We start from the raw sequence: 72,089 nt of genomic DNA on the forward strand, positions 1-72,089 counted from the left end.
GACACAACAGGAGGGTTTGCCCGAGGTTGAGGAGTGCTCAGCCGCAGCAGTCGAGGTCTTGCCATGCTTGTGGTGACCCGAGGAACATTGTCAGATTTTGCCCTCAAGCTTCGAGCAGCTTTCAGCATCAGAGTTCTCATACTAGGATTCAGGCACCAGAGGTTCCACAGCCTGCCTAGCCAGCTAGAGGCAGTGGCAGAGGTGTTAGAGGTGGAGGTAGAGGTCATAGAGGTGGAGTTCAGGCCGCCAGAGGTAGAGGCTAGCCAGCAGCCAGGCCAGAGGATGAGTCTTCAGATGCAGACATTACAGGTATTATTCTGATGGTATTAGAGATGCTTCAGTGCTATTTGACCCTGGGTCTACATATTCGTATGTGTCGTCCTATTTTGCACCATACTTGGTCATGCCTACTGATGCTTTGAGTATTCCTGTCTATGTATCTACACCGGTGGGTGATTCTATAGTGGTCGACCGAGTTCATCGTTCTTGTGTGGTAGTGTTTGAGGGTCTTGAGACCCGTGTCGATTTATTGCTCTTAGACACGGTGGATTTTGACGTTATATTAGGGATGGATTGGTTGTCCTCGTATCATGCTATCTTGGATTGTCACGCCAAGACCGTGACCTTGGCTTTGCCAGATTTGCCCCGTTTGGAGTGGAGAGGGACCCCAGGGCATACCACTCGCAGTGTTATCTCATATATGAAGGCTCGACGCATGGTCGAGAAGGGGTGTTTAGCTTATCTGGCGTATGTTCGCGGTTCCAGCGCAGAGATCCCTTCTATTGATTCTATTCCTATTGTTCGGGAGTTCCCCGAGGTTTTCCCTTCAGACCTGCCGGGTATGCCGCCCGACAGGGATATCGATTTTTGTATTGATCTGGCTCCAGGCACTCAGCCCGTTAGTAGGTGCCATCATGACTCCTGAGGGTAGGAAATCCGGGTCGTGACAATGGGGGCGACCAAATAGGGCGTCCCGTGCAATTTTTACAACTAGCAGTGGCGGATGTAGTGTTTAAGTGACGTTTTAATTCAATCAATAACTTTCGATGTAGAGTATAATTTATATATATAAAAATTAATTAAATTTTAAAAAAATATTAGATATTGTTAAGAGAAGTAGGTCCCAGCTATTTATGTAAATACAGTTAGTTAGTTGGAAGTTAGTTAGTGGTTAGTTAGTGTATATATACAATAGATATGTTAGTAGTTGTGTAAGAGAGACTATTATTTTTCAGTTCATTTTCCTTAATACACAGAAATGGTGTTGCTTTCTCTCTCTCTCTATTTCTCTTCTTCTAGACTTTTCTTCCGCCATAGCTGAAGCTCCTTAACATGGTGTCAGAGCTTTGGTTGCCTATCTTCTTTAGCTCAGTTGTGATGGAAATCATCTGTTAAGCAAGAGTTCGAGTCAATTTCTGAGCCAATTGCTCAATTCAAACTACTTTCAACAAGATAGGGGTTTGAGATCTCGCCTCAATTGTTGATTTTACTGATTCCTCTAAGTATACACCCTTCAATTAGAGAAGCTTGAAGAAAATTTCTAGATGCAAAAATGTCCATTAATGATGAAATAGCTGATACTCAGTCGATTCCTCAGTCTACTGATCAAATTGATCACAATCACCCTCTCTACATCCATCCGTCTGACACTCAAGGTTCGGTAGTCATTTCTGTTCAACTTCAGGGTTCTAAGAACTATTCAGTTTGGAGTCGATCAATGAAAAATGTATTGCATGGTAAAAATAAGCTAGGTTTTGTGCTGGGTACATGTCGTAGGGAGATGTATGATTCTAGCTTACATGAGTTGTGGGATAGGTGTAATGCTATTGTTTTAGCTTGGATAATGAATACAATATCACCTAGTCTAATTAGTACAGTGATCTACATCCAATACTCACAAAGTGTGGGAGGATCTTAGAGAAAGGTTTGATAAGGTCAATGCTTCTAGGTCCTTTATCTGCATAAAGAGATTGCTACCTTAACTCAGGAAATCTCCTCTGTCCTTAACTGATTATAATAAAGCTACAGCAATGATGAGCGATAAGTCATACAACAGTAACTATAATGGAGGTTACAACAACAATATTCAATACAAATAACTACAATGGAGGTTTTAAGCCTAGGAATTCATTTGGAAAATCTGGGATTTATTGTGAATGCTGCAAAGGCAAAGGGCATACCAAAGACAACTGTTACAAACTGCATGGTGATCGGAGCCAACCCAGCACTACCATGAAGTAGCAAGAGAGGTCGAAGCAGCTTTTACCCGATGAGGTCGGGATCGATTTCCACAGGGAGCTAGAAATTGGAATTGAGTTTCTATCTAAGTTAGAGTTGCGTAATTGTTCCTAATTACACTTCTAAACATTTTTGGTTTTTGATTTAACTTCTAAGATTATACTACCAATATGCTAAATTGATCTAAGTTAAGCTAAGAAGAGACTATTGAGGATGTTCTAATTGGTTAAAGGCACTAGGGGAGTGACTATCACCTAGGTGGATAATTAACGGGTTCTTGTGTCTAAGGCTAGGTTGTCATATTTGGGGATTATGATATAACCATTGCACGATTCTACCCACTCTATACCTCTCGGTAGTTCGAGTGATTTTGCCCTAATTGACTTTCTCAAGATCAACTGGTATGAACAATTGTGCAAGCAATTAAGGTTCAAGTCGGGTATTACGATCTCTCGGTTTAACCCTTTAATTGGGGCTATCAATTCTCTTGAGTACGTCCCAATTCCTTGTTGGACTAATTCTAGAGACTTAGGCTCTCTTTCTCAAGAAGAGCCAAAATCAACAAAACATAAACTAGTGTTTGCAACCACTAATTCAGCAACAAAATCATAAATTAGTCCAAATATCAAACACACATAGACAATCAAACCTTAAAACATAAGACCCATCAATTACCCACACTAGGGTTGAGCCACAACCCTAGCTGACGAGTCTAGCTACTCATGATAGTAGAGAAAAACAAAGAAATAGATGAAGATAAACCCATAAAATTAAATTACTAATTAAACCTTGAAGAATCAATGGTAAAACTATTGTAAAATTACTCCAAATGGCAAGAAAAGCCTATTCACGATCGGAGCTCTATTCTAGAATCTAACTGATGACCTAAAAATGGGAAAAGAAACTATTTATACTTGGCTAAAAATTCTGGATAAAAATACCCCTGCAGGGCTAGTGCGGACCGCACAAAATCGAGTGCGGCCGCATTAAGGCTCTTGGCTTGACTTTTCTGCTCTCTGAAGTTTGGCCACCGCGGACCGCACAAAATGCACCGCGGCCGCGGTGGCTTCTACTGCGGTCCGCACAAAATGGACCGCGGACCGCATTGGGCATAATTCTCCAATTGTCATCTCTCTAAACCTTGGCTCTACGGACCGCACGAAATCGAGTGCGGCCGCAATGAACCCAATGCGGACCGCACAAAACTCTTTGCGGCCGCATTGCCTGATGGCCTAATAAACATAGTCTCTGAACTTCATCCTTGCGGACCGCACAGAATGGTGTGCGGCCGCACTGGCCCTGTTTGACTGTGCTTGGTCTTGTCTTGGTACTTGTGCAAGTTTCACTCCTTTTTGAGCTGGTTTTTGACACCTTGTCACCTTGATGATCAAACCTGCAATCAAGCACAACTTGTGAGCCTTTGGGACTATTTTGTACACATTTCTAATCAAAACTTAAGCAAGAAGTAGTGTAAAATGCATCATAATCCCTAGTTATCAACTCCCCCAAACTTAAGCTTTTGCTTGTCCTCAAGCAAACAAAATAAGACCCACCCCTTAAGAGTTAATCCAAGAAAAATTCAGCCGACCTAAAGTGACCTCATCTAGCCTTAATTGGGACTAACAATTGTCCTCAACTCAAATGAATCAGTATCAACCTCCACTTTTTTAAACACCATGGATCTTAGTGCGACACAAGAGCATCAAGAGTTGAATCAACACATCAAAGGAACTCTTTCTATTACTTCGGTCATTGTGGAACCCACACTCACACATCCTCGACTCTCGCTAAGCAAACCTCACCTTTAGGATAGTATCACTCAGAACAAGGTTAATGGAAATACACTCATCTCTCTCAAAGAAAAGTCAAAAGTCCGGCACTAGGTACCATATGTTGCCCCTTATGTGAGTCACCACTAATGTAAGCTTCATTCAACTCAAGATTATATAGGGCTTTTGTGGAAAAATAGTGAAGGCTTTTGGTGTAGGGTAGGAAATGTTTGGTCTAAGTAGGTTCCATCTTCCCTTTAGCACTTCCTTTTCTTCATTTTGGCACACATTCACTTGACTTTTTAAGTCATTTCACTTCTTTCTATGGGGTTAGAGAGACACACTGTCACTCTTTCTTGTACATTTCAAATCTTTTCTCCTTTCTAAACTTTTCACGCCTTTCATTCTTCGCTTTTATTGAATCCCTTCATTCTTTTCTACATTGAACATTCTTTTTATCTTTTTGATTTTCCTTCTTTTTCATTGCCTTTCCTTTTCTTCATTTTATACCTTTTACCACTTTGTTTCAATCCTCGTCTCTCCCCCCAAACTTATACTTTTGCCATGTCCTAAGGAAAGATCGGGTGCCAAGAGACGGTATATTCAGAACGGGTAAAGGCTTGTAGCATGGTTCTTGAAAGAAAAATGTCTAAGGCTCAAAAGGGCTGACTAGGGATTTTATTATTGGTAGGCTATGGAAGTGTTCAAGATACCATTCGGATCAAGAAGAGCCTATAATCATGTTTCAAGTCAAATTCCACTTAGGATTTCACCTAGACAAACATTCAAGGCAAGTTCTAGACCAATGGCTCGGAACTTGGACTTACAATTCAAATTCTCACCACACAAGCTTTGGGATTGCTAAAGACACGGAGTTGGGGGCCCACAACAACCTTAGATGCAATTTGAGCACACAATGGTTCCGAAAAACCACTTGACGATTATCGGCCAACACAAGAGTCCCAAGGTCACAACTTTCACCATCCTACACACAACGATTTGTTTTTGACCATGGGATCAAAGACAAATGTGTTAGGCCCAAGTGAAGCTTTGATTTAGGCACCCTTACCAACTAACTACTAAAAAGCAAAAAAAACAGACTCAAACCCTTAAGAAGGTTGTCATGCCATCCATCATCGGGAAGAGCCTACAAATTCCACCTTTGGAAAGAACCGTGGCATTAAGAAAACCAAAGGTAAAAACTCAAAATAAAAAGCTACGAACGTAAAATAAGAAGCTAAGAAATGAAAAATGCGGAAAGTAAAATGAATATGTACAAGAGGGGATTTAAACGAATATACAATAGGGAGAATGAATATATACATAAGAAGGTAACTTTATATACAGACCCAAAGTAAAAAGTACGAAAAGTGCAACGAAATGCCAAAGTTATATACATACCAAAGATAAAAAAGAGATAAAGCATAAAATATCATAATATGTACAATCATCCAAATCCAAGTAGGGCTACCCCCTCAAATGAAAGCGGGCATTGTCCTCAATGCCAACTAACCAAAATAAGCACAAAAAGAGAAAGGAGGAAAAAGAAACTCCCTATGGGTCCTCCGTTTGGATGGAGTCCCGAGTCTGAGTCCCTGGGTGCTCTGTCTGCTCGGGAACCTGTGACTGGCTCCCTGTGGCCTGTGGCTCTGCTGGGACCTATGCCTGGACCTGGACTGACTCCTGGGCTGACTCCTGGGCTGGCTGGAGGAATCTCCCTGCGGGTCCTCCAACTGTATGACTGCGTCATTTGCACGGGGAATCACCCTCCTCCTCTTGGGAGGACTCTCTAACTCCGGCTCTGGCTGGGGCTGGGCTACTGGTGTTGGGTCCTACAATAACAAATCCAAAGGCAGCTAATCCGCCTTCAGCCTGTCAACCTCTACCCTGAGCCTCTTCACCCACTCCTTTGAAGCCCGAGCCTTCCTCATTTTCCTTGACTCCTTTGCAAGCTCATTAAGTGCCTTCCCATGAGAATAAATAGCCTCTGAGATCAATTACTGGTTCTCTAGGAGCTTCTTCTGGTTGTCCAGAAGCTCCTTGAGAGTGTCCTCAATAGACTGTGGGACCTGTGGAGGAGGAGGTGCTGACTGGGATGCCACCGTAGTAGTAAGTACAGACAACTTAGAAGAAGCTGTCTGCATCCAGTTGTTGATGCTGAGGAGGGCCTGGCTCTGACGGTGGGCAGTCAATGGGTAGGCAGAAGTGGAAGGTATGTCTGGAACTATAGAACTGGATGGACCTGGGGGCATGTCTGCTGAGGTGGTTCAGACCGGCCAGTTGAAGCAGTGGCTTTTCCCTTGTAGGTCTTGCCTTTAGGGTTGTCATCACCCTGCATGTTGTACCATGAGAACGGTGCCTTTGCTTTAACTTTGACATCAAATTTCTGCTTCTCTACATTTAAGTCCTTCAGGTACATGGTTAAGAAGCTGGGGAAAGGGTTGTTTCTGTCACCTTCACTCACTACCTGTGTAATAACTCGAGACATCACATTCCCGACGTTAATCGAGTACCCCGCCATAATTGATGCTACCAATATAGCCCGGTGAAGAGGGAGTGAGTTTTCGTGGGTAGTGGGGTCTAGTCTGTTGCACACGAAAGTCTCCCACCCCTTAGCCTCGAAATTCAAACTTCTCCTTAAGATCTTTACTCCCGCATTCAACCAATCAAGGGTGGTACCTGGGATTGCCAAGTACTGTGCCAACCAAGGACAGGCCTCCTCACCTAATGCCATCTTCTCCAGATACAGTGATTCATCCTCCTCATTGAAGCCCAAGTAGTCATTTATTGCTTTACCATCAAATAGTACTTTCAAATTCTGCACCTTGGTCACTTTGCATCTACATAGTTGCTTAAGAAGTACTCCCAGCCCACTCTCTGTCTAAACTATCTTCTCACATTGGGGTTGTGAGGCAAGAGGTCTCTATTCACAAAACTTCGCTCCGGAATCAATTTCCTCATAGGCCTCCATTCTCTGAAATTATGGTAGGCCACCTCACTCAAAAAACGGTCCTGCCATGCCTCCGGGTTTCTAGTTCTCTCAACTCCTTCCACTTGAGGCTCACCCCCTTCTACTTCATCCCCTACTTCTGCTACGGGACTTTCTCCGGATAATGAAGCTGTAGGAGATGTGGAATAATCTTTGGCACTGCCAGCGGCTGAGCCCTCAGACGACTTAGAAGATACTTGCACTGGTGCTCGGGCAGTGGTGGAGCCTTGAGGAGTGGGCTCATCTGTCAGCTTGAACCTGTCCGGGAAGTCATCCATAAACTCCGGAATAGAGACAAAATCAGACAACTCCCTGGAAGGCTGATACTCACTTCCCGATGAGTGGGAAGCAGCTCTATCAGCGGACCGGTCGCCTTCCTTGTTGCTTTTATTGCTTCCCGAACTTTGGGGATTAGTTTTATCTTTCCACGTCCCCTCCCCCGGGAGGACTCTCCTCTTCCTGGTGGTTTATCACCTTTGCCTCTTGATCTCACCATTGTTTGAAAACAAATTCAGTCATGCTTTGTTAGTTCAATATACACAATGAAATTCAAATTTGTAGTGAAAGACATATGTTGCAGACAGTTCAGTTATTGCAGAGTGCGGACCGCACAAAATGCAGTGCGGCCGCACAGAGGCCAATGCGGGCCGCACAAAATCCATTGCGGTCCGCACAGAGGTGGGGTTCAGACTACCCACTCTTTGAATCAATGCACTGCGGACCGCACAAAATGGCAATGCGGTCCGCATTGAGGCACCGCGGACCGCACAAAATGCAATGCGGCCGCGGTCCTTCAACGTACAGCTTTCAGAACTTTTTCAATGCGGTCCGCACAAAATACCATTACGGACCGCACTGGGGCACCGCAGATCGCACAGAATCCACCGCGGTCCGCACTGAATGCCCAACAGCAATACCAACCTAGGGTTTATGTGTTCATCAATATTAGTCCAATTTTACACCTATTGAAGAGCCCCTATGTGTTGGTTCAGTCATTTACTACCTAATCCTAATTAACACAGTCTTTTAACTACCCTAAGCTTACAAAATTGAAGGAAAAATGGGAAGGGAAGAAGAATAACTAAGAAAACAAAAATTTAATGAAAATAATAAAATTAAACAATTGAATAGAGACTAAAGTACCAGAAGTAAGATGCTGAGATGATGATTAAGCCTTAGTAGTCAGTTACGTGCAATAGAGAGAGATAAACAGTGATTTTTAATGCTCTGAGAGTAAAAGGTCGAAAAGTTCAAAAGGAGGGCCTCAGGTTCTATTTATAGAAAAGGCCTGGGGCCCAACTTACCTACCCACTGCGGACCGCACAAAATGCAGTGCGGTCCGCACCACACAGAATTATACAAGTTTGAGAAGGCAACCACTGCGGTCCGCACAAAATGCTCCGCGGCCACAGTGGTCCACCGCGGACCGCACAAAATGTAATGCGGCCGCGGTGGCAAACTTCAGAGAGTTGGTTTTTACATCCATCATCAGTGCAGTCCGCACTAATTTTTGTGCCCCTGCACTAAGTTCTTTGCGGCCGCACCAAATGCAGTGCGGTCCGCATTGCAAACTTCAGAGACTTGAACAATTCTTTCACTTTATCCTGCACTGCATCAACACAATCCTGTAGCTTCTCACAACCAGTCAGTCCAAAAATAAATCCTACACTACAATGAAAATTAAAGAAAGATGAAAAGAAAAACACATGGGCTGCCTCCCAAGAAGCGCCTGATTTAACGTCGCGGCACGACGCATGTTACCATCAAATCATTTGAGATGAAGAAGTGCCACCATATGGCTGTCATCAATTTTTCCCAGGTAGTGCTTGACTCTGTTCCCATTAACTCTGAAAACCTCCCCATTTTTGCTCTTCAAATCAAGGGCACCAAACGGAGTCACAAACACCACTTCAAAAGGTCCACTCCATTTTGACTTAAGCTTTCCCGGAAACAGATGTAACCGAGAGTTGAACAAGAGAACCAAATCACCCACTTTGAACTCCTTGCCATGAGCATATTTATCATGAAGGTACTTCATCTTGTCCTTGTACAAGGATGAACTGGAGTAGGCTTGGAATCGGAATTCATCAAGTTCATTAAGTTTCTCCACACAAAGATTTGCTGCCACATCCCATTCAAGATTCAATTTCCTCAAAGCCCATATGGCCTTGTGTTCTAACTCAAGCGGTAGATGGCAAGCTTTCCCAAACCCCAACCGATACGGAGACATACCAATCAGAGTCTTGTAAGCAGTCCTATAAGCCCATAGAGCATCATCCAACTTCTTAGACCAATCGGTCCTATTTGCATTGACCGTTTTAGATAGAATACTCTTGATTTACCTGTTTGAGACTTCCACTTGGCCACTCGCCTGAGGATGATAAGGAGTAGAAACTTTGTGGTTGACACCATACTTTGCAAGCAAGGTGTCAAACGCTCTATTGCAAAAGTGTGACCCCCCATCACTTATGATAGCACGAGGAGTGCCAAACCTTGTAAAAATGCTCTTTTTGAGAAATGCAACCACACTCCTAGCTTCATTGTTGGGCAAAGCCACGACCTCGACCCATTTTGAAACATAGTCAACTGCCACTAGAATGTAGGTGTTCCCGCACGAGCTTACAAATGGGCCCATGAAATCAATACCCCACACATCAACAATATCCACTTCTAGAATGGTGTTGAGAGGCATCTCATCTTTCTTCGAAATACCCCCCCCCCCCCCGCTCTTTGACATTCGTCACACCTCTTCACAAGATCACTTGCATCTTTATACAATGTTGGCCAATAAAACCCACAACTCAGAACCTTCGAAGCTGTCCTCGCCCCGCCATGATGGCCACCATAGGGAGAGGAATGACAAGCCTCTAAGATACTCAGCTGCTCTTCCTCAGAGACACACCTTCGGATCACTCCGTCGGTGCAAATCTTGAATAAGTACGGCTCATCCCAATAGAAATCCAAACTATCTCGTTTGAGCTTCTTCCTTTGGTTAGAAGAGAGCTCACACAGGATTATACCAGTCACAAGGTAATTAGCAACATCCGCAAACCATGGCATATCACTCATTGACATAGAAAGTAGCTGCTCATCGGGAAATGCATCATTGATCTCTAGGCCATCACACGGCCTCACTTCCTCCTCCAAGCGGGACAAGTGGCCCGCCACTTGGTTTTCACTACCTTTCCGGTCCACAATTTCCAAATCAAACTCTTGAAGTAACAAGACCCATCGCATCAGCCTAGCTTTGGAGTTTTTCTTCGTCATCAAATATCTAAGAGCTGCATGATCGGTGTGCACTATAACCTTGGCTCCCATGAGATATGGCCGAAAGTTTTCCATTGCGAACACAATAGCCAACAACTTTTTCTCAGTAACCGTGTAGTTCCTTTTAGCCTCATTCATTGTCTTGCTCGCGTAGTACACCGGATGAAATATTTTGTTCACTCTTTGACCCAAAACTGCCCCAACCGCAATATCACTCGCGTCGCACATGAGCTCGAAAGGCAAACTCCAATTGGGTGCGGTAATAATAGGGGTAGTGGTCAACTTATGCTTGAGAAGTTCAAATGCTTGCATACATCTCTCATCGAAGCTTGCACAAAGGATTCACTACCTTCGAAAAGTCCTTGATAAATCTCTAGTAGAACCCCACATGCCCAAGAAAACTTCTAACCCCCTTGACAGAAGTGGGGGGAGGAAGCCTTGAAATCACCTCTATTTTGGCCTTGTCCACCTCTATGCCATGCTTTGAAATTTTATGGCCCAACACTATGCCCTCCTCAACCATGAAGTGGCATTTTTCCCAATTGAGCACAAGATTGGTGTCTTCACAACGGGCTAACACTCTATCCAGATTTTTCAAACATTCATCAAATGAATCACCCACCACACTAAAGTCGTCCATGAACACATCCAAAAGATCTTCCACCATATCGGTGAAAATGGTCATCATACACCGTTGGAATGTTGCCGGTGCATTACACAACCCAAAAGGCATCCGAGAAAAAGCAAAGGTGCCATATGGACAAGTAAATGTGGTCTTCTCCTGATCCTCCGGAGCAATCAAGATTTGGTTGTACCCAGAATATCCATCCAAGAAACAATAGAAGGCACGCCCAGCAAGGCGATCAAGCATCTGGTCAAGGAAAGGCAATGGGAAGTGATCCTTGCGGGCCACCTTGTTTAGCTTGCGGTAGTCCATGCACACCCTCCATCTGGTAACTGTCCGGGTTGGAATTAGTTCATTGTTAGCATTGGTCACCACGGTCATACCACCCTTCTTCGGCACACACTGCACTGGCGAAGTCCACGAGCTGTCAGAGATAGGGTACACAACCCCGGCATCTAACCAATTGATCACCTCCTTTTTCACAACTTCTTGCATTGCCTCGTTCAACTTCCTTTGATGTTCCAAGGAGGGTTTTGCATCATCTTCAAGAATAATTTTGTGCATACAGAATGCGGGGCTTATTCCCCGAATATCAGCTAAAGTCCATCCAATTGCCTTCTTTCGCTTTTTGAGCACCGCCAATGTGGCATCTACCTGCATGTTAGTTAGACAAGAGGAAAGAATAACTGGAAAAGTTGAATTAGGGCCTAAGAATTCATACCTGAGGTGTGGAGGCAATGGCTTCAACTCCAACACCGGAGGCTCCTCAATTGAAGACTTTATTGGAGGAGTCTTTCTATTTTCAAGATCCAAAGACCACATTTTCATCAGCCACCCGGAAAGTGAGTTCCCCTACTTCCACATCAACTAAGGCCTTCCCCGTAGCAAGGAAAGGTCTCCCCAATATGATCGGGACTTCATAATCTACCTCACATTCTAAGATCACAAAATCAGCTAGCAAGATAAATTTGTCCACCCAGAAAAGCACATCATCTATAATACCCAAAGGCCTCTTCATCGATCTATCTGCCATTTGCAACCTCATGGAAGTCGTCCTCGGCTGTCCAATCCCCAAAGTCTTGAAAACTGAGTAGGGCATCAAGTTGATACTCACCCCAAAATCACATAGAGCTTTAGCAAAGTCTGCACTTCCAATAGTGCAAGGAATGGTGAAAGCACCGGGATCCTCCAATTTCGGGGCCATTGAATGTACTATAGCACTAACTTGGTGGGTCATCTTAATAGTTTCACAGTCCATGGATCTTTTCTTCGTCACCAAATCTTTCATGAATTTAGCATAGCCAGGCATTTGCTCCAAAGCCTCCACTAAAGGCACATTAATGGATAAGCTCTTCATCATGTCAATGAACTTTTTGAACTAATTCTCATTTTTCTGCTTGGCTAGCCTCTGAGGATAAGGTGGAGGTGGCCTAGGCAAGGGTGCCTTGGCTTTTGGCACCACCAGCTCCGGCATGTCTATTACGTGTTCCCTAGACGGATTCACGTCATTCTGTGTTTCCACCTCGGCATCTTGAATATCAATCCTCACATCTTCATTCACATTTTCATCAATCACATTCTCAACCACCAAAGGAACTTCATTTTCTTGCAACTCAACTTCATCACCCAAAATTTGCTTTTGTTTGGAGGCATTCACATCACCGCCTCGTCCACTCCTTGTAGTTACTGCCACAACATGATTGTTCCCACCCTTTGGGTTAACCACCGTATCACTCGGTAGAGCCCCCTTAGGGAGAGTATTCAGAGACTGAGAGATTTGTCCTAGCTGAACCTCCAAATTTCTGATTGAAGTGTTGTGAGAAGCCAATTGCGCATCGAAGTCAGCATTCTTTTTCATCATCTGTTCAAACATCATTTCAATTCTCCCCATTTCATTGTTGGAAGAACTAGGACCCTGGGATGGAAAAGGCGGTGGGTTGCTCGGTTGTTGGTACATTGGGGGCCTTTGAAAGCCTTGCCCCTGATTTCCTTGGTTGTTGTTCCATCCACCCTGGTTGTTGTTTCCACCCCAATTGTTGTTGTTGCCCCAGTTTCCCTCATTGCTCCGATTGTTGTTTTGGTTGCCCCAATTTGGATTTTCATTATTGTTTCCCCAATTGTTGTTCCCTTGTTGTCGATTATTCCAGTTGTTGTTGCCTTGTTATTGGTTACCCCAATTGCCCTGGGATCTCCATTGTTGTTGTTGGTTAGAAGAATTGCCTCTTTGGCCTTGATAATTATTCACATATTGTACCTCTTCATTCTGCCCATCATAGCCATCATCTTGGAATCCACCACAATCATTGTCAAATTGATCCGAACTCCCTTGGTTCTGTTGACCTCTTTGTCTTCTATTGTTCACTAGCATGTTGACACCCTCCATGGCATTTACTTGGCGAGGATTTTGAACTTGTTGCAACTGTGCCTTTGCTAATTGGTTCATTGTTGTTGTAAGTTCTGCTATAGCCTGCCCATGGTCATGTAGTTCTTTGTGCAAATGAGTGACAGTGGGGTCACCCTGTGGCACATTGGCCCTACTTTGCCAAGCGGAAGATGTGTCAGCCATTTCGTCAAGAATAGCACAAGCTTCATCATAAGGTAGCTTCATGAAATTACCCCCAGCCAATTGATTCACTATGCATTGATTCGTTGTATTGATGCCACAGTAGAAGGTTTGTTGTATCATTGCCTCTGTCATATCATTGTTGGGGCATTCCTTCACCATAGTTCTATATCTCTCCCAAATCTCGTGTAATGGTTTGGTGGGCTCCTGCTTGAAAGCTAAGATCTCGTCATGTAATGCTGCCATGTGCCCCGGAGAGAAAAATTTGGCAATGAACTTATCCGCCAACTCATCCCAAGTAGTGATGGAATGGTTGGGAAGTCGCTCAAGCCAATCCAATGCCTTCCCTCTAAGTGAAAATGGTAAGAGTCTCAATCGAAGTGCATCCTCGGACACATTGGTTTGCTTGCTCCCCCAACAGGTATCCACGAACCCCTTGAGATGTTTGTAAGCATTCTGAGTCGCAGCACCCGTGAAGTACCCACGCTGCTCCAACAATGTCAGCATCACATTGGTAATTTGAAAATTGCCCGCCCGGATCCGGGGCGGGACAATTGCACTAGCATAGCCTTCGTTGGGAAGAACTCAAGGGGCCACTCTTGGAGGTGGCGGAGGAGGGTCTGGAATATTTTCATTTGCATTGGCCTGGCGGCCTCTACGTTGTCCTTGAGGTACAAGAGGCACCTCATCATCTCCAATCTCATCTACCTCCTCCCCCGCAACCACATTGCCAAGAGGGTCATTGTTGTTTGCTGCCATTTTGCACCTGAAGTTGTGACACACACAAATTAGTAACAAAGAAGGAAAAAAGAACAATTCACAAAACTACTAAGATAGATAATCAAGACCGTTAGCTCCTCGGCAACTGCGCCAAAAAGGTGATCGGAGCCAACCCTGCACTACTATGAAGTAGCAAGAGAGGTCAAAGCAGCTTTTACCCGATGAGGTCGGGATCGATTTCCATAGGGATCTAGAAATTGGAATTGAGTTTCTATCTAAGTTAGAGTTGCGTAATTGTTCCTAATTACACTTCTAAACATTTTTGGTTTTTGATTTAACTTCTAAGTTTATACTACCAATATGCTAAATTGATCTAAGTTAAGCTAGAAGAGACTATTAAGGATGTTCTAATTGGTTAAAAGGCACTAGGGGAGTGACTATTACCTAGGTGGATAATTAACGGGTTCTTGTGTCTAAGGCTAGGTTGTCATATTTGGGGATTACGAGATAACCATTGCACGATTCTACCCACTCTATACCTCTCGGTAGTTCGAGTGATTTTGCCCTAATTGACTTTCTCAAGATCAATTGGGTATGAACATTTGTGCAAGCAATTAAGGTTCAAGTCGGGTATTACGATCTCTCGGTTTAACCCTTTAATTGGGGCTATCAATTATCTTGAGTACGCCCAAATTCCTTGTTGGACTAATTCTAGAGACTTAAGGTCTCTTTCTCAAGAAGAGCCAAAATTAACAAAACATAAACTAGTGTTTGCAACCACTAATTCAGCAACAAAACCATAAATTAGTCCAGATATCAAACACCCATAGACATTCAAACCTTAAAACATAAGACTCATTAATTACCCACACTAGGGTTGAGCCACAACCCTAGCTGTTGGGTCTAGCTACTCATGATAGTAGAGAAAAAAGAAAGAAATAGATGAAGATAAACCCATAAAATTAAATTACTAATTAAAACTTGAAGAATCAATGGTAAAACTAATGTAAAATTGCTCCAAATGGCAAGAAAAGCCTATTCACGAGCGCAGCTCTGTTCTAGAATCTAAGTGATGACCTAAAAATGGGAAAAGAAACTATTTATACTAGGCTGAAAATTCTGGACAAAAATACCCCTGCGGGTCTAGTGCGGACCGCACAAAATTGAGTGCGGCCGCATTAAGGCTCTTGTCTTGACTTTCCTGCTCTTTGAAGTTTGGCCACCGCGGACCGCATAAAATGCACCGCGGCCGCAGTGGCTTCTACTGCGGTCCGCACAAAATGGACCGCGGACCGCATTGGGCATAATTCTCCAATTGTCATCTCTCTGAACCTTGGCTCTGCGGACCTCACGAAATCGAGTGCGGCCGCAATGAACCCAATGCGGACCGCACAAAACTCTTTGCGGCCGCATTGCCTGATGGCCTGAAAAACATAGTCTCTGAACTTCATCCTTGCGGACCGCACAGAATGGTGTGCGACCGCACTAGCCCTGTTTGACTGAGCTTGGTCTTGTCTTGGTACTTGTGCAAGTTTCACTCCTTTTTGAGCTGGTTTTTGACACCTTGTCACCTTGATGATCAAACCTGCAATCAAGCACAACTTGTGAACCTTTGGGACTATTTTGTACACATTTCTAATCAAAACTTAAGCAAGAAGGAGTGTAAAATGCATCATAGTCCCTAGTTATCACATGGTTATCCTCAAGATTTCAAAAATAGAAAGAGAGGAGGTCCTTCCAATACTCATGCAAATAGTGTTACAAGTGATGGAAATCAAATTCCTGAGTCACACAATCACTCTTCCTTGACTCCACCTGCTTCACCAGCTCATTTCTTCACTCAGGAGCACTACAATAAGATCCTTCAGCTACTAAGCAAAGGACAAGAGGCTGAACCTGTAGCAAATGCTGCAACTGTAGTGTTGGCCTAAGTGAAGTTAGTTTTGATGATTGACAAAGGAACTCAAGCATGAACCAGGTCCATACACAGTGTACACAGACACGGGCAGATTCGAGCACAAGGCATGCACGTGAAGGAGATAAGCTTAAGTGGTTATATCTGATATCTCTTGAACGAAAAGGTTGCATAAGGGATAAGGAGAATGACTCCTTACTCGAAGAGAACTCTATCCTAGATAAGGGAAGAGTTAGAAGTTGAAGATCACTAGAACTCTGCCACCAAGGAAGAGTATAGCATTAGAACTCTAGTTATTTCCTATTCTACTAACTCTATATATTTCAGGATGTTCTCATTTTACAGGAATGCATAAACGCTGAAGTTAAGGAGGAATTGGGAGCAAAATAGCAAGGCATTTTGCAAGCAATTTCTGTGTGATTCAATTGTGCGAACCTGAAGCTACATGAACCAGATAAAAGAACCAGTTCCAAGTGTCTATCTTTTATTCTAATTTCATTGTAGTAAGGCTTTTGAGTTATACCTTTTAGCTTTATCTAGAAGCAATTGTACTAGGTACTTTGAAGTGTAGTATTCAAGTTAGAGTTAACTTGAAGTTGTCGCAACAGCTAGAGGCTGGTAGCCACAAAGGGTTAGAGGTAATCCTTAGGTTTACTAAGAGTTTTGTAAATGCTGTTTGGCTAAGTGATTTAGTAAAGTGTTGGAAAAATATCCTACTAGGTAGTACGTCGTGGTTTTTTCACCTTTTGAGCCGGGTGTTTTCCACGTAAAATACTTGTGTTCATTACTTTCTTCATTTATTATTCCACAACAGTAATGTAAGAAACACGTAGAAGAACCATGTCCTTCTATAATCTGTGCACGCGAAAAATTGAACACCACACAAATCACTCCCCTCGATATTGAAGTATAAAACATCAATTGGTATCAGAGCGGGTTATCCTTGAAGAGGCTAATACCTTAGGAGAAGATCAGGATGAGTGCACCATCAAAAAATTGGGAAGGGCAATCCACTACTAGGCCACCACTTCTTAATGTCCAGTACTACTCTTGGTGGAAGAGCATAATGAGAGATCACATTCAAGCAGAGGACTATGAGCTATGGGACATTGTCACTGATAGTCCATTGGCTACCTTGAAGAAAAATGCTGAAGGAGTAGATGTGCCAAAGATAAGAGCGGATCGCACTGCTGAGGAATTGAAGAAATGGGAGAAGAATGCTAAAGCCAAGAAATGGCTTGTTTGTGGACTTGGTCCAGATGAGTACAGCAAAATCCAATGCTGTCCCACTGCCTAGCAAATTTAGGACACACTGCAAGTGTCCCATGAAGGAACAACTTAATTGAAGAGATCTAGAGGAACTCTACTGCACTCTTAGTATGAGAACTTTGCTATGAAGGATGGAGAAACCATTCAAGGGATGTACACAAGGTTCACTACACTGACAAATGAGCTAAAATCTCTTGGAAGGATTATTCCTGAAGAAGAAAGACTCGACAAAATACTGATTAGGGTATTGCCTATCACTTGGGAGAGCAAGACCACTGCCATCCAGGAATCAAAGAATATTGCCACTCTCCCACTAGATTAATTGACTGGAAATACTACTGCCTATTGTCGCGCCCCATTTTTCTCGCGAAATCGGGTTTCGACATGTGACAACTCTTTAAAGGAGGTGTTAAAAGAGGAGAGTCGCCACCTAACGGGTTTAAGGTGCGTTAGGGCACCTATTTGCATATGACTCGGATTTAACTACTTTGCGTCACCAAAGATTGGGTAAGGGCTCAAATTACCTCGAAGAGAAGGTGTTAGGCACCTTCGAGGTCCACAACGGTGGGTCCCGGCCGAACTTAAATTATATGAATTAGTCAGATAAACAAAGAGAAAACAAAACGTTTAGGCAGTTTATTATTAAAAGACTTTGAATAAATACAAACACTTGATTCAGAGATAAAATGGGGGGTTATAAGTTTTTTAGCCTAAAGGATCACCCCGTGCAACATAAATAATACTTCGTAACTCCCTCGAGATGGGGTGTTACTCATATTATTCAGCGGGCACAGACTATTATCTCCGGCTACCCGATTACTATCTTTAAGTTTTTTACCTAAAGCGCACTAGCTGATTCTAAATAGTGCCTTATGCGTGCACTACCGTCCCCATGCCTATGGCCCAGGAGGCTTTGGACCTACTAGTTGGATGGTTCTAGACTTTACTCAGGTTGCTCAAAAATGATAAATCTAAGCGACATTCAAAACATGTAGGACTACACATAAGGGCAATAAATGGCTCAAGTTAGCCTCCACATGTAAAAAATAAATGCACGCTAACAGGTTCATAACGAGGCAGTAGACGAATTTCAGAATTAAGACGAAATAGAGTCTTTAAATCCTATAGTCATGGCTTCTATGGGATTTTGAATTTTAAACATACAGGCAGTGTTGCTTTCTTAGAACAACGAATTTGCAGATCGTAAATATTACAAATCCTACAGGCATGCTTTCTAAATCGTTTGCGAAATAAGGCAGTGGAACAGTTGGTAATTAAAAATTGCCATCATTGACTTTATCAGCATACTTTCTAGGCGAGCAACAGGATCCTATAGGCAGAATTTCTAGGAATTGGCCATTGAGACTAATTCTTTATCCTTTTATCATTATAGGCATAATTTCTACGTGAGCAATATGATGGGAATAACAGTAATAGTATCCAATTCAATTTTATTCTTATAGGCATGATTTCTAGGCGAGCAATATGATGGGAATAACAGTAGTAGTAGCCAATTCAATTACATTCTTTTAGGCATGATTTCTAGGCGAGCAATATGATGGGAATAACAGAAATAGTAGCCAATTAAATTATATTCTTATAGGCATGATATCTACGCGAGCATTGTGAAGAGCATGTATTTATTACTCAACATGATCCTATAGGCATGACATCTAACATAGAGCAAATTGAACAAACAATCACTGTGTTGCAGTATAGTAGGCATATAATAACGTGTGAACCGGTGAGATTATTCATGTCCTATAGGCATGTTATCTAACAAAAGCATAAAAACAGAGCATGTTGAAGAAGATTAAACACTCAGGTCCTATAGGCAGGATTTCTACCCTTTCATGCAAACATTAGAATAGACCCGTTTTTCCAACTTTCACTAATACCCCAATTGTTATTACAGAATTATTATAGGCCCAATAATGAAATAAATTACAAAGGGATACAAATAACTATAGTAGGCCCAAGACAGGCCCAAAATGTACCCAGCCCAACCAGGCTTTCGATTTTGTCTCCACACAGATCTCAACATAGCTCAGAAACCACAAGAGAACTTGGACCAAACCCAATAGCCATAGTTGATCAAAGAATCCAAGAAAACAGTCATTTACACCAGCCAATTGGCCTATTCAGTAGGCAGGGGAGGGGCAGGATTGAGTAATTAGGAAAAACGCCAAAGAACCTCAGACCCTAGTGTGTCAGAGTTCACAAGGGTCTCAAAGTGGACCCCGAGCAGTGCTCACACTAGGGTGGTTAATAGAGAAGCTTTAGTGGCCTTGGCTTTCAACCGGCCAAGAATTATAGGTTTAGAATAGGGAAGCAACCAATAGTAGTAAAGTAACAGGTTTTGGAAGAGTGCATTTGCATTTTTTAGAAACAAACATTACAAAGTGATCACATGATGAACATATCAACACAGAGGGTGCATGAACTCAAGAAACAAGTTAATGCTGCAAGTTTTCACTTAACACATTGGGGCAGGGTATATTTGTAAGAAGCAATGCGTCTTAAACTTCTGAGATTACAAAGTTAATAGGCAAAGAAGCATTAGGCCAGTAAGACAAGCAATTATCTCTAAATCAACAAGTTCAAACCTAAAGGATCAAATTATGCTAAACAGTACAACATATAGAATCACATATTATAGGGGAAACAAGTCAGGAAGAACTAGTCTAAGATAACTAGCTGTTAGGGGTACAGAATTGGCAGGGTAAGAACATACTAAGTGACAAACATAGTCATAGGAGCAAATTACAGCTAGAGTGAAGGTTTTAACAGATTAGGGTATACTAATGATATAAATTAATTCCTATAGAAATTCAGAATAAGGAAGAAAACAAGATGAGGCCATATAGCCAATGCATACACTCAAATCACCAATACATTAAGCTAAACATGCTTCAAACTGTCCAAATTACCTAAGTTAAATACAAATATATTTTTTTGACTAACAGTTTAGGCGTGAGTCAATGCTAGAGAGGTTTATATCATAACAGAATCACACATAAAGAGAGTCGAGAAATTACATCAAGTCATGAAATTTTAGAAACATGGATATGCTAATTAGAACATAAGGGAATGAACATTGCGAAGGTTGAGAACTAACCAGTTATTGCTCAACAGGTAGACAAACAAGAAAAGAACAGTAATATGACCCGGAATCTCAAATGTGTCTAGTTGCCAAGGGCTTCAAAGAACCCAGGACAGTGCTCACACCCAAGGAGGGTCGGAAAGTAGAAAATCCGATGGCCACACACATGCTATTTTGTAAGCTAAATAATGATGCAAACATGCTATTTTAAGAGTATATATACTATTTGAGAAAACATGAGGGCAAAATTGGGTATCAACACCTATGAACTTAGGACACAAACCATGAAGATGGATGTACCTAAGAAGGAAAGGAGATTGGCTCTCAGAATCACTGAAGGTTCTGATCTGGGAAGATGATGAAATGGCTATGATCACCAAAGACTTCAAGAAGTTCCTGAGGAGAGAAAAGGGTTCTTCAAGAAGTGGAAGCTACAGCAAGGCAAAAGCTCATGAGAAGCAAACCAATGATGGCTGCTACAAGTGTGGAAAGACTAATCACCAAATCAAAAACCGTCCTTTGTGGGAAATTAAATGGAAAAAGGAAAGAGCTGAACGAAGGAATAGGAAGAAGGAACAGGTTCGACCCATGAAAAGCAACAACAAAGGATCAACCAAGGCTATGGCGTTGCTTGGGGAGAAAGCTCAGATGAAAGCTTAGATGATGATGAACGAGCACTTATGGCCATTGGAGAATCTGATGAAGAAACTGAGGTAAGTGTCTTTTATCTCAAAGACAAGATTAAATTTTTGTCTAAAGAAAGGTTATCAGAGTTGCTGCTAGAGCTAATTGATGAATCTGAGGATGTAAATAATAAAAAATAACAGCTGTCAAAAGAATGTGTGATGTTGAAAGCTAAGTGCAAAAACCTAAAACTTAGGGCTAGTGAAACTGAAAGTGGAAATACTGTGTTAAAGAACCGTGTTCATGCACTCGACACAACTGTCCTAGAACTTAGATCTGAAAATCTAAAATTGAAATTAGGAACAGGCAAAAATACAGTTGGTCACACACAACTCACTTTAGAAGAAAATGTAGGAAAAATGAAAGATGAGTTGTATAAGAGAGATGAATAGGTAAGAATCCTAAAGGAAGATCTAAGCAAGGTTAAGCATGAGCTAGACAGAACTTGTAAATGGAACAGGTCCTCTGATGCACTTTCATGGCTACAAGAATACCATAGTAGCAACAGAAGAGGACTTGACTTTGGGAACTCTGCACCTAAGTGGGATCCCAAAAGCAAGTACCTCACACTTTCTGATAATAAAACTTGCACACACTGTGGTAACACTGGTCACTCTAAAAGCAAATGCACTGCAAAAGAAAAGGCAAGTCAAAAGAACAAAGAGTTTGTTCAAGGAAAAAATAGGCTGCTAAGTTGGGCTAAAAAGAATTTGATTCATCTTTTTGCCTATAGAAAGAGACCCAAACTAGTTTGGGTTCCTAAGACTAACCCCTGATTTCCTTTTGTAGGTCCAAGTGAAGGGGAGCAGCCAAATATGGTACACAGATAGTGGTTGTTCAAAGCATATGACAGGAAGCAAGAACCAGTTCCTTTCACTTGAGGACCTTAAAGGAGGTAATGTATCCTTTGGAAATGGGAAGAAAGGTGCGAACATTGGGGTTGGAAAGATAGGTAAGACTGATGCTCACTCTATTGAGAATGTCTACTTGATAGATGGGCTGAAGTACAGTCTAATAAGTTTATCACAATTGTGTGATAGAGGCAACATGGTAGTATTCACCCCTACAAAATGCTTTGTGAATAATCTTACCACTGCCAAGATAGTTTTGCAGGGAAAAAGAGTGAACAACATATATGTTGTGGATCTGTCCACACTATCAGATAATGAACTCACTTGCTTAAGTGTATTGGATAATGATCCCCTCTTTTGGCAACAAAAGACTTGGACATGCCAGTCTAATCCAACTCAACAAACTAGTCTCCAAGGACTTAGTGATAGGGCTACCTAACATTAAGTTCAAGGAAGATAAATTTGTGAGGCTTGTGCAAGGAGGAAGCAGGTAAGATCCTCTTACAAAGCAAGCAAAAGGTAAGCACTACCAGGACAATGGAACTGGTCCATATGGATCTTTGTGGACCAATGAGAACATTTAGCAGAGGTGGTAAGAGATATGTTATGGTGCTTGTTGATGATTACTCTAGGTTTACTTGAACATCTTTTTTAACATCTAAAGATCAAGCATTTGACATGTTTAATTCTTTTGTTAGAAAAACTCATAAACAACTAGGTAATCAACTTGCATCAATTAGGTCTGATCATTGTACTGAATTTGAGAATGCTAAGTTTGCTGAATTTTGTGATGAGCATGGCATAAATCATAACTTTTCTGCTCCTAGGACTCCACAACAAAATGGAGTAGTTGAAAGAAAGAATAGGACATTAGAAGAAATGGCTAGGACTATGCTTCTTTCTAGTAAACTGCCTCATAGCTTCTGAGCAGAAGCTGTGAACACTGCTTGATACATCATAAATAGGTGCATGAATAGACCTCTTGTTGAGAAGACTCCCTATGAGTTACTTAAAGGGAAAAAGCCAAATATATCCTATCTTAGGGCATTTGGATGCAAGTGCTTTGTGCATAATAATGGTAAAGACTCCCTAGGTAAGTTTGATCCTAGAAGTGATGAGAGAGTATTCTTGGGATATTCTTCACATAGTAAAGCTTATAAGAGTTATAACAAAAGAATAATGTGTATAGAATAAAGTGTACATGTGATTTTTGATGAAACTAACATTCTTTTTGAGAGGCAGGAACATGATGATGAAGCAACTGGGCTGGTAAGAAACTCAAATGAAACCACATCCCAGACTGAAGCTGCAGCAGAAGAAGGATCAGGTGATGGAACATGTCCTTCCACCCTGGGCAACCTGACATGGGGAACTGATTAAAGAGGAGCTGATCCTCAAACCTCGAGGGAACCTATCCATGAACATGTTCCTCAGCAACAAAACATTGAAGGAACATCTGGGGGAAACCAGCTGGTTGTGAAACCTTATAAGTATCAAAGTTCTCATCCCATTGAGAACATAATCACTTATCCAACCTAGAATTAAATTTAGATCTTCTTTGAAGAATCTTTGTGCTTTTGATGCTTTTTTATCTCTTATTAAACCTAAAAATGTTGTTGAAGCTTTGCAGTATGTAGACTGGGTGAGTGCAATGCAAGATGAACTCAACCAATTTGAGAGAAGTCAAGTTTGGCATCTGGTACCTAGACCAAATGACAGATCTATAATTAGCACAAAATGGGTCTTCAGAAACAAACTTGACGAAGATGAAATAGTTACAATGAACAAGGCAAGATTGGTGGTCCAAGAATATAGTCAAGAGGAGTGCATAGACTATGATGAGACTTTTGCTCCAGTGGCAAGATTGGAAGTAATTAGACTTTTTATAGCCTTTGGTGCTTACATGGAATTCACTCTCCATCAGATGGATGTCAAGATGCCTTCCTCAATGGCTATCTAAAGGAATAAGTGTTTTTCAAGCAACCTCCAGGCTTTGAAAGCAAGGAATGTCATGATCATATGTACAAGCTTGACAAGGCACTTTATAGGCTCAAGCAGGCTCCAAGAGCACGGTATGAAAGATTGTCAATGTTTTTGCTTGAGCATGGATACAAGAGAGGTATAATTGACAATACTTCATTCTTGAAAGAAAAAGGTAAAGATCTCTTTGTAGTTCAGATATATATTGATGATATAATTCTTGGAGCAACTACTGATAAGCTAAGTAAAGAATTTGCTAAACTAATGGGGAGTGAATTTGAAATGAGTATGATGGGTGAGCTTAATTTTCTTTTAAGCTTATAAATTAAACAAAATTCAATTGGAACTATGATCCATCAACAGAAGTATGTGAAAGAGTTGCTTAAAAGGTTTAAATTGGAAGATTCCAAAGAAATCGGCACTCCTATTACAACAGTCACAAAGGAGTCTCACTTGAGTGCTGTCAAGAGGATATTGAGATACCTAAAAGGCACCACTGACCTTTGTCTATGGTATCCAAAATGTAGTAATTTCAACTTATTAGGATATGCTGATTATTCAGGTTTTCTTGTGGATAGAAAGAGCACACCATGTATGGCTCACTTTCTTGGCTCATGTCTTGTATCTTGGGCCGCCAAAAAGCAAAATTATATGGCCTTGTCTACTGCTGAAGCTGAGTATGTTGCTGCTGCCTCCTGTTGTGCTCAATTGTTATAGATCAAGCAACAATTAATGGTTTTGAAATTGATGTAGGTTGTATCCCCATCTTTTGTGATAACACCAGTGCAATTAGTATGGCCAAGAACCCGGTTCATCACAAAAGAACTAAGCACATAGATGTTAGGCATCACTATTTGAGGGATAACTATGGAAAAGGTTTGATCATTGTGGAATTTTGTGCTACTGACAAACAAATAGCTGACATCTTCACAAAAGCTCTAAGTAGAGATAACTTTGAAAGGAACATGTTAGAACCAGTTCTAACTCAAAAATTGGTTAGACAATTTGTGAATTTTGTACATAATTAGATTAGATTTTGCTCAATCTCATACTTTCACCAGTATACTCTTGTGCCATGTGCTAAATTGTCTCATTAATCTCTAATGATTTTATCTTTATTTTCTTGGAAAATTCAGACTTGCACAAGAGAATTCTTAGTGAAGAACCTGGTTCATCAAGATTACATGGTATGTATTCTCTACTCTGCATATTTTGAAATAATTATATTTGGATCATGATCAAATGGAGAGTTCCATCTAATCCTAACCTCCCTCGAGCTTATCCGTTACAAAAAGAACCAGTTTCACCCAAGGAGAGTCCCCAACACAATAAGTGCCTAGATTCTAGGGAAAGTCATCAAAGTTTTTTCAAACTGACTCCCAGTTTGATTAGACTTGTGAGCTTTTGGAAAAGCTATCGTTACCCAATTAAACTCTCCCTATCTTCTCTCATCTTCTCTACACATATATCCAAACACAACAATGGCGATCCCTTCTGAGAATCCCTTATCATCACCCAAGGAAAATACACCCACACCATATATCACATCTTCAACCACACCCACCTCTTAGAAAGGAAGGTTCAAGATGATTGCTCGCAAGGTAATCGCTGGAGGAGAACAAATCAAGAAAATTAATGAGCGGTTAAAAGCAAGTCAGGCAGAAGAACCCAGAAATCTGAAGAATCATTTAATTCTGCAACTGAGGGGGAAGAAACTATTTCATGTGAAACAAAGCAGGTAACTTCTGGTTCTAAATTTGCATCTGATATAATTTCTGGAGTTGCTGAGAATTTGGAAAATAGATTTGTTTTGGTTGGAACTATGGCTGGGGTTGAAACCACTGAATCTGGGAAAGTTGGTGGTAAAGATAAAAAGAAAAAGAGAGTGAGGGTGCTCAAGGTGTTGTGAGGGGAAAGGGAAAAGAATGAGTGGTTGAACATTTACCCACTCCTGTTGGTTTGACTAAAGAAAAGAAGCTATGGTATTTTGGAGTGAGGAATATGCTGGAGAGGAAGAAAGTTGGAAAAAGGAAGGAGGTAGTGGGTCTAGTGAAGCAAGTGCAACTGAGGGGTTGGTTAGGTTGAGGAAGAGGTTCCAAGAATCTGTTCCATCTATGAAAGAACCCCTTGAAAACCTACTGAAGCGAGTGTCTGATAGCTATAATCCGAAAAAGAAGAAAAGTTCAGGAGTTTAAATTCTTGACACTACAAGGGCAAATAAGAAGATAAAATCTACCTCTTCTATCCCTGTAGCAACTCCTCCTACAAGAGGAAGGGTGTTGGCCCAAGTAAAGGTTAGTTTTGAAGACTGACAAAGGAACTCAGGATGAACCAGGTCCATCACACAAGTGCACAAAAACGGGCAGATTCGAGCATGTGGGATGCACGTGAATGAGATAAGCTTAACTTGGTGTATTTAATATCTCCTGATAGAAAAGGTTGCATAATTGATAAGGAGAAGGACTCCTTAATCAAAGAGAACACTATCCAAGATAGGGAAGGAGTTAGAAGTTGAAATCAACTAGAACTCTTCCACCAAGGAAGAGTTGCATCAGAACTCTAGTTATTTCTTCATCTACTAACTCTATAAATTGCAGGATGTTCTCACATTAAAGTGTTGCACAAAAACGCAGAAGTTAAACGTGAATTGAGAGCAAAATAGCAAGGCTTTTTGCAAGCAGTTCGTGTGTGATTCAAGTGTGCAAACCTGAAGCTACATGAACCAGATTGAAGAACCAGCTTCATAAAGAGTTTTATGTATCTTTCTTTATTTCTAGTTCAATTGTAGTAGGTGTTTTCATATTGTACCTTTCAGCTTTATCTAGAAGCAATTGTAATAGGTATTTTGAGTATTCAAGTTAGAGTTAACTTGAAGTTGTGGCAGCAGTTAGAGGCTGGTTGCTACAACGGGATTAGAGTTAATCCTTAGGTTTACAAAGAGTTTTGTAAATGCTGTTTTGGCTCAGTGATTTTAGTGGAAGTTTGGGAAAATCCTACTGAGTAGTAGGTCATGGTTTTTTCACCTTTTGAGCCAGGTGTTTTCCACGTAAAATCTTTGTGTTCTTTATTTTATGTACTTTTAATTCCGCAAACAGCAGTCGTTAGTACACTTAGAAGAACCATGTCCTTCCAGAAGCAGTTTAAGCGAAAAATTGAGTACCACACAAATCACCCCCCTCTTGTGTGGTATTGACGTTTAGAACATCACATTTGCAATAAAATTGTCGCATTTGCGATGAAAGCAGGCTCACTGAATTTTTTGCGTTTCCGATAGGTTGATTGCTTTTGCAATAATAACAATTGTGAACTATGTGTCGCAATTGCGATAACTGCAGCTGGGTAAAAGAGGGGAAAATGGAAATTAACTCATTTCTTTCAAACTGCCAACCATAAACACCCTAGAGGAAATTTTCCCAAAAGATTTTCTTCCTAAATACATTGGTAAGTGACTTTAATATACTTCTTTTCAATTACCCATTACATTTCATAAGATTTCAACATCAAATCTAGTATTTTCATGGTAGAAATTAGAGATTTGTGTAGAATTAGGGATTTTGGTATATTTGAGATTTAGACCTCAAATTGAGATCAGATTTCGAAAATAATTACATAACCAGGCTCGGGGGTGAATGGGTATTTGGGTTTTGGTCCAAATTTTGGTTTTGACCAAGTGGGCTCGGGGTTGACTTTAGTTGACTCTTTCAGTAATGATCTAAATTGAACCTCTTTCATCCGTTGTAGCTCCTAAAGCTTATTTTGAATCGTTTGGTCAATAATTTGCTAGATTTTGTTGGTTTGAAGGCTTGATCAAAAGGCAAGGCGGTGGTTGAGCTTTGAGTTGATTGCGAAGTGAGGTAAGTGTTGGGTCTAACCTTAATTTGAGGGAGTTAGGAACCCTTGAGCTATGTGCTATGTCAATTACATATGTAGCGGCGTATATGCAAGGTGACGAGTGTATATACGCCATCAAATTTCTTGTTTCCATGATTTCCCCTATTTCATTAATTACTTTATTCCATGTCTTAACCGTTACATAACTTGCTTTCCCTATCTTCATTGTTTCATAGTATATTTTGTTTCATGCCTTAATTGCTACATGCTTATTTGACTTCCATGCCATAATTTCTACTTGTCATTTAGCATTTCTTGTATTAAATTGTCCATCCCCTCCCCGATTTCTTACTTATTTACTACTTGTCTCTATTTGTTTCCTACATATATCTAAATGGTCTTTGTCACGACCCAAAACTACCATGTCATGATGGCGCCTATCGTGGAACTAGGCAAGCCGACTCTTTACCAAAAACAACACGAATTTTCATTTGCAAGATAATTTCAAGCTAATTAATAATAAAACTTCATAAAGAATCTGAACAATGAAAGTGCGGAAAGAAAAGCCCAACATCGGTGTCACTGGTCATGAGCATCTGCTAAACACTGTCCGAGATACTGAGACTAACATAGTCTGGAACTGCAACAACAAAATAAACTATAGAAAGATAGGAGGGAGAAGAATAGGACTACGATCGCCAACAGCTACCTTGCCAACTCCGAGAAAAGTCTACAGGTGGACTAGTCAACTGCCGCTATCGGGTCCTGATGTGCTTGGATCTACACACAAGGTGCAAGGAGTAACGTGAGTACTCCAACTCAGTAATTAACCAAATCAAATAAAGGCTGAGAAGCAGTGATGAGCAAGAAAGCATATAAGTTCATATCATGAAATCTTAGTAAAAGTTTAGCAGGCTTTTAAAAGCAGAGTTTAATTAAATCATTTTGTTTAAACTCAATTTTAGTAAAATTATTTGAAGATATTTTCAACAGTTCTCAATAGGGGCTCAGTACAACAGTGAGCAAAAATAATGAAATCATAAACAGCCCCTAGGGCAAAACATCACTCATGAACAGCCCCTCGGGCAACCTCTCAGTCACTCGTATACAGCCCCTTGGGCATAATATCTCTCACACTCAGCGTATCCGCGCTCACTGGGGGTGCGCAGACTCCGGAGGGGTTCCTTCGGCCCAAGCGCTATAACAAGCCACCACGTGGCATAAATCAATCAGGCCCTCGGCCTCACTTAAACATGAATAAGTAACAACATGCTGCGGCGTGCAACCCGATCGCATAAATATCCTCACAAATCAGGCCCTCGGCCTCTCTTATTCATAACCTTTCAAGCCACTCGGGCTATCAGTAAAAACAGGGTACTCAGCCTAAAACAACATTTTATATGCATCAAAGCAGGGTAATAAAGACCGAGTTATGAAATCAATAAGTATAACATGACCGAGTACAGATTTTCAACCAAAAACAGTGAGAGGATAATAAAAAGGTCCCTAAGGGTCCAAACAGCTTTGGCACGAGGCCCAAATACGACATTCAACCCAATTTACAGAAATTCTTTCTAAAACACATAAGTATCATATAGTTTCAGCCAAATACGCAGCTTATAGTCGCCACGGGACAGACCAAGTCACAATCCCCAATGGTGCATGCCCACACGCCTGTCACCTCAAATCGGTCTAATCTCTACTCCGCGATGCTCTTGACCTTCGACTCGGCCTCCAAATGCTCCGAATCTATTCACAATCAGTACAATACCTTCAATATGTGCTAATGGAATGAATTCCACACCAAAAGCTATCAATTTTGACGAAAATCCTGAAATCCCCTCAAACCTGACCTCGAGACCACGTATCGGAATCCGACAAAAAGCACAAAACTAGAAAGCCCATTTACTCACGAGTCTACCCATACCAAAATCATCAAAATCCGACATAAAATGGCCATCCAAATCCCCAAAACATCTCTCCAATTCTCTTCCATTTTCCCCCAATTTTACACCCCAATTCCCAATTTAGATGATAAAAATCAAGATACAATCATGGAATCTAACCAAAATCAAGTGAAGAACACTTACCCTAATCACCTCTTTGAATTTCCTTTCAAAATCAGCCCAATCCCGTGGTCTCTAGCTCAAAATATCAAAAATGGGTTCAAACCCTCGATTTTGAATATAACACTGCCTGCCCAGATTTTACTCTTTGCATACGTGGTAGTGCTTCGCGAAGCACAAACTGCCTCTGACCTGGAAATCCCCTTTCGCGAACGCGATGACCACTCGCGAACGCGAAGCCTATGTTGGCTAACCTTACGCGAACGCGGAACAAGCCTCGCTAACGCGTAGGCTTATCTTCCTAAAGCTCCCAAAGACCATTGACTCTACGTGAACATGTAGCCTTAAAGTCCTACACCTTCGCGAACACGGGAACTACTTCGCGAATGTGAAGAAGAACTCAGCTGCCCTTCTCTAAATCCCTTCGCGAATGCGATAGCCTTTCTGCAAACGTGAAGAAGGAATTCTCTACAACAAAATACCAGAAAATCTGCCAACTTCCAAAACCAAGAATTGATCCGTTAACCACCCGAAACTCACCCGAGGCCCTCGGGACCTCAACCAAACATACCAACACATCCCATAACATTATTCAAACTTAGTCGAACCTTCGAATCACTCAAAACAACATCAAAACACCAAATTACCCTCGGATTCAAGCATAAGAACATCTAAATTTCCAAATTTCACAAACGATGCCAAAACCTATCAAATCACGTCTGTATGACCCCAAATTTTGCACATACGTCACGAATGACACTACGAACCTACTCCAACTTCCGGAATTCCATTCCGACCTCGATATCAAATTTTCCACTGCCAACCAAAATCGCCAAATTTCCAACTTTCGCCAATTCATGCCTAACTCTACCACATACCTCCAAATTAATTCTGGACGCGCTCCTAAGTCCAAAATAGCCTAATAGAGCTAACGAAACCATCAGAATTCAAATCTGAGGTCGTTGTACATAAGTCAACATCCGGTCAACTTTCCCAACTTAAGCCTTCACAAAAGAGACTAAGTGTCTCAATTCACTCCAAAACCATTCCGAACCCAAACCAACTAGCGTGATACGAACAAATATAGCTGAAAACACAAAAAGGGAGCAGAAATGGGGGAAACGAGGCTATAACTCACGAAACGACCGGCCGGGTCGTTACATCCTCCCCCTCTTAAACAAACGTAGTCCTCGAACGAGTCTAGAAACATACCTGAAGCCTCAAATAGGTGTGGATATCTGCTACGCATCTCCCACTCGATCTCCCAAGTAGCCTCCTCCACGGGCCGACCTCTCCACTGCACTTTCACTGAAGCTATATCCTTTGATATCAACTTTTGGACATGCCGTTCCAAAATAGCCACTAGCTCCACATTATAAGTCAAATCACCATCTAACTGAACCGTGCTGAAATCCAAGACATGAGACAGATGGCCGATATAGTTCCAGAGCATAGAAACATGAAATACCGGATGCACGCCCGATAAGCTAGGTGGCAAAGGAAGCTCACATGCTACCTGCCCAATCCTTCGAAGCACCTCAAAAGGCCCAATGAATCGAGGGCTCAACTTGCCTTTCTACCCTAATCTCATAACACCCTTTATGGGTGAAACCTTCAGTAGAACCTTCTCCCCAACCATGTAAGACACATCACGAACCTTTCTGTCAGCATAACTCTTTTGTCTTGACTGTGCTGTACAAAGCCGATCCTTAATCACTTTCACCTTGTCCAAAGAATCCTATACCAAGTCTGTACCCAAAAGCCTAGCGTCGCCCGGCTCAAACCAACCTACCAGAGATCTACACCGTCTCCCATATAAGCCTCATATGGAGCCATCTGAATACTCGACTGATAACTGTTGTTATATGCAAATTCCACGAGTGGTAGAAACTGGTCCCAAGAACCCTCAATATCAATGACACAAGCGCGTAACATGTCCTCTAGTATCTGAATAGTGCACTCGGGCTGTCCGTCCGTTTGAGGGTGAAATGTTGTTCTCAAATCAACCTGAGTACGCAACTCTCGCTGCACGGTCGTCCAAAACTGCGATGTAAACTGAATACCTCCATCTGAAATGATGCAAACTGGGACACCATACAGGCGGACAATCTCTCGAATATAAATCTCAGCTAATCCCTCTAAAGAATAGGTATGTTACATCTCGCATTTTCGTACTTTAATGTTTCGTCTTCAGTTAATTGACATAGACTCGGGGATGAGATTATCTTGAGGTTAACATATTTATGCTATTTATAACAAGCGGTGAGTAAGTGCCATGAAAGATAACGGGTACACAAATAAAAGAAAATGAGTTTCGTTGAAGGTTGCCGATTTGGGATGGAATACGGCCCGAGCTATAATACCCGATACTTATGGACTAGTACCACACAAGGTACCATATGACCGTATGATGTATAAAGTATATTAAAAATGAGTAGTATTTTAAGTAATTTGAGATAATTCATAATTATGCGGATAATTGGTTAATTTATCGAGTAATGGGACATTACCTAATTACTTAATAAGTGGATAAAGATTAATAATTCCCACCACTACCCCACGTGGTAGCAAGCCGCTACTAAGACCTATGACTCTTAGTTATATTGGCTTAGTGGCCATCTAAAGTTATAAGGTACTTACGTGTAAGTAAGTGTAAGACATCATAATCTTGGTTTCATAAACATTACAAAGTTTGGTTCTTCTTACACATCATAATCATGGTTTCATAAACATTACAAAGTTTGGTTCTTCCTAAATTCACATTCAAGACATTTAAACCAGACGCTTAAACTCCATCCAGTAAGCTTTCAACAAAATTCTCGCAACCAAACAAATCCAACGAGAATTGTTAGAACCGTAGCAACGTAAAATTTTGCGGTTCTAAAGGAGTACGATGCAATCTTTTCCAAGTATATTATATGGATTTTCCCCTATTCCAGGTATGTTAAGGCTATCCCTTCTTTCTTTTTGGCATGATCCATATAACACAAATGAAACGAGCAAAATACGCAACTTTCATAAATGACTCTATTCACAGAAATATTAAGAGTGTCTATATTTTTGATTCCCCATGTGAATTATTATTTAGCTTCTGTTCATGGATCTCAGGAAAATGCGTATTTGATAAAGTTTAGCCGAAAGGTATATTGATTTTTATGGCATTCCAATAAAATCTTATCAACGTATTTCTTAGGCATTTCATACATTTATACATGTACAATGACCCAAGACCAAATGGCATTATATACACGTATATACGTATATTATATGGATATGGGATATGGGAAAAAGTTACAGCGTTATATACGCACCACCACCTGATCAATTGGTATATGTTGATGATGTTGCCCATAGTGGCCAAGACGATATGATGGGATGCCCTCAGAGGCTTGATGATATTATGTATACCTATACCTATGCATGACACGACATTTATATGCACGTGCATGGCATTATAAATGTTTCAGAATTCACAAAGTTAGTCAGACTTACAGATGGATTCCTTTATTCCATGTTTTATCTATGTCTTTTATGTGCTGATTTTCATGCCTTACATACTCAGTACATTATTCATATTGACACCCTGTTTCTCGGGGCTTGCATTTCATGCCCGCAGGTGCAGGTAGGCAAGTCGACGGTCCCCCTTCTTAGGATCCTTGATTAGCGAGAGTTGGCGTGGTCCACTTGATCTGGAGCTGCTTTTGATTTTAGTATGATATGCTTGTATATATATGGGTATGATGTAGCTCAGTCCCGTCTTTGTACAGTTATATTTCTATTAGAGGTTTGTAGACAATTATTTATAGTTGGATAGTATGTGGCCTTGTCGGCTTCCAGTTTTGGTTATATAGTTATCTATAGTAGCCTTGCTGACTCGCCCCACTATATTTCCGCATGTATATGTACATATGTCTTTTGGACAGGTTTCCCTCGCATATGTTATTCATGTTTATATCTTAAACGCATGCTTAAGGGTGTTTGACAGGTAGGACTCGGGCATCCGTCGCGGCCCATCAATTTGGGTCATGACAAAAGTGGTATCGGAGCAGTATTGTCCTAGGGTTATCTACAGACCATGTCTAGTAGAGTCCTGTTTATGGGTGTGTTGTGCACCACACTTATAGAGAAGAGGCTACAGGACATATAGCATGTTATCCTCTTTTTTTATCTTAGATCGTGAAATATAAGAATTCATGTTCCTAATAATATGTTACTTTTTCAGCGATGCCTACGAAGACTACAGCCGCCCAGAAGGGAAAGTACGTGGCTGGAGAGACTACTAGTCGAGCGCCATGAGTTACCAGGGCTCGGAGAGAGTCTCATAGTGAGATTCCATCTTAGACTTCATATACCCCGCCCTTTCCAGAAGAGCTCCAAGGGGCACCGGCTCCAGCGCCTACCCCTGTACGTCCAGCTCCTCAACCGGATGCACCGGGTCAGGAGATGAGAGATGCTATTCAGCTATTAACCCGATTAGTAGCCGCACATGATGTCAAGAAGTAGGTATTGGTCATGCAGATAGGTCCGTCAGTGCGAGGGTTCGTGACTTTATTAATTTAGACCCTCCAGTATTCACTAGGGCAGATCCAAACGAGGACCCTCGGGTATTTATTGATAGAATGCAGAGGACGTAAGGGTAATGAAGGCCACTACGACTGAGTCAGTTGAGCTAGCTTCCTATAGACTTCAGGATGTTGCAGTTAATTGGTACAAGTCTTGGGAGTTGTCCAGAGGTGAGAATGCCCCTCCAGCAGTATGGTAGGAGTTTACAGAAGCTTTTCTTCGTCATTATCTGCCACCAGAGCTTAGGCGAGCTAGATTTGATAGGTTCTTGACCCTTCGGTAGGGTAACATGGGTGTTCGAGAGTACAATCTTCAGTTTGATTCGTTGGCTAGGTATGCTCCCACTATTGTATCTAAGATAGAGGATCAGGTTCACCGGTTCGTGATGGGATTAGAGCCGGACTTGCTTAACGATTGTATGCCGGTCACACTTCAGCTAGACATGGATATTTCTTGTATTCAGGCATACGCTCAGGGTGTAGAGGAGCGTAAGCGGAAGTAGAGGATGGTTCATGAGCATGAAAGGTCCCAGAATAAGAGAGCGAGGTCTTGGGGTCCTTCTGGTGAGTTTTGAGGTGGTCAGAGGCAACCGTACCCGAGGTATCCAACCCAGCCATCGGCTAGCGCGCCCCCTTAATTTGGCGGTAAGATATTTGATCGTTCCATATATTCAGGGTCTGGTCAGAATTTCAGGGCCTCAGGTTCTCAGTATAAGGGTGAGTCAAGTCACATGAGGCCGCCCTTACCACGATGTGCTCAGTGTGGTAAGCATCATGCCGAGCAGTGCCGTATGGGGTTGGGTGTTTGTTATACTTGTGATTATCTGGGCCACGTTATGAGGGATTGTCCTACGAGAGGTGATGCAAGCATAGCTCAGCCAGCGGGATCTGTAGTAGGTTCGATATCATCAGTACGCCTCCCTGGGCAAGGTTCACAAGCACCAATGAGTCGTGGTAGAGGAAGAGGTGGAGCATCTAGCTCGAGCGGTCCTCAGAATCACATTTATGCATTGGTAGGACGATATGATCAGGAGTCATCGCCTGATGTTGTTACAGGTATATTATCAGTCTTCTCATATGATGTATATGCACTGATTGACCCAGGTTCCACCTTATCATATGTTACTCCATTGGTTGCTAGTAAGTTTGGAATAAAACCTGAATTGGTTAAGCCTTTTAAGGTATCTACACCATTTGGGAACTCAGTGGTAGCTAAGCGAGTATATAAGGATTGCATAATAGTAGTTCATAGTCGATCTACCATAGCGGACCTAATCGAGTTAGATATGGTAGAATTTGATATTATAATGGGTATGGATTGGTTGGCTTCTTGTCATGCCAACGTTGATTGTAGATCAAAGATAGTCCGATTTCAATTTCCAGGGGAGCCCGTTTTGGAGTGGAAAGGTAATACAGCATCGCCGAGAGGTAGATTTATTTCCTATCTCAAGGCAAGGAAGATGATCAGAAAGGGCTGTATTTATCACTTAGTTCGGGTTAAGGATATAGAAGTAGAGTCACCAACCATTCAGTCCATCCTTGTGGTTAATGAGTTTCTCGATGTTTTTCGTGATGAACTTCTGGGTCTTCCACCAGAGGGAGAAATTGAGTTTGCTATCGACCTACTACCAGATACTCATCCAATATCTATTACTCCCTATAGAATGGCCCCCGCCGAGCTGAAGGAGTTGAAGGAACAACTAAAGGAATTGCTTGAAAAAAGGCTTTATTAGACCTAGTACATCACCGTGGGGAGCACCTGTGTTATTTGTGAGGAAGAAAGATGGTTCCTTACGGATGTGTATTGATTACAGACAGTTGAATAAGGTGACAATCAAGAATAAGTACTCGCTCCCAAAGATTGATGATTTATTTGATCAGTTTTAAGGTGCCAAGTGTTTTTCAAAGATAGACTTGAGGTCCGAGTACCATCAGGTAAAGGTTAAGGAGGAAGATATTCCGAAGACAGCATCCAGGACCAGATACAGGCACTTTGAGTTTTGTGTTATGTCATTCGGTTTGACCAATGCCCCGATAGTATTCATGGATTTGATGAACTGTGTGTTCATGCCCTTTTTAGATCTGTTCGTAATTGTATTTATCGACGATATATTGGTGTATTCTCGTTCAGCAGCTGAGCATGCAGATCATTTGCGTACCGTGCTCAAAGTTATACAAAAAAGAAAGTTGTATGCAAAATTCTCTAAATGTGAATTTTGGTTGAACTTTGTAGCTTTCCTTGGTCTTATCATTTCGAGTTAAGGTATCCGGGTTGATACACAAAAGATTGAGGGAGTAAAGACTTGGTCTAGACCCACGACACCGATGGAGGTTCGTAGCTTTCTTGGTTTGGCAGGTTATTACAAGAGATTTGTAGAGGGATTTTCTTCCCTTTCAGCACCTTTGACAAAGTTGACTCAGAAGGGAGCAAAGTTTCAATGGACTGATGCTTGCGAACGGAGTTTCTAGGCATTGAAGGACTGATTTACTTCTGCACCGGTTCTAGCGCTCCCAGAAGGTACCGATGGTTATGTTATCTACTGTGACGACTCGGGCATTGGGTTGGGTTGTGTACTGATGCAGCATGGTAAGGTTGTAGCTTATGCTTCTAGACAACTGAGAAAGCACGAGAAGAATTACCCGAACCACGATTTAGTGTTAGTCGCAGTGATTCATGTACTAAAGATGTGGAGGCACTACTTGTATGGCATTCATGTTGATACCTATAAGGATCATAAGAGCCTCCAATATATCTTCAAGCAGAAGGAATTGAATTTATGTCAAAGGAGGTGGTTGGAGCTACTTAAAGATTATGACGTTGATATTTTATACCATCCAGGGAAGGCGAACGTGGTAGCCGATGCCCTCAACCGTAGATCTATGGGTAGCCTGTCATATTTACAGCCAGAGAAGAGGGGAATAGCCCATGAGATTCATCAATAGCTAGTCTTGGAGTTTGATTGTTGGACTCAGGTGATATTGGATTTACTATTCAGGATACGGCAACATCCTCGTTAGTAACTGGAGTGAAGGAACGCCAGTACGAGGATCCTGTGTTAGTTTATTATAGGGATACCACCCCTGAGAAGGGAAGACACCGTTTGAGGTTACAGAAGATTGGGTCCTCAGATATCGAGGACGATTATGACCCTAATGTTGCAGGGCTGCGCCGACAGGTTATGGGAGAAACTCATTATTCTCGTTATTCTATCCATCCAGGAGCGACAAAGATGTATCATGATATCAGGGAAGTATATTGGTGGAACGGAATGAAAAATGATATAGCGGAGTTTGCTGCTCATTGTCCTAAGTGCCAGCAGGTTAAGATTGAGCATCCAAAACCCGGTGGATTATTGCAAGCTATGGAGATTCCGACTTTGAAATGGGAAGTAATTAATATGGATTTCATCGTAGGCTTACCTCGTACCCAATGTAAGTTCGACTCTATATGGGTGATTGTTGATAGGCTTACAAAATCAGCCCATTTTCTGCCCGTTAGGACTACATATTCCATAGAGGATTATGCAAGGCTTTATATTGAGGAGATAGTACGACTACATGGTGTCCCTGTCTCTATTATCTCGGATCGAGGAGCTCAATTTACAGCTAACTTCTGGAGGTCCTTCCAAAAAGAGTTAGGGACTCAGGTAAGTCTTAGTACAACATTTTATCCCCAGACAGACGGACAAGCTGAGCGTACTATTCAGACACAAGAGGCATATGTTACGATCTTGTGTGATAGACTTCAAAGGTAGTTGGGATGATGATCTGCCGCTTATTGAGTTCGCATATAATAATAGCTACCATTCCAGTATTCAGATGGCTCCATATGAAGATCTTTACGGATGGAAGTGTAGGTCGCCTATAGGGTGGTTCGATGTTGAGGAAACTACGTTAGTAGGACCAGAATTGGTACAACAGGCAATCGAGAAAATTAAGATTATGCAGGAAAGGCTATTAGCAGCTTAAAGCCGTCAGAAGTCTTATGCGGATAATCGATGGCGAGAGTTGGAGTTTCAGATTGATGACTGGGTATTTCTAAAGGTATCACCGATGAAAGGTGTCATGAGCTTTGGTAAGAAAGGAAAACTCAGCCCTCGGTACATTGGACCATATACGGTCATACACAAGGTAGGCTAGATAGCATATGAGTTGGACTTGCCTTCGGACTTGGAATCTGTACATCCAGTCTTTCATGTGTCTATACTCCGTAAATGTATCGGAGATCCTTCCAGAATTGTGTCAGTTGACGACGTTCAGGTCACAGAGCAGCTATCATACGAAGAAACTCCCATTGCTATATTAGACAGAAAGGTTCGGAGCTTGAGAACTAAAGACGTAGCTTCGGTGAAAGTACTATGGAGAAACAAAAATGTGGAAAAAATGACTTGGGAGACCAAGGAAGACATGAATTCTAGATATCCCTACTTATTTCCTCCTCCAGAGAAGGGTCCAACTGTGACATCATAACCTTAAGGTATGTGTATGAATTCTTGTGTTAGTTATTGTCACTGGTCGTGTGAGGCCATTGTCGATATTTATTATTGTGGTCCTATGTGGCGCTGAATTATTGAATTTCTACAGGAAGAGTTGGTAGTAGTGTTGTTACAAAGGCGACTCTGCCAAAGTTATATAGATCTTGGGGAGTTAAGCATTCAAGGATGAATGTTTCTAATGGGGGAAGGATGTTACATCTCACGTTTTCGTACTTTAAAGTTTTGTCTTTAGTTAATTAACATAGACTCGGGGATAAGATTATCTTGAGGTTAACGTATTTATGCTATTTATAACAAGTGGTAAGTAAGTGTCATGAAAGATAAAGGGTACACGAATTAAAGAAAATGAGTTTCGTTGAAGGTTGCCGATTTGCGATGAAATATGGTCCGAGCTATAATACCCGATACTTATGGACTAGTACCACACAAGGTACCATATGACCGTATGATGTATAAAGCATATTAAAAATGAGTAGTATTTTAAGTAATTTGAGATAATTCTTAATTATGCGGATAATTGGTTAATTATCAGGTAACAGGATATTACCTAATTACCTAATAAGTGGATAAAGATTGATAATTTGCACCCCCACCCCCACGTGGCAGCAAGCCACTACTAAGACCTAAGACTCTTAGTCATGTTAGCTTAGTGGCCATCTAAAGTTATAAGGCACTTACGTGTAAGTAAGTGTAAGACATCATCATCTTGGTTTCATATTACAAAGTTTGGTTCTTCTTACACATCATAATCTTGGTTTCATAAACATTACAAAGTTTGGTTCTTCCTAAATTCATATTCAAGACATCCAAACCAGACGATCAAACTCCATCCAGTAAGATTTCAAAAAAATTATCGCAACCAAACAATTCCAATGAGAATTGTTAGAACCGTAGCAACGTAAAATTTTGCGATTCTAAAGGAGTACAATACAATCTTTTTCAAGTATATTGTACGGATTTTTTCCTATTCCAGGTATGTTAGGTCTATCCCTTCTTTCTTTTTGGCATGATCCAAATAACACAAATGAAATGAGCAAAATACGCAACTTTCATAAATGACTCTATTCATAGAAACACTAGGGGTGTCTATATTTTTGATTCCCCATGTGAATTATTATTATATCTTCTATTCATGGGTCTTAGAAAAATACGTACTTGATAAAGTTTAGCCAAAATGTATGTTGATTTTTATGGCATTCCGATAAAATCTTATCAACATATTTCTTAGGCATTTCATGCATTTATACATGTACATTGACCCATGACCAAATGGTGTTATATATGTGTATATATGTATATATATGGAAATGGGATATGGGAAAAAGGTTACGGCATTATATACGCACCACCACCTGATCAGTTGGTATATGTTGATGATATTGCCCACAGTAGCCGAGACGATATGATGCCCTCAGTGGCTTGATGAGGTTATGTACACCTATGCATGACACGACATTTATATGCACGTGCATGATATTATAAATGCTTCAGAATTTACAACGTTATTCATATTTATAGATGGATTTCTTTATTCCATGTTTCATCTATGTCTTTTACGTACTGATTTTCATGCCTTACATACTCAGTACATTTTTTGTACTGACGCCCTATTTCACGGGCCTGCGTTTCATGCCTGCAAGTGCAGGTAGGCAAGCTGACGGATTCTTTGGATCCTTGATCAGCGAGAGTTGGCGTTATATATATATATATATATATATATATGGCTCAGTCCCGTCTTTGTACAGTTGTATTTCTATTATAGGTCTGTAGACAGTTATGTCTAGTTGGATAGTATGTGGACTTGTCGGCTTCCAGTTTTGGGTATATAGTTGTCTATAGTAGCCTTGTCGGCACGCCCCACTGTATTTCCGCATGTATATGTACATATTTCTTTTGCACTGGTTTTCCTCGCATATGTTATTCATGTTTATATCTTAAACGCATGCTTAAGGTTATTTGACAGGTAGGACTCGGGCACCTATCACGACCCATCAATTTAGGTCGTTACAAGGTACTACACACATGAATGAAGTGCGCGGACTTGGTCAGCCGATCCACAATCACCCAAATAGCATCGAACTTTCTCAAAGTACGTGGGAGTCCAACTACGAAATCCATGGTGATCCGCTCCCACTTCCACTCTTGAATCTCTATCTGCTGAAGCAAGCCACCCGATCTCTGATGCTCATATTCACCTGCTGATAATTGAGACACCGAGCTACAAGCCCTACTATATCCTTCTTCATTCTCCTCCACCAATAGTGTTGTCTCAAATCCTGATACATCTTCGCAGCACCCGGATGGATGTAACACCACGAACTATGGGCCTCCTCTAGAATCAACTCCCGAAGCCCATCTACATTGGGCATACATATCCGGCCCTGCATCCTCAATACCCCGTCATCACCAATAGTCACATCTCTGGCATCATCGTGTTGAAATCTGTCCTTGAGGACAAGCAGATGAGGATCATCATACTAGCGCTCTCAGATACGATCAAACAAGGAAGACCAAGAAACAATACAAGCTAGGATCTGATTGGGCTCCGAAATATCCAACCTCACAAACTGATTGGCGAAAGCCTAAACATCAACTGCAAGAGGTCTCTCCCCAACAGGAAAAAATGCCAAACTGCCCATACTTACCGCCTTCCTACTCAAGGCATCGGCCACCACATTGGCCTTTCCTGGGTGATACAAAATAGTAATATCATAGTCCTTTAGCAGCTCCAACAATCTCCGCTGCCTCAAATTGAGATCCTTCTGTTAGAACAAGTGTTGGAGGATACGATGATCAGTAAACACCACACAAGACACTCCATAAAGATAATGCCTCCAAATCTTCAACGCGTGAACAATGGCAGTCAACTCCAAATCATGAACAGGGTAGTTCTTCTCATGGGGCATCAACTGACGGAAGCATAAGCAATCACTCTACCCTCCCGAATCAACACACACCCGATACCAACCTGAGAAGCATCACGATATACCGTATAAGAACCTGAAGCTGATGGCAAAACCAACACTGGAACTGTGGTCAAGGCAGTCTTGAGCTTCTGAAAGCTCGCCTCAAACTCATCTAACCACTTGAAAGGAGCACCCTTTTGGGTCAATTTGGTCAAGGGTGATGCAATAGATGAAAATCCCTGAATGAACCGACGGTAATAACCCGCCAAACCAAGAAAGCTACGAATCTCTATGGCTGAGGACGATCTGGGCCAACTCTGAAACGCCTCTATCTTCTTCGGATCAACCTGAATACCCTCACTGGACACCACGTGCCCCAAGAACGCCACTGAATTGAGCCAAAACTCACACTTGGAGAACTTTGCATAAAGTTTCTCCTCCCTCAACCGCTGCAATACAACTCTCAAATGCGCAGTGTGCTCCTCCTGGCTACGCGAGTACACCAGGATATCATCAATGAATAAAATAACAAACGAGTCGAGATAAGGCCGAAACACACTGTTCATCAAATGCATGAACATTGCGCGTTGGTCAGCCCAAAAGACATCACAAGGAACTCATAATGACCATATCGGGTCCTAAAAGCTGTCTTAAGAATGTCCGAGTCCCTGATCTTCTACTGGTGATACCATGACCTGAGGTCAATCTTGGAGAACACCCTCGCTCCCTGAAGTTGGTCAAATAAATCATCAATATGAGGCAAAGGATACTTTTTCTTGATTGTGACTTTGTTCAACTTCTTGTAGTCAATGCACATTCTCATAGTGCCATCCTTCTTCTTCACAAATAGGATAGGTGCACCCCAAGGTGACACACTAGGCCAAAAAAACCCCTTATCAAGGAGTTCCTGAAGCTGCTCCTTGAACTCCTTTAACTCCGCTGGTGCCATACGATACAGTGGAATAGAAATGGGCTGAGTGCCCGGCACCAAATAATACCGAAGTCAATATCCCTGTCTGACGTCATGCCCGACAGGTCTGCAGGAAACACATCCGTAAAGACTCTCACCACTGGAACTGAATCAATAGAAGGGGTCTCTGCACTAACATCCCTAACAAAGGCCAAATAAGAAAGACAACCCTTCCCCACCATCCGTTGGGCTTTCAGAAATGAAATCACTCTATTGGGAACATAATCCGATGAACCTCACCACTCAATCAGTGGCACCCTCGACATAGCCAACGTCATTGTCTTAGCATGACAATCCAGAATAGCACGACATGGAGACAACCAATCCATGCCCACTATCACATCAAAATCAACTATACTAAGCAGTAAAAGGTCCACTCGGGTCTCCAAACCCCTAATAGTCAGCACACAAGATCGGTATACGTGATCCACAATCATATTATCGCCCACCGGAGTAGACACACAAACAGATAAAACAAGAGACTCGCGGGGCGTATCCAAATAATGAGCAAAATATGATGACACATATGAAAAAACAGAACCAGGATCAAATAATACAGAGGCATCCTTGTGGCACACTGAGACAATACCTGTGATCATAGTATCTGAAGCAATAGCATTTGGTCTGGGTGGGACTGCATAGAAATGGGCCTGACCACCACCTGATCGACCTCCCCCTCTAGGGCGACCCCTAGTTGACTGCCCTCCACCCCTAGCTGACTGGGCGGGTGTGAAGTAACTGGTGCTGACGTCGATGGCAGACTCCTCTACTAAGGCGGACCCCCATGACGACGAGGACACTGCCTCCACATATGCCCCAACTCCCCACACTCATAACAACCCCTTGTGCTGGTGACGGGGACTGAAAGGAACCTCTCTAATACCGGGATGACTGGTAGAAGAACCTGGCATGGAGGAGCCCTGAACTGATGGAGCACGGGATGAACTCTAGGCTGGGAGGGCACTAAGTGATGAATGGCCCTGATGAGAACTGTGAGAACCATGGCCCGATGATTCCCCACGGTGAACTGGGCGAGCTAACTGAGCATGTCTAAATGGACGACCTCTACCGTGCTGAAACTAACCTCCATGAGGAGCACCTCCAAAACTACCGGATCCACGAGGCCTCTTGGCCTCCCTCTCCACTCGCTCCTGACGGTGAATCGACTCTATGTCTCGAGCAATGTCAACAACCTTCTCAAAAGAAGCACAAGACACCCTCTCTCTAGTCATAAGAATCCGTAGCTGATAAGTAAGGCTATCAATGAACCTCCTGATCCTCTCCCTGTATGTGGGAACCAACCAAATAGCATGACGGGCTAACTCAGAGAACCTCATCTCATACTGCATCACAGTCATATCATCCTGATACAACTGCTCGAACTGCCTGTGCAACTCCTCTCTGCGGGACTGCGGCGCATACTTCTCCAGAAAGAGAACAGACAACTGCTACCAGGTGAGGGGCGCTGCACCAACAGGCTTACGCCTCTCATAATCCTCCCACCAAGTAAAGGTAGCTCCACAGAACTGAAAGGTAGTGAACGAGACCCTACTGGTCCCCAGAATACCCGTTGTACGAAGAATCCTCTGACACTTGTCCAAGAAACCATGGGCATCCTCGCCCTTTATACCATAAAAGTCAGAGGTTGAAGTCTACCAAACCTCTCTAACCTACGCTGCTCGTCATCAGGCATGACTGGTACCACATAATCCTAAGCAGGTGCAACCGGCTGGGCTGGGCTGGTGGTGCCCCCAGTGTCTGTAGCCCCTGAACAACCTGCTCGGGTGTACGGGCGACGGGAGTCTAAGTGCTTCCCCTAGCCTGGGAAGTAGCTGCTGTAGCAGAAACGGAGACCGCCTGAGAAAGAGTGGTGCACATGGTCAAAATCTGAGCTAAGGTCTCCTAATGACCTAGGATAATAATAGGCACAACAGGTGCCTGAGTTGGTCCCGCTGGAGCATCCACAACTGGGACCTGATCATGAACTGGGGCGGCTGGTGGATTTGTAGGTGTTGCCCTGGCTATTGTGCGGGCTACACCCCTGCCCCTACCACGGCTTCGACCGCGACCTCGGCCTCTCGCGGCCCCAACTGTTGGTACTGGTGGCCATCCGTCCTGACGGGTAGCACGTGTCCTCACCATCTGTGAGAGAATAGAATAACAGAAGTTTAGTTACCAGAATCAACAGATTCATGCGACAAGAATCCAAGAATGTGAATTTTTCCTAAAGGTTCTGCAGCCTCTCGAAGATAACTATAGACGTCTCCATACCGATCCGCAAGACTCTACTAAACTCGCTCATGACCCGTGAGACCTATCTAACCTAGGCTCTAATACCAACTTTTCACGACCCAAAACTACCATGATGTGATGGCTACTATCATGGAACTAGGCAAGCCGACTCTTTACCAAAAACAACAAGATTTTTCATTTGCAAGATAATTTCAAGATATTTAATAATAAAACTTCATTAAGAAAATCTGAACAATGAAAGTGCGAAAAGAAAAGCCCGACATCGAGGTGTCATTGGTCATGAGCATCTACTAACACTGTCCGAGATACTGAGACTACCATAGTCTGGAACTGCAACTACAAAATAAACTATGGGAAGATAGGAGGGAGAAGAACAGGACTGCAATCGCCAATAGTTACCTTGCCAACTCCGAGAAAAGTCTGCAGCTGGACTAGTCAGCAGCCGCTACCGGGTCATGATATGCCTGGATTTGCACACAAGGTGCATGGAATAATGTGAATACGCCAACTCAGTAAGTAACCAAAGAAAATAAAGGCTGAGAAGCAGTGACGAGCAATAAAGCATATAACTTTATATCATGAAATCTCAGTAAAAGTACACCAGGCTTTTAAAAGCAGAGTTTGAATTAAATCATTTCATTTAAACTCAGTTTCAGTAAAATCATTTGAAGATATTTTCAACAGTTCTCAACATGGGCTCAGTACAACAGTGAGCAAAAATAATGAAATCATAAACAACCCCTCGAGGAAAACATCACTCATGAACAGCCCCTCGGGCAACCTCTCAGTCACTCGTATACAGCCCCTCGGGCATAACATATCTCACACTCAGGGTACCCGCGCTCACTGGGGGTGTGCAGACTCCGTTAGGGCTACTTTAGCCCAAGTACTATAACAAGCCACCTCGTAGCATAAATCAATCAGGCCCTCGGCCTCACTCAATCATGAATCAATAACTACATGTTGTGGCGTGCAACCCGATCCCATAAATATCCTCACAAATCAGGCCCTCAGACTTTCTCAGTCATAACCTCTCAAGTCACTCGGACTATCGGTAAAACTAGGGTACTCAACCCAAACCAACATTTTATATGCATCAAAACAGGGTAATAAAGAATGCGTTATGAAATCAATAAGTATAACATGACTGAGTATAGACTTTCAACACAAAACAGTGAGAGGATAATAAGAAAAAGGCCCCTAAGGGTCCAAACAGCTTTGGCACGAGGCCCAAATACGGCACGAGGCCTAATTTACAGAAATTCATTCTAAAACACATAAGTATCATATAGTTTCAACCAAATACGCAACTTAGAATCGCCACAGGACGGACCAAGTCACAATCCCCAATGGTGCACGCCCACACGCATGTCACCTAGCATGCGCGTCACCTCAAAATAGTAACACGATACGAAATTCGGGGTTTCATACCCTCAGGACTAGATTTACAATCGTTACTTACCTCAAACAGATCTAATCTCTACTCCGCGATGCTCTTGCCCCTCGACTTCGGCCCTCCAAATGCTCCGAATCTATTCACAATCAGTACAATACCATCAATATGCGCTAATGGAATAAATTCCACACGAAAAACTATCAATTTAGACTAAAATCCCGAAATCCCCTCAAACTCGCCCCCAGGCCCATGTCTCGGAATCCGACAATAATGATAAAACTAGAAAACCCATTCACTCAAGAGTCTATCCATACCAAAATCATCAAAATCCGATATCAAATGGCCATCCAAATCCCCAAAATCATCTCTCCGATTCTCTTCCATTCCACCCTCCCCCCCCCCCAAATTTTACACCCAATTCCCAATTTAGATGATAAAAATCAAGATACAATTATGGAATCTAAACAAAATCAAGTGAAGAACACCTACCCCAATCACCTCTCTAAATTTCCCTTTAAAAATCGCCCAATGCCGTGGTCTCTAGCTCAAAATATCAAAAATGGGTTCAAACCCTCGATTTTGAATAAATCATTGCCTGCCAGATTTTACTCTTCGCGAACACGGTAGTGCCCTCGCATTCGTGAAGCACAAACTGCCTCTGACCTAGAAATCCCCCTTTGCAAACGCGATGACCACTCCCTAACGCGAAGCCTATGCTGGCTGACCTTACGCGAATGCGGAACAACCCTCGCGAACGCGTAGGTTTATCTTCCTGAAGCTCCCAAAAGACCGTTGACTCTACGCGAACGCGATGACCTGGTCGCGAATGCGTAGCCTTAAAGTCCTACACTTTCGCGAGTGCGGGAACTACTTCGCGAATGCGTAGAACAACGCAGCTGCCCCTTCTCAAAATCCCTTTGCGAGCGCGATATCCTTTTCGCAAACGCGAAGAAGGAATTCTCTGCAACAAAATAACAAAAAATCTGCCAACTTCCAAAACCAAGAATTGATCCGTTAACTACCCGAAACTCACCCGAGGCCGCCGACACCTCAACCAAACATACCAACACATCACATAACATCATTCAAACTTAGTTGAACCTTCGAATCACTCAAAACAACATCAAAACACCAAATTACCCTCGGATTCAAGCCTAAGAACATCTAAATTTCCAAATTTCACAAATGACGCGAAAACCTATCAATTCATGTACGAATGACCCCAAAGTTTGCACACACGTAAAAAATAGCACTACAAACCTGTTACAACTTCCGAAATTCCATTCCGACCCCGATATCAAATTTTCAGCTGCCGACAAAAATCGCTAAATTTCCAACTTTCTCCAATTCATGCCTAATTCTACCACAAACCTCCAAATCACATTCCGGATGCTCTCCTAAAACAAAAATAACCTAACGGAGCTAACGGAACCTTCAGAATTCAAATTCAAAGTCATTTACACATAAGTCAACATCCGGTCAACTTTCCCAACTTAAGCCTTCACAAAAGAGACTAAATGCCTCAATTCACTCCAAAACCACTCCGAACCCAAACCAACTAACGCGATACGATCAAATATAGATGAAGAACACAAAAGGAAGCAGAAATGGGGGAAATGGGGCTATAACTCACGAAACGACCGGCCGGGTCGTTACAGTCTTATGCCTTGTTGCCTTATAGTTTCGTATTAATTGTTGACTTCATTGATGTATAATCAATTGTATGAATTTTTAAAAAGTAGATACCATTGATTTGGTAAAGTTGAGACATTCGAGTAGTCCGAGTCTCTTCGGTTATCATGTTATTCTCTATCGCTCGTACATTTGTTCTCTTGACGTAAGCCTTTCTCGTAAATCTTGATTATTGAGTTTTTATTGTCAACTGAACTTGTTTGGGGAGCGGGTTGCACGCTGCAATAGAAATTGAAAGGAAATGAATTGAAAAGGTGAAATAGGAATGGACTATTATGTTGACAGATGATTATATTGTGGTATCGAATTGCACGCCGCAATAGATTCTTTAAAGTTTATATTATGGGATTGGATTGCATGCCGCAACATCTTGGTAATAGATTTATTGTGATTGTTGGATTGGCCTCGGTTATTGAGATAAGTTATATGACTGGTTATTCAGGCTCGAGTTCGTTGACATGAGTTATCTGAGTCACTTCTATTCCCGTCTTTGTGTTATTATTATTATTATTGCGTACAGGTTAATGTAAGTGACCTACCTTAGCCTCATCACTACTTCATCGAGGTTAGGCTCGACACTTACATAGTACTTGGGGTCGGTTGTACTCATACTACACTCTCCACATCTTATGCAGATACCATAGTTGGTCCCAGCGGCGTATCGTAGATTTGATTGGATCCAGCTACCTAGAGGAGACTTGAGGTATAGCTATAGGTGTCCATAGCTTTGAAGTCCCCTTCTATTTCCTTTATCTATTTATTTGATTCATACAATTATATTTATTTCAGACCTATTATTTGTAGTATCTTAGACGCTCATATATTTGCAACACCAGTTCCAGGATTTGCATTTGGATTTCGGCACTTATTAGTTTATTTACCTTGTTTCAGACTATTTAGTTTTTCCTTTATTGACATCGTATTGAAACTTATTAAAAATGGTTAATAATCACATCTAACATTAGCTTGCCTAGCAAGTGAAATGTTAGGTGTCATCACGGTCTCGATGGTGGGAATTTCGAGTCATGACAAGTTGGTATCAGAGCACTAGGCTGCCTAGATCTCACAAATTATGAGTAAGCTTAGTAGAGTCCGGAGGATAAGTATAGAGACGTCTGTACTTATCTCCCAGAGGATATAGAGTTTAGGAACTTTTTTTACTTCTTTCCTTCTCTATCGTACGATTATATACTATTATTGATGATTGAGCAATTCTATTCTTGTTCTCTCGTAGATGGCAAGAAAACGCATATCATTAGCAGCAGGACATGAGCCGGAGCCCCCTTTGGCAGCTGGTACCAGGGGCAGAGGTCGAGGCCGAGGTTGAGGCAGGGCTCAACCTAGAGCTCGAGCAGCAGCACCTGCAGAGGAGCCTCAGGTTGATCATGAGGAGGAGATCCCAGCTCAGTCCGTACCCGTCAGTCCAGCCTAGGTCCCGTAGGGAATCATAGCCACTCCAATGCTTCAGTCTTGTCCGCTTGGTGGGCCTTATAGAGAGTTTGGCCTAGACCGGTGCATTTTAGATGGAACCAACCATCTCTCGGGTTGGGGGAGGAGCATAGACTCCCGCTACCCACACTCCGGAGTAGGTGGATCCCCTATATCAGACTCCAGCAGCCCAGCCAGTTAGAGTGGTTCAACCGGTTATTGCGGCACAGGCCGGTGATAAGCCCACTATGACTTTTAAGGCTATGTTGAGGTTGGATAAGTTTACCAAGCTCTTTCTAGTTAATTTCAGTGGTGCACCTTCTGAGGACCCACATGATTATCTAGACCGTTGCCACGAGGTGCTACGGAACATGGGTATAGTTGAGACCAATGGGGTCAATTTTGCAGCATTTCAGATGAATAGTTCCACCAGGAGATGGTGGAGAGATTATATGTTGACTAGACCAGCTAGTTCAAATGCACTTACCTGGGATCAGTTCTCATAGCTATTTCTAGAGAAGTTCATTGCCGTCACTTTGAGAGAGGAGTACTGGTTATTTAAGCGTCTTTAGGAAGGTAGTATGATTGTCACCCAGTATGAGACTCGATTTGTGGATCTAGATCGCCATGCCACCATCTTGTTTCCTACTGACACGGAGAGAGTGAGGAGATTTATTGATGAGCTCACTTACACTATCAGGCTACAGATGGCCAAGGAGACCGGGAGTGATATTTCTTTCCAGACAACCGTAGATATTTCTAGACAGATCAAGATGGTTTGTGCTAAAGAGAGGGGGCGGTGTCTGATAAAAGGCCTCGTCATTTTGGCGGTTTCAGTGGAGCCTCATATGAAGGCAGGGTTCTTTTGGTAGAGGCCATCCTTCTAGTCCGTTTCATTCAGCTCTTCAGGTAGCCCATGGATCTTCGGGCGGTCATGGTTCTTACGGGTCTCATTCTAAGTAGCCAGCATTCAGTGCACATTCACCTCCTATCAGTGCACCACTACTCCAGAGTTACTACAACGGCTATTCGGACTGTCATGGTCAATTTTAGCAGCCTCAGCAGCTGAGTGAGTGCTTTGAGTGTGGGGGCATAAGTCACATTAGGAGGTATTGCCCTAGATTGTCGGGCATCATATGTCAGCAAGGTTCTCGTGCCATTATACCAGCACTGGTTGCTCCACCGCCTGCTCAGCCAGCTAGAGGTAGGGGTCAGGAAGCCATAGGTGGAGGTCAGGCTGCTAGAGGTGGAGGTGAGGCTGTTAGAAGTGGAGGCCAGCCAGCTAGAGTTCATCCTAGAGACGCAGTTTAGACTGGTGGGGCCCAGCCCTGATTTTATACTTTTCTAGCTAGACCTTAGGCCGAGTCATCTGACGCTGTTATGACAAGTATTGTTCCAGTTTTCTTTAGATATGCTTCAGTTCTTTTTGATCTGGGCTCTACTTATTCTTATGTGTAATCCTATTTTACTTTATATCTGGTTGTGCCACGTGATTTTTTGAGTGCTCCTGTGTATGTGTCCACATCTATGGGGGTTTCTATTATTGTAGATCGGGTCTATAATTTGTGTGTGGTTACTATTGGGAGACTTGAGACTAGTGTAAATCTTCTACTTCTTGATATGGTAGATTTTGATTTCATCTTGGGTATGAATTGGTTGTCACCTTATCATGCTATATCGGACTGTCACACCAAGACAATGACCTTAGCCATGCCGGGGTTGCCTTGATTAGAGTGGAGGGAAACTCCTGGCCATTCTACTAGCAAGGTTATTTCTTATGTGAAGGCTCGACATATGGTCGAGAAGGGTTGTATAGCATATTTGGCCTATGTTTGTGATTCTAGTGCGGAGGTTCCTTCCATGGATTCAGTACCAGTTGTGCGTGAGTTTCCAGAGGTATTTCCTGCAGATCTACTGGGGATGTCACCCAATAGAGATATTAACTTCTGTATTGATTTGGCTCCGGGCACTCAGCCCATTTCTATTCCACCATACCATATGGCGCCAAAGTGTAAGTTTTGGTTAGACTCAGTCGCCTTTTTAGGGCATGTCTTATCGACAGAGGGCATAAAGGTGGATCCTAAAAAGATTGAGGCAGTTCAGAACTGGCCTAGACCTACTTCTGCTACAGAGATCCGGAGTTTCGTGGGTTTGGCGGGTTATTATCGCCAGTTTGTGGAGGGGTTTTAATCCATAGCAGCACCATTGACAAGATTAATCCAGAAGGGGCCCCATTCAGATGGTCAGACGAGTGTAAGTTGAGCTTTCAAAAGCTCAAGACAGCTTGGACTACGACGCCACTGTTGGTGTTGCCCATAGGTTCAGTATCTTACACGATATATTGTGACGCATCTCGTATTGGGCTCGATGCAGTATTGATGCAGGATGGCAAGGTGATTGCATATGCATCGCGACAATTGAAGGTTCATGAGAAGAATTACCATATTCATGATTTGGAGTTGGCAGCCATTGTTCATGCACTGAAGAAATGGAGGTACTATCTTTACAACGTGTCATGTGAGGTATTCACGGATCATCGGAGTCTACAGTATTTGTTCAAGAAAAAGGATCTTAGCTTGAGGTAGAGGATGTAGTTGGAGCTATTGAAAGACTATGACATCACCATTTTGTATCATCCAGGGAATGCAAATGTGGTGGCCGATGCCTTGACTAGAAAGGCTATGAGTATGGGTAGCCTTGTGTATATTCCAGTTAGTGAGAGGCCACATGTTGCAGATGTTTAGGCTTTGGCCAATCGGTTCGTGAGTTTAGATGTTTCAGAGCCCAGTCGTGTTCTAGCTTGCACAGTTGCTCGATTTTCCTTGCATAAGCGCATCAGAGAGCGTCAGTACGATGATCCCCATTTGCTTGTCCTTAAGGACATTATGCGGCATGGTGGTGCCAAGCAGGTTACTATTGGAGATGATGGGGTTTTGAAGATGCAGGCTCGTATTTGTGTGCCCAATATGGATGGGCTTCGTGAGTTAATTCTTGAGGAGGCCCATAGTTCTCGGTATTTTATTCATCCGGGCGCCGCCAAGATGTATCAGCACTTGCGGCATCATTATTGGTGGATGAGGATGAAGAAATATATAGTTGCATATGTAGCTTGGTGTCTAAATTGTCAGCAAGTTAAATACGAATATTAGAGGACTGGTGGTTTGCTTTAGAGGCTAGAGATTCCTGAGTAGAGGTGGGAGCGTATCACTGGGGATTTTGTTTTTGGACTCCCACGGACTCAGAAGAAGTTTGACGTAGTATGGGTCATTGTGGACACGTTGACCAAATCGGCACATTTCATTCCAGTGGCAATCACTTATTCTTCATAGCGGTTAGCTGATATCTACATTTGTGAGATCATCCGTCTTCACGGTGTGCCCGTGTCTATCATTTCTGATCGAGGTTCACCTCGCACTTCTGGAGGGTCGTACAACATGAGTTAGGCACGCGGGTTGAGTTGAGCACAGTATTTCATCCCCGGACGGTCGTACAACCCGAGCGCATTATTCAAATATTGGAGGATATGCTTCGCGCTTGCGTTTTAGATTTCGGGGGTTCTTGGGATCAATTATTGCCACTTGCAAAGTTTGCCTACAACAACATTTATCAGTCTAGCATTCAGATGGCTCCCTAGGAGGCCTTGTACGAGAGGCGGTGCCTTTCGCTAGTTGGTTGGTTTGAGCCGAGAGAGGCTCGATTGCTGGGTACATATTTGGTTTAGGATGCCTTGGATAAGGTCAAGATTATTCAGGATCGACTTTGCGCAACTTAGTCCAGCAGAAGAGATATGCCGACCGTAGAGTTCGTGATGTAGCATTCATGGTTGGAGAGAAGGTATTGCTCTGGGTTTCACCCATGAAGGGGTGATGAGGTTTGGAAAGAAGGTCAAGTTGAGCCCTAGGTATATCAGACCTTTTGAGATTCTTGAGTGAGTGGGTGAGGTGGCCTATAGGCTCGCATTGCCACCTAGTTTATCAACAGTCTATCCGGTGTTCCATGTATCTATGCTCCGAAAGTATCACGGTGATCTATCCCATATTTTAGATTTCAACTCAGTCCAATTGGACAAGGATTTGATTTATGATGAGGAGCCGGTGGCTAGTCTAGCCCAGTAGGTCCGACACTTGATGTCTAAGAGTTATCCTTCAATTTGAGTGCAGTGGAGAGGTTAGCCAATTGAAGCAGCCACGTGGGAGTTCGAGGCAGACATGCGGAGTAGATATCCACACCTTTTCACTAGTGTAGATACCTTTCTATGTCTGTTCGAGGACGAATGTTTGTTTTAGAGGTGGAGAATGTGATGACCCGATAGATCATCTATAGTTTTACCTTTCGATTTTGTGCTCCGAGACCTCGAATAGCTCCGTTTAGCTTTCCTCGATTTGCGTCCATAGTACATATCTTTTTCTGGAAGGTTTTTATGTGAAAATTGATGAACATGTGAAATCGTACTTTAAAACTCATTTGAGTTGACTTCGGTTAACATTTTGAGCAAACGGACCTGGATTAGTATTTTGACAGTACCGGTGGGTCCGTATCGTGATTTGGGACTTGGGCGTATGCTCGAAATCATATTCGGAAGTCCATAACTTGATTTAACGTAATTTGTTGAAAACTAGAAATTTAAAGGTTTAAAGAATTCCTAAGCTTGACCGTAGGTTGACTATGTTGCTATCGGGTTCGGATTATGGTTCCGAAACTTTGTATAGGTTCATTTCAGTATTTATGATTGTCTCCAAGATTTTGTGCAAACCAGAGTTGATTTGACATGATTCGGACGTTTGATTGAAAAATAAATTGAAAGTTCTTAAGTTTCCTTGAAAATTTCATTTGTTTTGGTGTCCGATTCATAGTTCTAGGTGTTATTTTGGTGTTTTGATCGTGCGAAGAAGTTTGTATGATGTTATTATACTTGTGTGCATATTTGGTTTGGAGGCCGAAGGGTCGGGTGAGTTCCGGATAGGCTACAAAGTGATTTTGGACTTAGAAGAATAGTTGTTGCATGTTTGTTTCTGGTGTCGGACTTGGTACTGATCGCTTTTGCGAAGTATATTTCACATTTGCGGACAACCTTGGTTCGCATTTGTGGTAAAATTGTCGCATTTGCGACAAAATCAGGCTCAGTGACTTTTTCGCATTTACAAAGGGTTAATCTCTTTTGCGATCATTGCAATTGCGAACTATGTGTCGCAATTGTGAAAAATACAGCTGGGTAAAAGAGGGAAAAAATGGAAATTAGCTTATTTCTTTCAAACTCTCAATCCTAAACACCCTAAAGTCGACTTTCCCAAAAGATTTTCTTCCTAAACACATTGGTAAGTGACTTTAATCTACTTCTTTTCAATTACCCATTACATTTCATAAGATTTCAACATCAAATCTAGGATTTTCATGGTAGAACTTAGAGGTTTGGGTAGAACTAGGGATTTCTGTAAATTTGGGATTTAGACCTCGAATTGAGGTCGGATTTCAAAACTAATTACATAACCGAGATCGGGGGTGAATGGGTATTCAGTTTTTTGTCCAAATTTTGGTTTTGACCAAGCGGGCCCATGGTTGCCTTTTGATGACTTTTTCCTAAATTGAACCTCTTTCATCCGTGGGTAGTTCGTAAAGCTTATTTTGAATCGTTTGGTCAATAAATTGCTAGATTTGGTTGGTTTGGAGGCTTCTTCGAAAGGCAAGGTCGTAGTTGAGCTTTGAGTTGATTGTGTAGTGAGGTAAGTGTTGGGTCTAACCTTGATTTGAGGGAATTAGGAATCCTTGAGCTATGTGCTATGTGAATTACATGTGTAGCGGCGTATATGCAAGGTGACGAGTGTATATATACCGTCAAATTTCTTATTTTCATGCTTTCCCGTATTTTATTAATTACTTTATTACATGTCTTAACCATTACATAACTTGCTTTCCCTATCTTCATTGTTTCATAGTATATATGTCTTAATTGCTACATTCTTATTTGACTTCCATGCCATAATTGCTTCTTGTCATTTGGCATTTCTTGTATAATATTGTTCATCCCCTCCCCGATTCATACTTATTTACTACTTGTCTCTATTTCTTTCCCTCATATATCTACAGAGTACATGAGGTCAATTGTACTCATACTACACTCTGCACTTTTTGTGCAGATACCTGAGTTGGTCGTGTGAGCACGTGATTTTTTCCCTATATATGAATTATTCCCAAAAATTCAAACAAAATGATTTTTTTTCTTTATTTTTACAATTTTTGTGAATTTTTGTGTTATTTGTTTTGTTAATTGTTTGCATTTTGTGCATTTTAATTAGTAAATACAAAATACTTGGCATTTGCACTTAGAATTTAATTTCACATTTTAGGATTAATTAGTAGTTGAGTTACTTTTAGGAAAAGGAAAATAACAAAAATGATCCTTTTTTGCATTTTTAGTTTTAATGTGTTTTAGTTTGCATTTTTAGTGTTTTAGCTTGCATTTTAATTTAGCTTTTAATAAAATCAAAAATGTAACAAATGAAATCAGAAAATGAGCTAAATAAAACAAATAAAAAAAAGAAAAGGAAAAAAAAAGAAAAAAAAAGAAGGCATTAAAAGAGGGTGGACTAATATAGGACCCAAATTGGGCCATTCCAGTCACATTAACCAGCCCAAACCAACCCCAAAGAACCGGACCAAACGCCCAGCCCAAGTCACATCCCTTACCCGGCCTGCCCCTGGTTAAACGAAACGACGTCGTTTTGTTTAGATTAAATCTGGACCGTCAATTTCAATCAATCCAACGGTTCTCATTGGATCCAAATAATATATAAAACTGTCCAAATCCTAAGGACAGAAGTCCTCTTCCTCGTACCCTTTCCTCCTCCACTGGCTCCGCCTAGCTCCGCCGCTGGAAATCGTCCACGGCGGCGGAGAACCACCAAATGCCACCAAAAAAACATCATGAATTCTCCTTCCCCTCCCCTTTACGAATCCACCACCCGTTTCTCTCAAATCCCGGCCAAATGGCTCGAATATTAAATATAAACTTTCCGGCCAAAACCCTACTTTGTCCAAATGGCCCCAAATTCATACCATACACTCCCCTGACCTCCCTCATCACTAATCCCTAACCAAATCCCCTCGAATCTGAGCAAAAATACCCGAATTTTAAATCTAGAATTTTGGGCATCGAGTCTGTTTTAGGTGGAACTTCAAGGTCAGTAGATTCCGTTTGATATTATGTGCTTATTTCCGGTGAATTAGGCAAATAACATTAATCAGAATCATTTGTTGATAGTTTGGCCATGAGAGGTATGGAATTAGTTAAGTTTTCGTCTCATTTCTTATTAGTTTTGGTTCTTATTAATTCGATTCATGTTTTATTAGGTGTAGTTTTAATTGTTGAATGATTCTAATTGGTAGTTTAGTTTAACAATAATCTGTTTCTATCAAGTAGTAAATGTTTAGGCTAATTTTTAGGTCGATCTCCATTGTTGTTTAATTCTGATTTGATTTTCATTCTATTTAGTTTAATATTCAACTGTTAGTTAATTGTTAAATGTTAGTTTAATTCAAATTAGTTCCAATTATTGGTTTAGTTGAAGATTTGATTTTTGTGTTTCCTGTTAAAATTCTGGTTTCAAATCAGTGTTGAGTATTGTTTGGATTTGGTTGAACTGAATAAATATGGATTGTTAGTCGGTTTAAATTTGATTGTCTTTCAAATTCATTATAGTTTGAGTTTCAAGTTCTATTAATTAGTCTTAGTTAGTTTAAGTTAGATTAGTTGTGTAGTTATAGCTGGTAGATTTATTGAGGGTCAATAGTTTCAGGAAGTTTGCAGGGGTAGATTGGGCACAGAAAAGGGCAGTTTTGTTAAGAATGGTAAATTCAAAACTAAGATAAGGGTAGTATAGGTGTTGTATGGTTAAAAGAACATCCTAGGGCCTTCTAGAATAGGACTTTAGTGTAGATTTTAGCAAACTTAGGGCGGCAATTTGAGAAACAAGTGAGAAATTGAAGGTTTAATAGGTTGAAATCTGAAATTAAAAGAGAGAAAAAATGTGTGAAAGCTTCCAGAATATTCTGCCCCACTCCTTGCCTATAAAAGGCACCCCTAATGCCTTGTTGAACAAGTTTTGAAGACCTGAAAAATTCCCCAAAGTTTTTCAACTCTAAAACTCCCCCCAAAAAGAGGGTTCTCCTGTTTTTTCAGATCTGAAGACTGAAATTCAAAATTCGAAAACAAAACAATAGAAACCTTCAAAAAATCAAAAAAAAAGTACTGTTACATCAGAAATTTTAGGATAATTTCAACTCTTAGTTAGTGATTCTCATCTTCTAGTCTAATACTTGGCCGCTGGAGATTCAGTTTGTTTACTGGGTTGATTTCGAGTGAATTTGGGTTCATATAAGCTGATTTTGGTCAAGTTTTGGTCTGTTGATGCATTTTCGAGTCAACTTGGTGTTATTCAAGCTATTTTGATTGGGTTTTTTGCTTGATTTGGTGTGAAACTTCTACTGGGTCATTTGGATATCATTTCCTGGGTCGATTTACTACTGACTTTGCTGATTCTCCTCTTTCCTTTTGTTACTTTGCAATTCCAGGTACACACCTTGAGACTCTGTCAACGTAGCTTCACCTGTTGAAACATGAAATGAAATTAAAGCCTCTGCTGTTGCATTGCAGTTTAATGATTCTGTCATATTCTAGATAGTTTTCTGTGACTTGATTAGTTGTTCATTGTAATTAAAACTCTGTAATTATTTTGGACTGTTTATAGCTCGTGGACTACTAAGTTAATTCGTGTGAGCATGTGAATCCAGTGGTTATTTGTTTTCATTTGGCTTAGTTTATGTTACTAGTATAATGTAGGATTGTGTAGGGTAGTTTAAAGTTATTTTCAGCAGTTATAAAAATAAAAACAAAATTCAAATAGATTGTTGTTTCTGTATGCTATTTCAATATGTCTAATTCTGAGATCATGAGTCCTTTTGGGAGAATAATGTTAGTTTGAACAGCAGAATGAATATTGATTAGTGAATAATATTCGCCTTTAAGAATCTTTAGGAACTTCCCAGTATTTAATGAACAAAATGATTTGAGCATGAAATCGAACTTCAAATGATCAACATTTCGTTAGTTTGAATAACTGTGTATTGTTTTCCTTTGTTATAGTTGTTGACAACATTCGGATCAATCTATATTAGAATCAGTAGCCATTGGGCCTAGTCTGTCCAGTGTTTGCAATTAGCCTGTCTTCAGGCCATTTGGCTTTGGCGCCCTAACAGGCGGCCTAGGACTTGGGCCCAAGCAAACATGCTGACCTGCCTTTGCACCTGGGCCATGGCCTCGCCATATAGGTTACACTCAATCCCAAAGTGACTGAGGGCATGAATTCATATGAGCTCATGGACCCAAGCATAATAACTATTGGGTAGTACTAATTGATTAGGACCTTTCTTTATTATTAGAGATAAATAGAAAGATAGACAATCGTAGTTCGCTCTAAGATGGCCCTTAAATATTAAAATGAGGTGCACCGCGCCAAATAAAAATGCATAAATTGCATGGTCTTCTTTAATGGCTTTACTAAAATATTTTAGAAATTCGGGACGTGCCATTTAGCGAATTTTCATGGCCTCCCGCAAAGTTAACAAAACGCTAGCCACTTTAGGCGCACTTTTAATAATTTTACCTTCTTAACTATGGGTGTACATTTCATGCAACCCAAATCCAAATCCCAAAATGTTGGATAAGAGGTGTCAAGGATCCGGGTGTATTTCATGTGATGTGATCCAAAAACACGCTCTTAAACGGCGTTCACTTTCATAAAAAAAATTTAATTAAAAGCGGTTAAACAATCCTAAAATTGCACGATAGGATAACATGTATTAAAATCAAACCTTAGCCAAATATAGTAGTTGAGCGACCGTGCTAGAACCACGGAACTCGGGAGTGCCTAACACCTTCTCTCGGGTTAACAGAATTCCTTACCCGGATTTCTGGTTCGCGACTGTTAAACAGAGTCAAACCCTTTCCTCGATTCAGGATTCAAACCGGTGACTTGGGACACCATAAATCTCCCAAGTGGTGACTCTGAATCTCTTAATAAACGAATCGCGTTTCGATTGTCCTTTAATTGGAAAAACTCCCTTTTATTATACCCTTCACGGGGTGTAGTAGCGAAAAAGGAGGTGTGACAGCTCTGGCGACTCTGCTGGGGATTAAGAACCCAGAACTTTTGTTCAGGGTTTAGAATTCGAGCTCAGTTAAATTGTTATATTTGGCTTTATCTGATTTTTCTACATGTTCCATGCTATGTGCTAAATGTTTTACCGCTTTGATATTTGTTGAATTGTATATAAACTGTCGTGAATCCCTTCCTCTCTCTGAGTCTTCTACATCATGGAGAAGGGTGCACTTCGTGTAGCTTCTCTTCTGTCTAGCGTCTTTTCCCATTTAGAACGAGGTTTGGATAAGTTGCAAAGCCGGCGGAGCTTCTGTATCCCCGGTACGCTGCCTCCCCCTCGGCCCGAGTTGTCCGCTCGGGTAAGCCAGGTCTAGACCAATAAACCTAGGGTTTAAACCTAGAAGAACAAAAAACTCATGCCGGATCCCTAGTAGGACGCTTGTTTGCATCATGTGCATTTGACTTAGGGGACTCAACACAGGGGTTGGGTCCGTCTAGGACAGGTGACCTGAAATAATGGACCATCCTGATGCATCTTACGTGCTACTTGCGCATTTATTTTCTCGGCTTTGCATGTTGACCGGCTTGTCTAAACGAGTGAACTATGAAAATAAGAAGTGTTGGGACTAAGTGAGGGTAACCGCTAGTTTTGAAAAGCCAATGTCCAAGTAGTGCCGAAATGCTGTCGGATATTTGAGAAATTGGAAAAAAAACAAAAAGAATAAAGTAGTTTTCTTTATTTTGTTTTGCTTACCAATGGAAAAGAAAAACCAAAAAATTGAATTAGTTTGTTTGCCACTGAGCAAGAAAACACAACAATGAATTTTTGCTTTCAGAAATGGTGTATTTGCCAACAAAAACAAAAGAGTCTTATTTTCAAAAATAGTTAGGTTTATTTGACCGAACTACGCTGGTTTGATTCTCACTGGATGTGAGATATGTAGGCAACCCTCATCGGGTCCAACCTCCCTTTTGCAAAAATGGCCAAAATGTCAAAATTTTGAGAATAAGCCGAATGTTCCTAAAAGGACGCCGGAAGGCCGTTTTTGCAAGAAAAGCCACCCTGAGTCATTTTTAAATGGTTTGCGGGCACAACCTTAAAATCTTCCTCCCAGAAGTGCTAAAAGGCCGTATTTGCAAATCCGAGCACTGTTTTCCAAATATAGAATTTTTGCACAAATAGCCACTTTTTCGAAATAAGTCATTAAAATTTCCTAATAAATGTGCGGGATGGATTCAAGTAACATCGAAACCTTCTCAGTCCTGAGCGAGATCCCTTTGAAACTCCATATGTGGTGGCATGATTTGGGAAAAGGAAGCAGAGATACCGTGGTCAAAAGTTTGGGTGGTCTCGTTGATTTGCTGAACATCAAACCAAGGAAAGATATTATTGAGGCATTGATATCATTCTGGGATCCGACCCGTAATGTATTCCGGTTTTCAGATTTTGAACTCACACCTACATTAGAAGAGATTGCCGGATACGCCGGTCTCAACGGGAACCTCCGTGGCAGATACCCATTGGGCCCACGATCGGTAACCCTTCATAGGTTCTTGGATTTGTTGAACATCAGCCGGGATATTCAAGACCCGCATCTGGCGGAAGGGTGTTGTACATTGCATTTCTTATATCACCGGTATGGTAATCCCAAAGGTTTTGAGGAACCCAACACAGGATTGACACATGCTGGAAATAAAGACAAATGGGAGGCCCGACGGGGATTAGCCTTCATGGTAGCCTTTTTGGGAGTGGTAATTTGTCCAAGAAAGGACGGTCACATAGACCTTGGCCTGGTAGGGATGCTAGATGTTGCCATGAAAAAACCTACTAGCATAGTGGTTCCCCTAATTGTAGCAGAAATGCACCGAGCTTTGACCAAATGTCGGGAAAGGGAGAAATTCTTTCAAGGCTGCAATTTGCTCTTACAATTGTGGATACAGGAACACCTCTGTCACCGCACAGGCTATATGAACTACGGTTTGACTGGATTGAGTTGTATTGCAGAATTCGAGACCCGGGTGACAGGTATTGAATTCCCTAAGGGTACTGAGGCTTGGTCGTCATGCTTAAGATCCTTGACCGCAGATAAAGTTGAATGGGCTTATGGATGGCTCCCTGCTACTGAAGCTGTATACACCTCAGCGGAGGTCCCTTATATTCTTTTGATGGGTATTCGAAGCATACAGCCTTATGCTCCTTACCGATTTGTGCGGCAATTTGGAAGATTCCAGACGGTGCACAACGATGAAGACCTGAGTGAGCAAGTCATCGAGTTAGGCCCAAAAGCTGCATTCCCTGAAGGCAGAATTCGAAAGATTTGGAATGAGTGCAGGTACCTTGAACCCAAGACTGTAGTACAGGACCGAGCCAGAGGTGAGGTAGATCCCAAATACTTGGTCTGGTTTGTTAAGAGATTTCAAATCCCCGAGAGACCCGCCAAAAGGCCACATGTGCAACAATTCACTAACGAGGCTCAGGTGCAGTGGGATTGGTTAGCTAAGGAAAAAGAGTATAAGGCCCGAATAGGAGCATTGGAAAAACAGGTTCAGGAGCTCCGGTTTGAAAACACCTTGCAAGTAGCAGCTGATGAAGGTGATAAGAAGAAATTGGCCCAGGAGAATGCAGCTCTCAAAGCCCAAGTTCAGCAAATGAAAATAGATTCCAAGAATCGGGAAAGAAGTCTAACATGGCAAGGCTTCGGGCACAATGGGCAAAGAAGACCGAGGAAAGGGCCCAGTTTGTACAATAAATGAAGAAGAACTATGAGGGAACCATTGCTAACATGAAAAGAAAAATGAATACTCTTGAAGAAAAGGCAGCCCGGCAGGACAAAGAATTTCGGGCCGAGAGAGAACAGTGTTATGGGTTAATCGCTGAGATGGAAAAGGAAATAAAATTGTTACAAGACCTTCACCTCCAGGATTCTCAGGTACTATAGGCTCGTACCCAACAGATAAGTCGGTTGCTCAAAGAAAAGGGCCAAATCTGGGAACGAATTAGAAACATTGCCAACTATATTGTCATGAAGTGCCAAGCTGGTGAGCGGATGGGTCGCACCACGTTCTTTGCTTCCGTGATGATATTCATTCGCCAGGTCATGAACGATCTGGATCAGTTGCAAAAGGGTCTCGCACGCAGGCCCGCGGCGATGCCGAGAGATGCCCCGCGGGCCCCAGGATTTGAAGCTTTGATGTATTCCTAGTTAATCAAGTCTGTATTTCTGCTTTTGAGTCTGGTCTTTGTACTTCTTTTTTTTGAGACAAAGAACAACAAATAGTTTGGTAGCTTTGTAATCGCAGTTATTATTAATGAAAATTTGAAAATTGCCCGAAAAATTGTGTCTTTATTTCTTGCATTTATTTTTCGCATCTATTTGCAAGAACTACGCTTGGTCTGATTCACGCGGGGTCGTGATACGTAGGCAATCTCCATAGGATTCAACTGTAATAATAATAAAAGGTGAAAGAAACAAGAAAGGAAAGGAAAACAAAAGAGGAAAAGAAAACAAAGATAAAAGGAGGGCAAGAGAAAAGGAAAGATAAGAGTGGAAAAATAATTTTGAGGAAAAGAGCGGTTAGGAACAAGGAAAACCAAGGAGAAATGGAAAAAGAAAGGAGAAGAGAAAGTTTACAATTGGCAAGTAAAGGAAATGGAAAGCCGGGATGACGCATGTGACTGAGTAAAGGCATAATAGAAATGGTTAACTGCTTAGGTGCATTCACCCCTCAATGTGCGGTTATCTATCTGTTAATGCCCTAACCGCTAACAAAGTTGTTGTTGATGAGTTCAGGCAAGTGGTTAAGTTGACTGGCATTCTGGCAACCCATCCCTACAACACCCGCTTTAAGGATAAGTCAAACATGGTCAACCAGGAATTGGAAGCAAGCATTGTCGACCCATCTAGGGAGGAGGAAGTAGTGGACGTTAATGCAATGAAGGAGGAGATGTATAAACTGAAGCAACAAATGGCCGAGTTGTACCAGGCCTGGTCGAAGGGACATCCACCACCAGCCTATCCTGCTAACCCCACCTACCTCCCACCACTAGCTCAGCCTCAAGATCCTCCCACAGTGAACTCATCTCCAGCCTTCCCTACTTACCAGCAGTACTATGGAACCACCTCTCAAACACCACCACCTCCACCACCCAAACAAATCCCATGTCCTCCACCACCAATCGCTCCTGTGTTCGTGGCTCCCCCACCTGCCACACTACACAGGTCATCTAGCGAACCTTTGTTCCACACTCACGAGAACCAGTACTACCCACCCGAAGCCACTTTCAAACCACCAGAGCCATGCCCTTACACTCCCCGCCTTGATCTCTCAGCAGAAGAAGAAAAGCCTCCCAAAAACCCTGAGCAAGATGAAATGATCCGGAAGGTCAAGAGCCTAGAACAGTCATTCCGAAATATGCAAGGCCTCGGAGGACAAGTGAGTGTAGCCTACAAGGATCTGTGCCTATTTCCTGACGTCCAGTTGCCAGCAGGATTCAAGTTACCCAAGTTTGACTTATATGATGGCCATGGTGATCCGGTGGCCCACTTAAGGGGATTCTGTAGCAAGATGAGAGGAGCTGGAGGAAAGGATGAGTTATTGATGGCTTACTTTAGTCAAAGTCTAAGTGGAGCAGCATTGGAGTGGTACACACGACAGGACCATGCTCGATGGTACACCTGGGACGATCTGGCTCAAGCATTTGCATGTCATTTTCAGTACAATCTCGAAATTGTCCCGGACCGTCTGTCGCTGACTAAAATTGAGAAGAAGCCCGGAGAAAGCTTTAGAGAGTATGGTTTTCGGTGGAGAGAGCAGGCAGCAAGAGTCGATCCTCCAATGAAAGAGAATGAGATGGTTGATTATTTCCTTCAGGCTTTGGAGCCAACCTATTATGGTCATCTGGTGTCAGCAGTGGGAAAAACTTTCAATGAAGTCGTGAAAATGGGAAGTATGGTGGAAGAGGGTCTCAAGTCTAACAAGATTATGAGTTATTCAGCAATCAAAGCAACTACTCAGGCTATTCAGAGCGGCACCGGAGGCGTATTGGGAAAGAAGAAGAAAGAAGAGGTTGCAGTAGTGGAATCGAGAGCTTGGTCCAGAGGTCCGTCGCCATATTATCAACCTCGCCCTCACCCCCAAACCTACCCACATACCCCATATGGCCCACCGCAGCATTATTACCCACCTCCCGCTCCCCATTTCTCTGTCCACCATGCCCAGACATACCCCCAACCTCCTACCCATGCACAATGGCGCGCACCCACCCCACAAAATACTTACTCAGCTCAAAACACCTACCCACCCCCAAGAACCAACAGAAATCCTGCTGGAACCGGTTTTCGACCCAATCCCGCATTTAAGAATGATAGGTTGCAAAAGAAGAAGACTTTCACTCCCTTGGGTGAATCTTACACTAGCTTGTACCACAGATTGAGACAGTTGGGCATGCTGAACCCGATCTAACCCAAATTGCCAAATCCTCCCCCAAGGAATCTGGACCACTCTGTGAGTTGTGAGTATTGCTCAGGTGCGCCGGGACATGACACAGAAAAATGTTGGCACTTGAAAACGGCTATCCAAGAGCTCATTGATACCCGCCGAATTGAAGTACAAGCCCCAGAAACGCCTAACATCACCCAAAATCCATTACCAACTCATCACGAGACCCATATGATCGAGCTAATCCAAAAGGGAGAGCATAAGAAGCCGTCACAGACCGTAATGATGATCAGGGCTAGTGAGGATAAATCAAATGAGAAACTAGCAAAGGAGAGAGCATCGATCAAGGTAGGAGAAACAGTTAGCAAACCAGTTGTAGTGATGAAGAAAGAGCTTTTGAGCAGTGTTGCAGAAAAACAAGAACCAGTTAAGGTGGTAGTGTCCGGGGCAGCTGTTAAGCCCGCTGTGATTGTGAAAGGGGCTCGCACAGAGCCGGTTGTCATCAAGCCAGTGACTCAGCTACCGGTACTCAGTGGGAAGGCCGTCCCATGGAATTACGGCCGAGTGACAGTGATGTATCAAGGAAAGGAAGTCAAGGAAGAAGTTTGTGAAACACACGGACTGACTCGCTTGGGGAGATGTTTTGCTCCTGACGAGTTGAGAAAGGCTAGACTCACCAAAGACAATCCAGCATCAATGAAGAAAGCTGTAACTGAAGAGGAGGCAAAGGAATTTTTGAAGAAAATGAAGGCACAGGATTATTCCATTGTAGAATAGTTGAGAAAGACCCCGACGCAAATCTCTTTGCTATCATTATTGATTCACTCAAATGAGCACCGCCAGGCATTGATGAAAATTCTGAATGAGGCCCACGTTCCCAATAAGATTTCTGTGAACCATTTAGAGAAAATAGCAAACAAGATCTTTGAAGTCAACAGGGTTACATTTTCTGATGATGAGCTACCTTTGGAAGGCACTGAACATAATAAAGCACTCTACCTCACGGTGAAATGTGAAGACTCCGTGGTCACCCGGGTGCTTGTTGATAACGGGTCCAGTGCAAACATTTGCCCTCTCTCCACCCTGGAAAAGTTAAAAGTGGACAGTGATAGAATTCATAAGAATAGCATTTGCGTGCGAGGATTTGATAGAGGAGGCAAGGACACAGTTGGGGATATAGTGCTGGAGCTGACAATAGGCCCAGTTGAATTCACTATGGAGTTCCAGGTGCTCGATATGGCTGTCTCTTACAATCTCTTGTTAGGCCGACCCTGGATCCATGCAGCAAAGGTAGTGCCATCTACCTTGCATCAGATAGTTAAATTCGAATGGGACAGGCAAGAGATTGTGGTGCATGGGGAAGATAGTTCATGTATTCTGGGTGATGCCATTGTGCCTTTTTATAGAAGCTGATAATGACAAAGGCCCATGGGTTTATAAAGTCTTTGATACGGTATCGGTTGAGAAGATTCCGGAAGGGAAGTGTATTCCTGTGCCAAAGGTAGCTGCTGCATCCGCCATGGTTGCGTCGGAAATGCTGAAGAACGGGTTTGTACCTGGAAAAGGCTTGGGTGCTTCTTTACAAGGCATCGTACAACCCGTATCCCTTCCTGCAAACCCAGATACTTTTGGTTTGGGTTTCAAGCCTACCGCTGCAGACATAAGGCGAGCTAGAAAAATGAAAAAGAAAGCATGGACCCTTCCAAAACCCATTACCCACCTTTCCCGTTCCTTTGTCAGGCCTGGTACTAAGAAGCGCCTAGCAACATCAATGCCCAAAGGTGTGGTTGACCCCGACAAGGAGCTGATTGAGAAGTTTGAAAAGCTGTTTCATGAGGTGAATGTGTTAGAAGCCGGAGAAGGTCCAAGCAAGGCAGATGTTCAGTTCGTGGGGCCCCAGGCCAAGCTTAACAATTGGGAAGCAACTCCTCTTCCTACCCGGAGGGAGTCTTGGTAGTTAGTTTTGATTTTCTTTTCAGTTTCATCTGGATTATTTCCAAGGTTGTAATTCGGATGCTATGTTCCGTCCGTTTGGATGAGTTAAACCTTGTTATCTTAAATGTTAATGAAATGCAATTTTCCTCTTTTTCATTCCTGATAGTTTTCATTTTTGTCTTTCTTTTCTTTCTTGTACAGTCCCTTTTATGCTGGTTTCAGTGATGTGTCATGCATGAGGAGTCTTCAGCCCAGTCTTAAAAGCCAATCTAACTCAGACATAATAATACAAGAAGTTGAGTGTGATGACGAAATAGAATATGATGATAAGGAAGCTTTTGAGGGAATCAGTAAAGAATTAAGCCACTTTGAAGAAAAACCCAAAACCTAATCTGAATGACACAGAGCCAATCAACTTAGGGGATCAGGAGAATGTACGGGAAACGAAAATAAGTGTCCATTTGGAACCTCAGCTCAGGGAAGAGATAATTAAAGCACTTTTTGGGTACAAGGATGTTTTTGCATGGTCATATGACGACATGCCAGGTTTAGGCACTGATTTGGTGGTTCACAAATTACCCATTGATCCAGCATGCCCTCCTATCAAGCAGAAGCTGAGGAAATTTAAAACAGACATTAGCGTGAAAATCAAAGAAGAGGTCACCAAGCAGTTTGAGGCAAAGGTCATCCGGGTCTCGCGGTATCCCACATGGTTAGCTAATGTTGTGCCCGTGCCAAAGAAGGATGGAAAGACCAGAGTGTGCGTAGATTACCGTGACCTCAATAAGGCAAGTCCAAAGGACAACTTCCCACTACCAAACATCCACATATTGATTGACAATTGTGCCAAACATGAGATTGGTTCCTTCATGGATTGTTATGCGGGCTATCACCAGATTTTGATGGATGAGGAGGATGCGGAAAAGACGGCATTCATCATGCCTTGGGGAACGTATTGTTACAGAGTCATGCCATTTGGATTGAAGAACGCAGGGGCAACGTATATGAGGGCGATGACCACCATGTTCCATGACATGATACATCGGGAAATTGAGGTCTATGTAGACGACGTGATCATAAAGTCGAGAAAACGATATGACCATGTCAGGGATTTGAGGAAATTCTTCCAGAGACTCCGCAGGTACAACCTCAAGCTTAATCCAGCAAAGTGTGCGTTTGGAGTTCCATCTGGGAAGTTATTGGGATTCGTGGTGAGTCGACGCGGTATTGAATTAGACCCGTCTAAGATCAAAGCCATTCAGGAGCTACCGCCGCCAAGGAACAAGAAAGATGTGATGAGTTTGCTTGGCAGGTTGAATTACATCAGCAGGTTCATTGCCCAGCTTACAACTACTTGCGAGCCCATCTTCAAGCTGCTAAAGAAAGATGTTGCGGTCAGATGGACGGATGAATGTCAAGCAGCATTTGACAGGATCAAGGAGTATTTGGCTAGTCCACCTGTGTTGGTCCTGCCGGAGCCGGGAAGACCCTTGATCCTTTATCTGACAGTTTTGGATAATTCTTTTGGTTGTGTACTGGGGCAGCATGACATCACAGGAAGGAAAGAGCAGGCAATTTACTACCTCAGCAAGAAGTTCACATCATATGAGGTGAAGTACACTCAACTTGAAAGGACGTGTTGTGCCTTAACCTGGGTAGCGCAGAAGTTGAAGCATTACTTGTCAGCATATACCACCTATCTCATCTCTCGGTTGGACCCGTTGAAGTACATTTTTCAGAAGCCCATGCCCACAGGGAGGCTGGCGAAATGGCAAATCTTGCTTACGGAATTTGATATTGTCTACGTGACCCGGACTGCAATGAAAGCACAAGCGCTGGCTGATCATCTGGCCGAGAATCCAGTTGATGATGAATATGAACCTTTGAAAACATACTTCCCGGACGAGGAGGTAATGCATGTTGAAGAATTAGAACAGGTCGAGAAGCCTGGATGGAAACTGTTCTTTGATGGAGCTGCCAACGCCAAGGGTGTTGGGATAGGAGCAGTACTGATTTCTGAGACAGGGCAACACTACCCTGTCACTGCTCAACTTCGTTTCTATTGCACCAATAATATGGCTGAATACGAGGCATGTATCTTGGGTTTGAGATTAGCTATAGACATGGGTGTCCAGGAAATCTTGGTCATGGGTGACTCGGATCTTCTGGTACACCAGATTCAGGGTGAATGGGAGACACGAGATTTGAAGCTCATACCATATCGGCAGTGTTTGCATGAACTTTGTCAACGGTTTCAATCAATAGATTTCAGGCATATTCCAAGGATTCACAATGAGGTTGCCGACGCTTTGGCCACTTTGGCGTCAATGTTGCATCATCCAGACAAGGCTTATGTGGACCCGTTACAGATTCAGGTCCGAGATCAGCATGCCTATTGTAATATGGTGGAAGAAGAGCTTGATGGTGAGCCGTGGTTCCATGATATCAAAGAATACCTCCGGATGGGAGTATACCCAGCACAAGCTACAGGGGATCAAAAGAGAGCAATTCGACGCTTGGCAAGCGGATTTTTCTTCAGCGGAGGAGTGTTGTACAAGAGAACTCCAGATCTTGGATTGTTGAGATGCATGGATGCTAAACAGGCTACAGTTATCATGGCTGAGGTACATGCGGGAGTTTGTGGACCTCATATGAGTGGATATATATTGGCAAAGAAGATCCTCCGAGCAGGTTATTATTGGCTTACTATGGAACGGGATTGCATCAGTTTCGTGCGCAAATGTCATCAATGTCAGATACATGGAGATTTGATTCATTCTCCACCATCTAAATTGCATACAATGTCAGCACCATGGCCGTTCGTTGCTTGGGGAATGGATGTCATTGGGCCGATCGAGCCAGCGGCGTCAAATGGGCACAGGTTCATTCTGGTAGCTATTGATTATTTCACTGGGTGGAGGCAAAAACCTTCAAATATGTGACCAAGAAGGCAGTGGTCGATTTTGTGCATTCGAATATCATCTGTCGATTTGGGATCCCGAAGGTAATCATCACAGACAGCGGTGCCAATCTCAACAGTCATTTGATGACTGAGACATGTCAGCAGTTTAAGATCACGCACCACAATTCTACCCCATATCGTCCTAAGGCAAATGGGGCAGTCGAAGCAGCTAACAAGAATATCAAGAAAATACTTCGGAAAATACTAGAGGGGTCCAGGCAATGGCATGAGAAGTTACCTTTTGCCCTCTAGGCTATCGCACTACTGTCCGTACTTCAGTAGGGGCAACGCCTTATTCACTAGTATATGGCACCGAAGCAGTAATACCCGCAGAGGTTGAAATCCCGTCCCTTCGAATCATCGACGAGGCAGAAATTGATGATGTCGAATGGGTTAAAGCCCGTTTGGAACAACTAAGTTTGATTGCCGACAAGAGATTGGCAGCAGTATGTCACGGTCAGTTGTACCAACAGAGAATGGCAAGAGCATATAACAAGAAAGTGCGTCCGCGGAAGATTGAAGTAGGGCAATTGGTGTTGAGACGTATCCTACCTCATTGGGCTGAGGCAAAAGAAAAGTTCGCCCCAAACTGGCAGGGGCCATTTGTCGTAACCAGAGTGTTGTCCAATGGCGCTTTATATTTGACAGATGTGGAAGGAAAATGTGTAGAAATGGCTATCAACTCTGACGCAGTCAAGCGATACTATATATGATTTCTTGGTTTAATTGTACTTTATTGTATTCGGCATATTTTTGAGATTGAAATGACGAAGGCATTTTGTTCTGCTATCCAAACACTTTATCCTTCGTTAACCCTCTTGAGCCTTATTTACTTTCTTTCGTACCCCTCTTTCGGAATCAATAACAGCTCGGAAGCTCGAGCAAGGCAAAACAGTCCAACGAAAAAAAAAAGAAAAAAAAAGCAAAGGAAAAAGAAGAAAAGAAAATGAAGAAAAGAAAAGAAATGGAAGGAAAAAAATGAAAAGAAAAGAAAAGAAAAGAAATGCAAAGAAAAGAAAAGAAAGTGGAAGAAAAGAAAAGATTGCAGCAACAAAGTAATTGCTATGACCTGAACTACGTTTGACTTGATCACGAAAGGGTACGTAGGCAGCCTCTCCTTGGGGTTCAGTCACACCAAAACGAAATCCCAAAAGTCCCCACGAAAGGAACTGGGATAGAAGTTATGGTTGTGCAAGAAAGTTGATTCCGAAAGTTGTAGTTGTGAACCCATATTGAATTGTTTTTGAGCCTTTTATACCCTTTCTTTCTAGCCCTATCCAAAAGCCTGCATTACGGTCCAAAGAAAGACCTTTTGATCAATCTTCAAGAAGTGCCAATACGAGCGAGTAAAAGTGATTCGCGTCAGGGGCAACACTCCGGTACAAGAGAAATAATAAAAATGAGAGAGTCTTATCGGTGAAAACCCTCACGGGCACCATAAGGCGATGTGAGTTGAGAGAAATCAAAATGAGAGAGTCTTATTGGTGAAAACCCTCACGGGCACCGTAAGGCGAAGGTGAGTTGTCAGGTAAAAGAGACATGTCCGTGGTCAAAAGATGCTCAGAATATTACAAAACGAGCAAGGTTTGGGTAAAAAACAGGTTGTGAAAGTCCGTAACAGCAAATGTGGCGATCGAAGTTGATTGGTAGACAGACTGGGTTGATTAATCCAAAATGCATGGCATGCTCAATGGTACCAGCTGTTCCACTCAAATAAGTTTCATTCTCTCCTTTCTTCATCACAAATCATCCGTTCTCGGATTCTCTTTATCTTTAACCCTTGAGGTCATTGCATTTAATTCTTTTGAGGTCTATCTCTAGGATGTTTCAGTGTCAGTCCTGTTCGAAACAAAGGAGGGAATATCAAAGCTAACTACCAGCTTCCTAGTTGCACAGATAGGGCCAGAGCATATCAAAGATGGCTAAAAGCAAAGGAAGTCATAAAGGACCACTGGAAGTTTCATTGTTGGACTAGTTGGATAATTGTGGGGAAGAAGTGAAATACCAAAAGAGGGGTCGGAAACAC

This window comes from Nicotiana attenuata, chromosome 1 (assembly GCF_001879085.1).
Source record: "Nicotiana attenuata strain UT chromosome 1, NIATTr2, whole genome shotgun sequence".
Lineage (NCBI taxonomy): Eukaryota > Viridiplantae > Streptophyta > Magnoliopsida > Solanales > Solanaceae > Nicotiana > Nicotiana attenuata.